Genomic DNA, 72,089 nt, shown 5'->3' with positions numbered 1-72,089 from the left:
CCAACACTGTCCTGGCACTCTGGGAGGTTGAAGAATTCAAGCACAGCAAAATGTGGTACCAACAGCTTTATTGCATTAATGCAATTAATCCACAATAAGCGTTTTCATCTTAGTCGATATATATATATATATACATATATATATATATATATATATAAAATATATCTATCTATATATATATATATATCTATCTATATATATATATATATATATATATATATATATATATATATATATATATATGTGTGTGTGTGCATCTGTATCTATCTATCTATATATATATATATATATATATATATATATATATATATATATATATATATATGGGTCCCCTTTACATGTTCGACATTTCAGAAAGCCGAAGACCATATGGCTGAGAATATATAACTGACTTTTGAAATGTCAACCATACGGAACGGACATCTCTGTACAGTGCGGAATGGAAAGATTTCCATCTTCCACACTGTAGTGCGATCTCAGAGTTGGTATATTAAAGTTCCAGGGCATGTGGGGGCATAGCAATGTGAAGGTAAGTGATTGTTGTGGTTTTTTTTTGTTTTTACATGATTGACATTTCAAAAGTTGATCACATGGTCTCAGCCATATGGTCTTCAGCTTTCTGGCTTTCTGAAATGTCGACTATGTAAAGTAGATCCATATATATATATATATATATATATATATATATATATATATATATATATATATATATATATATATATATACATATATATATATATATATATATATATATATATATATATATATATATACATACAAACATACACGTCTGGCCTTTGGTCAACTGGTGCCCTAGGCAAAATAGCAGCACACCCCACACACCTAGGGCCGTATATATATATATATATATATATATATATATATATATATATATATATGCAATATTGAGCAGTTTTGGTTTTGAAACATTTCAGGCCTGTGAAGAAACATTCAGGTAAACTCTATAATGCTGAAAATGCATAAAGTATGATACATAGGAATGAAAAATTATGCAAAATTATATAAAAGGATTCATGCATGGCTCTAAGTGCTGCACGTGTTTGGATATTTTCAGCAGCTAGCCGTAAGCAATAAGTTGTACATGTAATGTCAGAACCTTCCAGAAGAAGCTGCATTGACTGTAGCCCAGTGCCATTGGTCTGCAGCACAGAGCAACTTTTCTAGTATTTTATTTCATTATGAAGGTGTCCTTATATAGACTCCAGTTTTTTATAAGAAAGGAAAGGGAGTGTTAAGAGTATAGGAAACAGGAGAAGGTGCAAACAAAGAAAACACTAGAGGAAGGCATTGAAATCTTATGCTGAATGAGGCAGGAGAGGATTTTTTTTTTTTGGGTATAGGCACTCATTTTTTCCAGTATATATAAAAGAAGATAGAGAATAAAAATCGTAATAACGGCAGGAGTATGAATTAAGGAAAATACAAAAATCTTGAGAAAAACATAAAGCACTGACATGACAGTCAGGAATATATAGGGTTGATGAATACAAAGAATGACATGCAGATAAAAGGTGAACAGACACATATGGGAGGCAGTGATCACCACTGGCACTTTCACATCAAACTGTAGGGCCTAAGATGGCTCCCTGCCCTGAAGTTTTTGATTGGGGGCATCCAGATGATGTTGGAGTTGAGGCCTTTGGTGGCTTTGTCAGTAGAGCTGATTGGGATATAAACAATTTTGCATCCATAGAAGGAGACTTTGATAAGAACCACTTTGCCTCTCCACAGCTTCACTGCAGTTTAGTGTACTGGACCATACAGCAGGTCTTGATTCTCAGGATGCTTGCTTTGTAGAATGCCCCACTGTGGGGTACCCAAGGGATGGCAAAACTCTCATCTTGTAAAGCAGGTCCCTAAAGCTCAGGGATGGTAGTGTTGATCTGTCCAACACATAAGCTGACAGCAGTCAAAGTACCCACCCTAAAGGAGATCTACAAAATGAGACCAAACAGGAGAAGTGAAAAAGGGCTCAAAAGTATTGCAATACAAATAATATGATAAGCACTCATTTTTAAAGCAATTTAAGTTATATGTAAAGGTACAACTATGGATATGGTGGGAAAGCTGAATTTGATATATTTGTAATATTGCAGTTCTCTAATCCTCATTGCAAAAGTAACTCATATTATTTGAATATTTGCTAATGTTATTAATTATTTTATTTATGTTTTAATTTTATTTTTGTTACTACTTATTTCTTTTTCTTGGTGGGGGGAGGGCGCTATTCATTGGATCAATGTCCCAGCTGTACCTTCCTCCTCTGAATGCAGAAGTATCTGCCCTCTATCTTGTCACTTGCTAGGAAAAGAAGAATAAAATGGATAAAGATGATTGAATAGAAATCCTTGACATTCTATGTTTACTGAAATTGCTAAATAGAGTTGTTATATTTTATTATAATATTTATCTTTTTCACCTGTATTTATCATTGCAGTGATCATTCCACTTGAAAAGAAAACTTGTTAGCCCCCCTTCTCACTTGTCCAGCCTATTTCCTGACCAACCAAGTGAAACATGTAATTCTGTAATAGCAATGAAATGGCCAGGCTATAGCAAGTAGGACAGTTACACTATTTCTCTTAAGTGTCTTCCAACTAAGACAATGAAATTGAACTTGCATTCCTGATGTTATACTCACTTTCTAAACAAGTATAGACTGTTCTGTAGATTAAATGAAATTGTTAGAAGCACTTTTCTATTTCTGCAAAGGATACTTCCAGAAAGAGTGTGTACCTCAGGGGGAGGGGGGTGTACTGTTCTACCTTTGGTCAAGAATTTGACTGCTATGCTAACTTTGCAGTTTGTCCATTTCAGGAAGGCAAGATTCATGGAGCTGTTGCTCTGGTCGAAAGAAGTGTGTAGCCTTATTGGTGAGCAAGGAATTTCTTATACTAATTGTATTGCTCCTTGTTGATATTTGCTATGGATATTTATATTTGCATGCTATTTCTGTGATAATGCTACCACTTCTTTCATCAATAGGCACACCTGCAGAAACCTGGCTTTGCTCAAAGGAAAACAATGCAAACTTGCCAAGGCAACAAAAATCGTGACCAATAAGTAGTTCAATACTTCCATCAACCCCACCCCCAACCTCCACCCCCATTCAAGTTACATGGTACTCTTGTAAAGAACCTTTGCAGAAGATGAGTTGCTCTATTAAGTACACTTGCAGTAAAAACACAGCAAATCTTTGCAATAACTTTCACAGTCTTTAAATATACCTGGAGATAAACAAATAGGGGCCACACTACATGGCATATAAAAAAATTAATGAGAAGCAATTAAAAACAACACTGAACAAAAACAGTGCAAATGTCATCCCTAATCTGGTATTCTGGCAATTTAACCCAAAGAGTTAATGTGATAATACCTACCATCTAGTCCTAAATTTGATTGTTTGAATTTTGTCTTGCAAACTGTGCAACTCTAAATAAGTTACTTAAGTCACTTAAGCAGAGTAATCTCTTCAGTCACCAGTGAACATTGGTACTTATCCCTAGTGGGTTTATCTTGTTGCTAAATGCAAAAGCTGGTCAGTTAATTTCAAGTTCTAAACTGGAGTGTGTGTATATGCAGTACCCCCGTAACAGCTGTAATGACATCTTATGGCCAGTGTTACCAGTGTCATGTAGCAGCAGTATAGCTTTAAAATTTCACTGTAGCAGCAAGACTGGATACTTTTGTGTGCTGGTAGTACACAAGAAAATGCAACAAATACTGGAATGTGCACACCATACTTCTCAACTGTACAGATTTTTGCAGAATGTCCAGATGTTTACTTCATATTTTTGGTCCATTTTCATAAAATTGTGGTTTTCTGGCAAATTAGTGCAAATCATTAAAGATTTAAGTTAGAAAATAATGACAGGCATTTGAGTTTCTGAATTCATACTCTTCAGAAATTTTCTCATACTTTACTTGACGATGTAGTGACTTCTTCTGTATATATTATATATATATATATATATATATATATATATATATATATATATATATATATATATATATATATATATTTGTATAATTTCGTCTGAACGAGATTGTTGTCTGTTTTCTTTAGATAGGTATTTGTATTGTTTATTTGTGTTTTTGAGTTACTGTATTGTTGTTATTACTTGAAAAAAGAAAATTGAAATAAAGAGATTTTGGAAAAAAAATACTCTTCAGAAATTTCATGCTGATGCAAAACCTGTTATTCTATCAACTTTCTAAGTTTGTAAGAGCAATATTTAAAAATTGTTCCTGTTTTGGCATTTGTCTCACTTTAATTAATGGCTTTGTCCAGATTTCTTGGTCTAAGAGGTTGAGAGGTACGGTGCACAGATATGTTAAAGGTGAGTTGCTTCTGTTGATTTCTGATTCTGGTTTGTAACATAGCCAAAAAGCCGCATATAGTAAGTCATAGCAATGTACCTCCAGATTGCATATTAGCCTCCTCTTTCATGTTACTTTTCATAAATATCCCTCATAGTGGGATGTCATTCACCTCCAAAACAAACCTACTCACACACATACACTCACTCTGACACTCACAGTTATTATGGAAATAAAATTGAGGTTGATCATTATACCTTCCTCTAATAATTTAGAAATATTGAGATTTTTTTTAAAGGTCTACTTTGATATTCCTCTAGTATGTTTTCATTTATATGCATATAATTTTCTATTATTTGAAAACATTTTCATGTATCTGTTCAGTAAGACACTTGGCAGTCAACTAAAGCAAAAGTGAGATTTCACACTAAAGCCATTTATCATGCCTTGATAATAAACAGTGGTAGCCAAGGAGTGAAGAAGCATATAAAGGGTTAATGCTCCACACTGGGGGAAAAATTATTCTGTCTGATCCCCATCGTTGCTACTCAGCTCACATTTAGGGTAGCATCATTATGAAAACTACATCTGTGCCAGGAAAGTGGATCAATGCCAACACTGATAAATGTCTTGCTTCAACTATACTTCAAACTTTGTGAAAGAAGCATATTCTGGAATTCATTCCTGGACCTTGTGACAGCACAGCAGAGGCCCAGTGTTGTAAAGGAAAAACTGGCCCAAGCTGAGGGCAATATAAGCTATTGTCATATGGCAATCTCATCCCAAGAACAACATGGCAGAGTGAGAGCCTATTGGGCAGTGGTTTCCAGCATCATGTGTCTTTGAGAATGAAGAAAGGAAGGAAGAATAGAAATACAACAGCAACCCAGATAAAAAAGCCAGCCATGAACCGGCAATAAGAAATGCCACTCAATGTCAAACCACCACCATACAAATGGGTCAGGATACAAGAGTGTGTTTTCTGTCTTGTTCATGACACAGCTGCAGTATTTAGATTCTTCATATAATAACCATACTATTATATACACATGCTCAAAAATATAGATATATTGAATAAAAAGTAAAGAAATCGGAACAACTTGATAAAGTTACAGAAAACAAGGTAACAGATCTGAAGTGTGCTGTCATTGTGGTAGTCAGTATTGTCTATAGCATCTAGCCAATGATCACATGCCTGACACACCAGTTAGTGAATTACTGAGTTAATTTGGTTACAAAACATACTGTGCTAGTGAGTATCATTAACTGAGCAGTGTCTGCTACTATCTTAGAAGGAATTATGTATGTCAACCATAATACACAATACCTGTGGAGAGGAGTATGGAAACAGAACAGTGAACAGAAGGTCACTGCTGCTACTGGGCAAAAGAGCATGTTTACATTCTGAGGCACTTCTATCTTACTATATAGAATAAGTTTCTCTAAATAAATACCTATATCTATCGATCTATATCTGTATCTATATATATCTATATCTGTATCTATATCTATCTATATATATATATATATATATATATATATATATATATATATATATATATATATATATATATATGGGTCTACTTCTGTTTCTCAAAAACACACTTTTTCGACAAACAGAAGATCGAACACACTTAAGTGAAAGAGTACTACATACTGATCAATATAAAAGAAATCCAGGCCACCTTGTTGAGGTAAAAAAACAGTCTTTATGATAAGCCAACAATTCCAAATATGAGCGCTTTCGTCTACAAGCTAGACTTCATCAGATAAGAATCATATACATCTGCTACCCTTTCCTTAAATACCATTTCCCCTAAGTTAATCAATTAACATTTAAAAGGGAACTCATTTTGAAGTTGCACTTTTCAAAAGTTTACTATCTCTGTGCTTTTTCCAAAATGCAGCTCCTGCAGAACAATTCCTAGGGAAAAAAATTCCATAATAACCATGGATTAAAAAAATGTTGTACATAATATAGAATAAAAATGTAAAAAGAAATGTACATTTCTCATGCTACTACAACAATAACTGTGCATATTAAAATGAGTCAACCCCCTGCACCAAAAGGTATATTATGAATAAATAAATAATGACATAAATCCTGTCGAAGATGTTTGCAAAATATATCATTGGATCCAAAATTTTCGTTACCAAACATACTATAATAAAAAGGAATAAAAAGATCTTCTTACAAACAAGAAAGTGTTGACTTTTTTGGGTAATATAGGGCAATATGGGGCTAAAGCAAAACCTGCTAAATGTTTTCTGCTTTAGATATTAGAACAGGCTTGATGGTTACACATTCATTCAATCCTGGTGTAATAAAAGATTTTAATCTCAACTGCCATTTCAATTCTTTACCCAGCAAAATATTTTTTGTGTCTCCCCCCTTCCAGTTGTTATCTGTGATAAAATCAATAATACCAAATTTGAAACCATTATATGCTGGGCATATCAATGAATGTTTATGTAAGGCACTCGTCTCTTTCCCTGTTCTTATAGCATATTGGTACTCGTACATTCTATCTTTTAGTGCCCTTTCAGTTTTTCCTATATAGAATGCATGGCAACCCTCACATTTAGCCATGTATACTATCATCCTGGTTTTGCAGTTACCCTTACAAAATCTTACCACACTATTTAAATCATTGTTCAACCTAATCCATGTGTCTCTCAAAATCATGTTACATAGATTACAGTTACCACAAGAAGTGGTGGCTTTTAAAATACCTTTCTTTTTCTCTCCTTGCTCAAATATTCTTTTGAAAATTGTTCCAGTTCTATATGTAAAAAGAGGTATATGCTCAACTGTTTCATATACTTCCTTATTTATTTTCAATGTATTCCAATTTTTTTCTAATTATGTTGGTAAATGATTCAGAAAACATATTGTATTCTAAAACACAGGCCCCGTAGAAATTTTTACCTTCCTTCCCTCTTTTTATAGTTACATTGGTTAGAGTTTTTCCCAAAAGTGCCACATATTTACTTCCCCAGCCTCTATATACTTCATCTAAAATTTCAATAACCATGTCAGCAGGGTACCCACTTTCCAAGAATTTTTTACCCAAAAAAAGGAACTCATTAAACAAGTCATTAAAGTCATAAGTCATTCTAGCTATTCTGACAGCTTGACCTTTAATGATACTTTTCTTTTGCATCTGGGGGTGGTGGCTAGTATACTGTAGATAACTATTACACCAGGTATCCTTACGGTATATTTTAGATCTAAAACCATTGGAAGTTTTTATGATGGTGGTATCCAAATAATTTATACTATCTGTATTCCATGTATGTGTAAAAAACAAAAAAGAAGTGCTCTTATTTATATAATCCATAAATTGCTCTAAGATATCCTGAGTACTATCCCACAATATAAAGATATCGTCAAGGAACCTCAGGTAAAGCCTTATATACTTTTGAAAATGACTGTGGAATACATACCTATTTTCCCATTCTAGTATTCCCATTCTAGTAATGAGTACTACATTGACAGTGCACTTTTGCAAATACCGATTTACCGAAGCAAATTACAATGGGGATAAGGAAATATATCCTTTTCCCCACTGTAGTGCGATCAAGGAGTTAGTATATTTAAGTAGGGGGGTGTGGGGGTGCAGCCCACCTTGCAAAATAGTGTTTAAAGTAGTTTGTTTTGAACTGGCTTTTGCGAAAGTGCACTTTTGATGTAGTGCACTTTCCCTTAAGTAGGTTTCTACGTTTCTTGTTCAAAATTGTGAAATTTCAAACAAGTAATGTAGACTCATATATATATATATATATATATATATATATATATATATATATATATATATATATATATAAAACCATTGCATAATCTTGACCAGAAGAAAGGAGACACACTTGGCATAATTTTATCTTTGGATATACCTTGATCTTTTTACTTTTGTCTATGCAAGAAAAATTAGTTTTAGAGAAATAATTAACTTTTATTACAGCCTGCAATGGAAATATGCTTGACTTTTTAATGACCATCAGACTTTTTACTAGAAAACTTAACCTGAACTTTTTATTTTCAGAACAACATCAACGTAATGAGAGACAATTGCAAAAAGACTTTGCTCCAAACAGCCATTGTGTTATTATTAAAAAAAAAAATTAAAAGGTTTGTAAGGACAAAATATATAAAAAATATGATTTTAAAAACTTTTATTTTTTTTAATTTAACAATGCAAGAAAACATGCCATTAAAATAAGTTATCCAGAATGACAATATAATTGTTTAAATGGCAGATAAATTGGGGGAATTGTCTTAATGGACAGAACTAATTACATTGAAAATGTAAAATGCTGAATGATTATGTATATGAGGAGATAAATAGGACTAACATGGCAATGCTTATAGGGAATGTGAACACATATGTTTAAAGTATGTAGCTAAACATTAGCATGGCAATTAGCTTCTTTTATACACTGCAAGCTATAATCCCCGTGTATTATGGCATACTCAAAATACATAATGGTAGGACAAAATTTTATGAGGCCTATTGTCTTGGGAAGAGGGTGGATGACTAGGCCCATCTCAGTAATTTGTAAAGGAAATTATCTAGGTTAGTACATCAATCAGCAGGTTACTTCTGTAATATTTTTTTACAGTGGATATACATTATTTACATCAATACCAAATTAATATGTAATTGATTCACTCAGAGGGTATCTAAGTGAAAACACAATTTTCATAAATACTGAGATAAATACTATTTGTGAGCTAATGCAAATTATTTAGAAAATGATGAGTTTATTTTTATTGATAATATATTTTCACAAAACCAAATGGTAGCTATGAGTATATCAGTAGTGAATATCTATTCTAACTAAGCTGTGTCTTATTGAGAGAGTAAGTATATATTGAATGACAATGCCTATAGGAATGATTTAGATGTTTACAGAAGACTTATAGATGATATTTTTATAATACTGGGATGCAAAAAATGAATTAACATTCTTTCTGAATTATTTATTGCAAACAGCTATTTTTTCAAAGACTCAAGTTAACTACATCAAATATGAATATTAACTTTTTAGATGTTATGGTATAATGTAAAGATGGAGATACACTGGGAACTATAACATTTAAGAAACATACTAGAAGGAATACTATCTACTCATAGAGCTACCATGTACCCAATCCATATATTTCAAAATGTGGATAAAGGGCAAACTGATAAAATTTCAAGGTTGAACACAAGAAGGCTGCAACTCTCCAACACTTAAAAGAACTTAGCAATAACTTTAGAGATGGGGGATATATGAATAAAGAACTGAGTTCTGCTTGTCAGGTGGTTTAATGAAAGGATAATGGTAAGGTACAGATATTTTACTTCTCAGATAAATACTCTAGTATAGAAAGAATTATCAAAATGAAACTAGAATGATCATTTATTTTAATCAGCAAATAATAAAGGTGACTGAAGAAGCAAGACAAAACTGGCATATACTGCAGTCACTTAATACCACAAAAATAGTAGATGATGTCCTCGGTTTATCAAATAAGAGAAATCAAAATTTAAAACAAAATCATTGTTATGAGGTACAAAAAATAACAAAAGACAATGTTGTGTATAGTGTCAAGAATGGAACTTTTCTTGTTAGAAATGCTACCATGCAAGTATACATGTATATAGACAGATATACATATGCTGATTGTGACTCAAAGAATATTATTTATATTGTGCTATAAAAAAAATGTAAAGCATATTATATAGACAAGTCCAACAGGAAATTGAAGGATAGGATTAATGATCATAGACAAACTAGGATATTAATATTAATGTGCTATATGGATATATTCAAGAAAAAAGGCCTACACACATATTTGAATTTGCTGTTGTACAAATACTGAAGCAGAGGAGGAGATGCAAAGTTAAAAACAGGAAATGCTGAATACAAATTGATCAATAATTTCAGGGCTAATAAAATGTCTAGTCTAAATGAAATGATTAATATTAAGCGTGCATTAAAATTAAAACCCTTGTCCCAGATAAAATTCCAAATAAATATATTAAACTAGTAGCAGAAGCTTTATCCTACCTAGAGTCAATCCTAATAAACAGGTCAGTGATGGAGGGATATAGTCCCACACTTTGGAGAAAATCCTATATCTTACCTCTGCACAAAGGAGGAAAATCCAGTGACATTTCTAACAGCAAGTCTATAGCCATCTTATCCCCGCTGTCAAAGATACTAGAAAGGTGTATTCATAAACAAGTCTTCAAGTTTATTACAGACAACAACCTTCTCACCTCATCCCAGCATGGCTTCCACCTGCACCACAGCAGAGTGGCAATAATGGCAACTCAGTCTTAGCAATATTATTGGATCTGTCCAAGGCATCTGACATCTTGTCCTACCATAAACTATTACCTAAACTACCATAATACTGGTTTTATAGCTATGTTTCAAAACTGGATGCAGGTAGTCAAATGGGAAAATTACATCCACACCTTTCTCCCTGTAACAGCTGGAGTCCCCCAAGGCTCAATATTAGGTCCTCTGCTGCTCAATTACTTCACCAATGATCTGTAAACTGCAACTAAACTTGCATCCATCATACAGTATGCAAATGACTCTACACTGATCTGATCCACAAATAATCTCGAACAAGTGCAGCATCTAACTAAGGAATCCCTTACCTCTGTTGAGGCATGGCTAACAAACTCCCAGTTACTATTAAATCCCCCCAAAACAAAAGTGATCCTATTCATCCTAAAGCAGATGTCTCTCCAAAAACAGCAAATTACCATCACCTCTTGAAAAATACTGAAATAGAGCTATTAACCAATACTAAAGTACTAAGATTCATCACTGATGACAGCCTGAAATTTGACCACCACATAAAATGAGAAATAAAGAAAACTCACCAAAAACTAGGGACCCTATACAAGATCAAACCATAGTTAACAGTCAAAGAACAACCATTGTATCTTCTTTCCTTCTCCCTACCCTTCTTTATGGTGCCTTCATACTCATTCACCTGCACCCCCCACTAGACTAGTGTTACAACAAAATTGCCAAATGTGCTCCAAACCACAGCTACCAAACTCACCACTATATCCATCTAAAACATCTTTAGTGGCTTGAGCTAGAACATTCCCTCACTCAGTGACTCACTCATAGCTAGTGACTACCCACAAACTACTAAACCTTCTTAAACAGTTTCCAACTTAATTAATATGCTACATAAGCATAACCCCACCAGACCACTGAGGTCTATTGGCAAGCTATTGGCTGTAACCAAGTCCAGGAACTCTACTGGGGAGCACATTGTACTCCTCCTATACTGCCCAAAGTTGGAACTCTATACCCTGAGTTTGTAGACAAACTGAAAACAAGAAATTGTTCAAAAATCTGATAAAGCAATATCTACCTGATACATGGCTTATGCTCATACTCCATTCCTGGCTAAGTGCTTACCCTAACTCTGCCTATATGTTTCTATATCTCAGACTTTTTAGTCAAACTCATCCATGTCCTTTTCTCTACTCTACCCCCCCCCATCAGCTTTTACCTTACCCTCCCTTTCAGCTCCTCTAACTGCCATAACTCCTAATGTATCTTGGAAAGCATACTGCATATTTTATATATACATGCCAATCTTGTAAATAATCTTTAGCTACTATATACTACTAAATTCATTCTGTGTTTATATATTTCTGTAACATGTTGTTTTAAATACCTTTATGTTATCTATCTAACTTTCTCCCCAGATCTCCACTGAAAAGGGGCATCTGTTTGCCCATTCGGACTATTCCAATAACAAATGCAATAAATAAATACATAAATAAAGAGGCTTAAAGAAATGTTTGCAACATGTGATTCATCATGTGACATCTTGCTACAATAGCTGGAGTGTGCTGCTTACACTCCAGAATCAAAGGGAAACATGTTAGGCTAAGGGTTATATAAAAGAACTTTACTTTAAAATTAGTCTTTTAATTATGGAGGACTGCACTGAAATGCAGAGGAGAGCCACCACAAAACTGCATTGAAAATATTCCAATAGCTTTTAAAGCTGTTGAATATTTCATACTGTTACAAAAAAAAAAGAAAAAAGAAACTAAAATAAAAATAAGGCATGGGAAGTGACTGACAATGTTTAAAATGTTTGCTTGATTAGGGATATGCTTTGCTTCTGGCGGTCTTTCATGTGGTAGCATGAAGTTTCTAACAACATAACCATTTGAAACATCATAACTCTGATTGTTGAGTCCTAAAATGTGGAGAATAAAAGAACAAAAATCCAGACATATATGCTAAGTGTGAGATTGCCATTTCTCTGTATATTCCCTTTTTTTGAGGTGTGGTAATCTCAAAGTTGGTATATAATAGTTTGGGCTGTAGGGTGTAGGGTGTGGATGACTTGCCTGCAAAATAAAGGTTTAACAGAAATGAATGATTTTCAATATTCATCCTTCTCCTGAATTTTCTGCCTTTTTTGTGAAGGCGGGGTATGTACTTTGCAATCTGAGCCTCAGTATTTCAATAGGGAGCCATGTAACAGCTTTTAAAACTGTTAGACACTTTATGCTCCTACGCTTTTCTTGACTGGCAATACATCATGTCAGATAAAATTTATAATGTATTACAAAGAACTATGATTTAATCTCAGATAAAATTTCAATCTGCCATCCGCTCTCAAAATTATTTCTAAGAAAGTGTCCTCTCAAGCTTTGCCCACAAAGTGAATTGTCAATAAACCATTTCTCTAACAAATTGGAACGGCATCCACTCATAATCCTCTGTCTTCTACACACAAACATGTTATATGCATGTACACATGCACAGACAGACACATACATACCCACACACACACACACTTATACATGTGTGTGTTTCTATATGATATTCTGCAGGATATTCTGTTCAGATGTTAAAGTAGTAAAATATCATAGATAGAGTCCAACAACACATGTATCAAAAAACAAAACCATCAGACCAACAAATGATTGCAAGTGGAAGACAAATACTTTCCCCTTGCAACTGCCTAATCCAGACCCTAGCAGTACATTCAGACACTGAATAAATAGTTGCATTTTGCCCCATCAACCTTACTAATGTCTGTGAACTATAACCATAGCACAGTCCTTGCCCCATCCCCAATCCTACATATCACCTCCAAAAAAAAACTTTCTTCTAAAGGCACCACTAAACAAGACATTTGGGCAAACTACACACACACACACACACACACACACACACACACACACACACACACACACACACACACACACACACACACACACTACTAATTACCTTAATACAAAACATCTGACTTATCTGATTGTGATATATGCAGTACTTAACAAAGAGTAGTTTTGACTGATTTCAACACCTGCCAATACTAATAAACAAAGAAAGTGAAAAAAAGTGGCAAAAGTAAACTAATAACAAAAAATAAGACACTGGAAGGTTCACCAGAATAAAATCCACTGTTTTATTGATTGCACACAATGTTAAAAAATGTAAAGCACATCCAGAACGCATTAACTGTATCACCGCGTTTTCATCACAAAAACTTCTTCAGATGAGTATACCAACTTCTGAAACCCATTTATATATACAGAAACATCCCCAATTAATCAATTAACAAACTGTTATACTTAAAACACAGTGCAAAAAAATCTATATATACAAACAATGAAACACAATAAGTACAGAAGTGCATGGAAAACAATTTGTTGGTCAAGCAGGAATCTTGTAAAAAGCATAAATTATTTGCAGTTTGTAAAAACTTGTATACAAAAAATTAATATTTAAAAATATTTAAAAATATAAAACCCTTGTAAATCCACATATAAAACACTGTTGTGTAGATCATGTTGTTGTTTGTCTTTTGACTTTTTCCCAGTAAGGGATCTCCACAGAGGAACTCCGGTCCGCTAATGATTGGCAGTAGATTCTTTTACGAAATGCCGAGGTGCCAGCTCGATGCTCAACCTTCAATGAAGGCACGCCCATTTGTGCAGGCATGTCTTTTGAACGCTACCCAACTGTGGGGAAGACATGCAGACTCCACACAGAAGGCACTCCCAAGCCAAGCTGAGAATCGAACGGGAGAACCTCTTGCTGTGAGTTAACAACGCTACCGGTGTAGATCATACAAAATGTTAAACAGCACCATCTGCTGGACACTCACATAATTTAAAGTTTAGCTGACCTAAACTTTAAGACTCGTTTCAATCAAACCATCTCATTCAAACCAGGATACCTAGTAGCTTCAAGAACTAGTTGCCAGTACAGTTCCCTGTATTCTAGGCGTGTTTCCCAAGGGCCACCCCTAGGCTCAATGGGCAATATTTCTATTACAAAAAAATAAAAATTAGCTCCTGCACAGTTCAAAGTATGTTTATACAGAGAATTGTTACTGTTCATCTTTTTTATATCATACCTGTGTTCATACATTCTTGATTTTAATTTTCTCTCAGTTTTACCTATATAGAATGCTTTACATTTGTCACATAAGGCTAAATAAATAATACCATTAGTATTGCAATTGACAAAACCATTTGTCTTAATAAGTCTGTCTCTACTTTTCAGATGAACCATCTCTCCAACTTTGACATAAGGGCATTGGGCACAACAACCACACATGTGTGCCCCTTTTATTAAAAAGGTAAACACCTGTCCTAGGGTTACCATTCTCCAAAATGTTTTTAATACAGCTTCCCCTTCTGTAAATACACTTAAATGGCTTATCAAATATATACTGCAGGTCTGATGTACTAGCACATCTGTTCCATTCTTTTTATAATGTTTCTGGCCAACCCAGCATCCACGTCATAAGTAATAACCAAAGAACAGTTGTACCCATTATCACCTGACCTCTCCGATGTTTGAATATTTTCAAGGTCCTGATTGTCACTCCAGAAAATGGGGGCAAACCTAGATTTTGTTGCTTCCAAAACTTCATTATATACTTCTGCTAGAAGCATTTCTGGGTACCCCCTAGCCCTGAACAAATCCATAAGATAAGCAATTTCATTAATAAAATCATTGTCATCTGAGGTCATTCTGGATATTCGAACAAACTGACCCTTTACTACCCCTTTTTTCTGGTGATGTGGGTGTGCACTGGTATAATATAGGTAAGAGTTCGAAAATGTTGCTTTTTTATAAACTTTAGTCTTGAAATTCCCTCCAGCCTTACTGATACTGAGGTCCAAGTATCTCATCTCATCAGAATTGATTTCATACGTAAATCTTAAAAAATCTGTAGTGCTAGACAAATAGTTAAAGAAGTCTAAAAACCTACTCTCAGGTTCTACCCAAAATAAATAAATGTCATCCAAAAAACGAGAATTAAAATTCCAACACATGAAATCACAATTGAACACAAATTTATTTTCCCGGTAGGAAAGTATAATGTTGATGTCAAAACATCAAAAATGCTGACGCCAGTGTGTATGCACTGAGAAACAGTGTCAGTGCATGCAATCTTTAACGTTAAAAACATCATAAAAAAGAAAAAACATTTTTGCAGAGAGACAAGCTCTCTTTCACTCTCCATGCTGGGGGGGGGCTGTGCCTTCCACACCTCCAGCTAATATTATATATATATATATATATATATATATATATATATATATATATATATATATATATATATATATATACATATACATATGTATAGTAACTTTGAGATTGCACAGATATGGAGTAAGGGCAAATTTCCCAACCACTGCATTTGTGCGATCTCACACACCTTGTTATTAGCTACCTCATCGACAATATGCAGTTGATTTGGCAGCTGCTGACCAAACACTCATTTGACAGGGTCACTAGCACCCAAAGATAGACATCTATAAATCTCTCTCTCTCTCTCTCTCTTTCTGTGTGTGTTTTATATATATGTATATATATATATATATATATATATATATATATATATATATATATATATATGGATCTAGGACTTTTGATTGAAAAAGCGCTTACGATAAAGTATGTTTAAAACAAAACAAAAAAATTATACCTACTTCTATGCAGGGGGACAAGCCCCCTTGCACCCCCCATGTGGGGAGTGCAGCCTCCCACACCACCCCTACTTTAATATTCTCACTCCGAGGTTGCACTACAGTGGGGAAAAGGGAATTTTTCCTTATCCACGCCATAGTACGACAGGCACAATGAGCATAGTTATCCGAAAGTGCTGCTTCAGTGAACTGCACTTTCGGTTAAGTATGCTCAGTGATTTCTGCTTCGGTGGAAAGTGCAGTAGGGGATTTGTACAGATCCCATAAATATATATATATATATATATATATATATATATATATATATATATATATATATATATATTTTTTTTTTAATTTATTTATAAAGAGAGAGAGAGAGAGAGAGATCTTTGGGTGCATACCACTGACTCACACATCTATATAACAAGAATGGAAAGATATCTATTTATTGTCAGTAGGGCTTAATGGTTCCATTTAGTTTGTACTTCCTCATTATCATATGTCATCCCCAAATATTCTTATCGACTTCATAGATTTTTAGAAGCATTGCTAACCTCAGGCAGTGCTTTGCTCTAAGCATAAAGTATTTTACATTCTACCCCTCTATTTTTTTTTTTTTTTTTTTTTTGTATGATGACAGCAGATACACTATTTCTTCAGCCAGACTACTACAGAAAGCCTGTAATATTGGGCGAATTTCATGGGGCATTTTGGCTGGCACTTACAAAGCATAGGTAGGTTTTAGGAACTGTCACATTTTGCAGATAATGAAACTTGCTCTACTCATAGTCACTATTAAGAAAAGCTAAATTGTATTATTTAAAAAATACCAAGAAACTTGTTTAAATTAGCAGGTTTATTAAACTGAATACATAAAAAACATTTTTGATAAACAGTTGAATGCTGTCGTCTGTACATTACACCTGTGTATTTTTTTCTAAAAATAGTTGCAAAAGAAATGTATTTAGTAATTTCATTCCTTGAAAATGTTCTGCTCATTTTACCATTTTTTTCTTGAATTTTGTTACATGATCTTTCTATCTTGTTCCATTACATTTCTTTTCCATATGGAATTTATTAGATTTCATTTCCTGACTATTTCTGTTTACGTTACTTAAGCTTTAAATGATTCATGAAATACATTTCTCCTCCTGAAAGCACAAAGACCACTGTGTCTTCTAGAATACTAGAACACATTTTCAACATCACTAAGCAGGGTAATTTTATACTTGAATTATTTTATTCCTAATCCTCTGCACCTGATAGGAATAACATTTCTGCTCCTGTCCTTAAATGGTTTCCATTAATGCTTTCTTTTATTCATACATGCATACTTACAACATCCATTGATATCACTTCCTTCATTTACAAAAATAATTGCACCAATTTTTAAGTCAAACACTCGCGTGTGATACTAGAATGCAGTGCTAATAAGCTTCATGACAATCGTGTAGCTGAGACTGTTTTATGCTGAACAGCTCTCTGCTTTTCAAAGTGGTATGATAAAGCATGGTGTTGTCATATGACAGATGCTGTATGTCCTTAGTTGTTAAAGATAGTGTGGTTATCCATATCAGTCATAAAGAAACTGCCATCTGCAATCAACTCAAGATGACTAATATTAAAAAGGATATGCACATGCATTCAGATGTAAAACTGTGTCTGATGAGTAAGAAAATATTAACACTTAATGCATGTAATTAGTACATATGGTCACAAAACCTTCCCAGTGCTATAATCCCCCCCCCCCAGAGTCAGTACAGAACATTCATTTAGTACAAAACATTAATATTTCTAGAGTTGTGTACAGTAATAAAGACACTGATTCAGAATTTACAGTACTGAAAAACATTATAAAAGCTATTAAAGAAAAAATAATTAGACAAGCTAATAAATGAAATGTTGTTGCAAATTTTATTGAAATATTAGCTATAGTAGTTAATCAGTGCTATCTGATCTGTATATTATAATTTCTAAATGCTTGTCAGGGTCCCATAAACACATTAAAATATGCTTACATATGAAGCACATACACCATACCTCTCAACTGTCCAGATTTTCAAAGAATGTCCAAATTTTTTGCTCATATTTTTGATCTGTTCATCTTAACATTTGTAGTTTTCGGGAAAATCACCAGGATGATCTGAGGACCGAAGTCACTGAATAATGACATACATTTCAGTTTTCAGAATGCAAATCTTTCAGAAAATATATTAAAACAAACCTTGTTACTCTAGCAACTTCCTAAGTTTGTAAGAGCAATATTTAAACTATCCCAGGATTCAGTAAAGCTTACACAGAGCTAATCTCCATGTAAGCATAGTAGCATGACTCAAACACAGATTTTGGAGCCTGTGCGGTCCAGTAAACAAGACTGGGGGTGTTCCCAAGCCTCCCAGCAATATTCTGGCACAGACATGATGGAATAATGCAAATTATCTCATTTGCTGGTGAAAACATTGCAAATGAGGTAAATTTGCAATCCAGGAAGCAGACAGGTATCTGTGTTGGAGCCATGTCTGCAGCAGAAATGTATGCAGTTAAGAACTGCATACATTACTGCAAAAATAAAAACGGGGGCATGACAACTTAAATGAAAGCATGAATTATGTTCATAAATAAATGGAAAGCCATAAAAATAAAAGTTTTTTTTAACAGATATGGGCCGTTTAAGTGGAGTGCAGCAACATGCAGACAGGGATCATGGAAAAATGATAAAAAAGTAGGAAAAATACAAGAAAAGGATATATATAATTTTGCCATTATAATAGCCAACATGCTGACTCATAACAATGACAGGTAGCAGTGGTTGCTAAGGGCATAGGCTCTGGGATAGTGGTGTTACTAGGGTATAAGCCAGTAGGGGTATGTAAATGAGCTAAGTTTATTGAATAGCAAAATGGGAGACCGTGTCCACAGGTACCTAACCCTGTAAGGAGCTATAATGTGGTGGTGTAGGCAGAAGAAGCAGCTGACATGAAAAGGGTGTGTGTCATGTTTGGGTAAGCACGTTGGAACTCTGCAGCTTCTGTTTGCACTTAGTTAAGCAAAGCTAAGCAAAGGAGTGTGTCTGAGGCTGCTTAGCTGTGCTTAGGTGATTGCAGAAATGCTGAGTGTTTTCCTGTCCAGGGGCATTTTCTGCTCAGCAATGTTGACACTACCTGAAATAGTTTATTGGTGTGTTGTAGGGCTTAAAAGGGGAGGAAATGGGGAAAAAAAAGGGAAATAGCAGAATAAAGGTACTCAACTAAATATAAGTAATAAGGCCTCTGCCACTCACAGAGGCCCATTCAAAACCATCAGTCAAAGAGCTGTTAGGTGACTGCAGGGCTTAAAAGGGGAGGAAATGTTAAAAAAAAAAGGTGAAATAGCAGAATGAAGGCACTCAAGTACAATGCACTAATAAGGCCTCTGCCACTCACCAATTAAAAGCCATCAATAATATAGCCGGCAGATGGAATATATCATAGTCAGCCAATCACAGAGGCAGCATCTGCAGCACACCAGTATAACGTATGCAAACACCCTTCAGTCTGTTTTTTTTCCCACAAACTCTGCACCATTGGAGTACACACTTGGGACTTTTAACTGACAAAATGATAGGGGCTGCTGCTGCTTTGCTACATCTCTATGTGCTACAGACTGAGGGTGATGATGAGGATGATGCAGATAACCAGCCCAGAGTGAGAAGGACAAGAGTGTTCAGACCCAGGGTAACCTTTCAGGGGCTCCATGAGCTGGAGATAGTAGGGCGCTACAGGGTGGACATGGACATACTTCAGCAACTCACCAAGCTTTGCCAGCCTCACCTCAGACCCATAGCCAACAGAGGGGAACCCATCCCAGTCAAAACAATGGTATGTGTAGCCTTAAGAATACTAGCTACAGGTACTTTCCAAAGACCTACTGGGGACATCATGGGGGGCTCACAGGCATCTATTCCTGGATGTCATACTACCATATGCCAGTGAGCACATTTATTTCCCCACCTTCCCTGAGGAGAGGACCAGCAATATGCATCTCTTACACCATGTAGCAAACTACCTAGAGGTACTGGGTGCCGTAGATTGCACCCGTGTCCACATCAAAGTACCACCTGGTGAAGAGGTGAGAGTCTACGTCAACCACAAGCACTTACACTCCATCAACTGCCAGGTTGTGTGCAATGCCCAGGGCATTATCATCAGTGTGTGTGCTGGCAGCCCTGGCAATTATCACAACTCCCACATCTAGCATGCTTCATAGCTGTACCAGGCATTTGCCAGGGGGGACATCCCATATGGCCATCTTGTGGGGGATGCTGGCTATGCACTGGAACCATGGGTGATAACACCCATCAGAAACACACACACACACACACACACACACACACACACACACACACACACACACACACACACACACACACTGAAGAATGCCATAATGAGGCACACACACACACACACACACACACACTAGAAACATCATAAAGTGTGTGTTTGGGCTGCTCAAGTCACAGTTCTGCTGCCTTGACATATCTGGAGGAGCCCTAAAGTAGTCTCCAGCCACATGTGCACACATGTTCATAGAATCTGCCATGCTACACAATATGATCATATGGAAACAGCTGTGGCAGGAACAGCACAGGGAAGGGGGAAACAGCCTCCCACCATTGCCAAGGTCCCCATAGGCACAGGGGGACTCAGAGAAGGAATCCTCTGAGCATCTCTCTGTAGGCAGATGTAGGCATTCCCAGTACACCCTGGCCTTGGCAAAGAGGCAACACATAGCACATACACTCACCCTAGCGACCCAGGGACTGAGACCTCTCTCTCCGACTCACACACACAGTAAAAAGAATGCCACACACATCTCACTACCTGTACCTTACCATGTATAGGCTGTGTACTACATGCATCCAACACAGGCAGCCCTCAAGCACTGTTCTCACAACTGGAGCAGGCACAAGTAAGTCAGTTGTCTTAACAGCAACGTAATGCTGTATTATGTTATGCTAGCATATCTATGGCATTGCTGCATGTATGCAAGAGAATGGGGTGGCCTACAGGGATACCAGCAGACAACTGACAGCTATGTGGGACAAGAGGAAATGTCCTCCAAATACTGGCTCACCCAGAATATGCAGTAGTCCCCTAGGTGACAAAACTCATTGCAATATATGTGGGGGACTAACAAACTGTTGGGTCATAGGTCACATCCATGGATGTCAATGTTGGAGTACCATACACACCTCTCAGCCTCCCACAGCATGTCAGCTGTAGAAAGCCAGAAAGAAATGTGTGGCAAAAGCCCACAAATAGGGGCAATGATGAAATATAACACTTACAAACTTACACACTGATATCACAGCATGTTTTGCAGTTACCTTAAGTCTTCGAAGGGTAAGAAGTCTGAAACTCAAATGTCTGTCATAACTGTCTAACCTTTGGCCTCTAGTGATATGCCAGTATTCTCCAGGGCAAGCACAATACTATGCTAAATGGAATCAAAATGTCAGGCAAACATCTGCACAGTCTGTGCAAATGTGTACAGTTGAGAGTTATGACTCCCTCCCCCCAACACACCTGTCTTCCCATAGAAATGCAGAAACATTTATGTTTGTAGGGTAATAGTAGAATATATGCAGGAGTCAATGAGCTCTGTATATGAATGCTTGATAGTGTCAGGAAATAGGTAGCACTTATTGTTTTCTGTTGTGTCTTAGTGGTATAAGTACAGTACTATGGTTGTCAGGGTCCATGTTTCAAGACTGTCCTTGCAAACTATGTTGCATGTCAGCTACACCTATGGTAGGAGTAGTCCAGAAGTCAATATGCATTACTGCATGAAAGCTGGATCATTCTGGGACAGGGAGACACACATCTGGACAGTACATAGCTGGGAGTAACCTACACAGTGCCTAGTAGAACAGCAGGTGTCTGAAAGTCAGTGTAGTGCCAGGTTATAAATGGCTGCCTCCTTACTGTGTCAGTAATGACAACAAGTCACTGGGCACCAGCCATACCCTTGGAATGACAGGGTGTCACTGAAGTACCACAAGGATGCCTCATATATCTGTTCTGCTTGTCATAACATTGCATTTGCCTGCCAAACTACTTGCAAAACAATAAAGGTGGATGTTAAAACATCAATGGCAGGCAGTGGAGAAGCAGACGACATACCCATAACAAAAAGCAAGCTATTATCAAAACATTCTCAAAACTGTCTATGTTTGGCAGAGCAATATTAACACCCTGTCCCCATGTGTGGGCCTGTGTCTGACTGATTATATATGGGCCTGTCCAGATGTCAGTCTGTGACAGTTTGACATCTATGGCCCACATGTAGCCTTATAATAACATTGCAACACAAACTGTCTGACAACCACAGCAGATGTAAGGGTGCAATGATGGACAACCTGCTAAACAGATTCTGTTCTTCTGACTTCTACATCTCAAAAATGACTACAACCTTCAATATGCTGAACAGTATGTCAGTGCAGTATACAAGTACCTGTGTAACTGCATGGACTCAGCCATACTCAACACAATTAAAACCTGCTTCCCAAAGAGACACAAACCTATGTGGTGGACATCCTTTACGAACAGGCTTTACAACAAAAGGAAGCAACTGTTGTCCAATGGTAAAAAGGCACAAATTACCAATTTGAAAAACTCCCTCCTTAGGCTTAACAAGCAAAGTAGATCACTAGTGAAATCCTCCAAAGCCAATTATGAATCAAAGATACCCTCTGAAAGGTTAAGCACAAAGCCTTTTAAAGGTTATGTCAGTAGCCTCCATGGCTAAGGCCAGGTCTGTTCTGAATTACTTCTTAACGGTGCCACTTACACTGATCCTGTTGACTTAGCCAACCTTCTAGCAGATAGGTCCAATGCAAACATCACCCCCTACCCCCCCAAAGGCACATTTCACATCCACGATACTTGCGCTGCACCTCCTTATCCAAGCCAAACAACACAGCTGTCATGGGACCTGATAGTATCACAGGCTGTATTCTGCAACATCTCCAGTGAGAACTAGCCCCACCATTGAACACCCTACTCAACCATAGCCAAGATACAGGTTTCATTCCAGAAGAGTGGAGAACTGCCATTGTCATCCCTTTGCACAAAGGTGCTACCACTACTGACCCTGGAAACTATCGCCCCATTAGCTTGACATGTCTGATCTGTAAGGTCATGGAGCATATTATTATGCACCTCATAAGCAAGGACATAGGCAATCTCCAAGCACTTGGCCCCATCCAGGTCGGATTCATCAAGGGCAGCTCTTGCCTGTTGAACCTGGTTGACCACTTTAAGACTGTCACCAAGGCACTGGATGAGGGAAAGTCAGTACACACAGCTTAACTTGACTTGGTCAAAGCCTTTGACATCATTCCCCACTTGGGGATCATTGAAAATCTGACAGAACTTGGTGTCAATCCCTATATCATCATGCAGGTGCCCAATTGGCTCATTGATAGGACCCACAAGGTCAGAATAGGTGCCACTACCTCCGATAGCAGACCTGTCACTACTGGTGTCCAGCAAGGATGTGTCTTGGGACTCATATTGTTTGCTATCTACTTCTCAGAGGTCCAGGAAAAGACAAAAGGCCTGTGGCTGACCAGGTTTGTGGACAACTGTAAATTGGTTCTGTCATTGACACCCCAAATGATATTAGCATAGTTCAAGAGGGTCTCACAACAACAAATGACTGTTGCCAAACTCATAGCCTAAAGTTAAATGCAAAACAGTGTATTATCATGCCATTTATCAAAAACACAGCCCCTACTGATTATCACATCAGTGGCAAACCCCTAAGCACACAACCTGTGCTCAGACACCTGGGTACACAAGTCAACAACAATGTCATGTTTGAGCATCATGTAGTGGCAGTGGTCGGAAAAGGCTTTTACTTGGTTCATGTCATAAGTAAAAGTATCGCATCCAGAAAAAAAGGAGGTTTTTACCTCCCTGTACTCCTCCTTCATTAGGCCAATAATTGAGTACAACGGCCTGTTTGGTATGTACCACTCCAAACACCTGCACCAACTGGAAAGGACACAGAAATACCTCATAAACAGAATCCATGGCCTCCAACACCTGTCCTATGTGGACAGGCTCAAATCAGCCTCACTCTACTCTGTATAATACAGATTGCTCAGTGGTGACCTGTGTCTTGCCTACAAGGCAATCTCAGACCCTGCTTTAGAACAGATGCTCCATATTCGTAAGTCTAACTCCTCGCATAGTACTCACTCAAAAGTCTTATATCTAGTATGTTACATTAACAAACCCTCCTGGAGAGACAGATTTGTCTCCCACAGGCTGACCTGTCCCTGGAAAACACTCCCCATACATATCAAACAAAATATATCGCTGATCCCCTTCAAGCACAACCTTGATGAGTGGATGGCCAACTGAACATTTGTCCCAGGGGTGCCACCTGTGTCCCTCATTGACAGGGCTGACAGCTGCTGATTGTGGTGTCTTTTCTAGTATATACTCTGGGATAGGATGTAAGGACCCCAGAGCCATTAGCCTAATAATCTCCTGTGATCCTATGAACAGGTACACTCAGAGGTGTGAAGTCCATAACCCGGTGTGTGATATTATGACATCTATCCCACTCACACCAGACATACAAATACATAACAGCAGCAACTGTGGACAAAGCCCATGACTGCACTACAGAAGGACAAAAAGACACATATAAGGGGAAGGGGACCCACTGGGCAGACAAATGGAGAATGTGCACACCAGAACAAATTGTGCAGTAACATAGGTTCCCTGCATTGTATGCAGTCAGTAAACATCATCCACAACTACACAACACACACCCACATATGTGGACATCCTCAACAAATACAAACCCAAACAAAGGGCACCTCATAGCCAAAAAACACACATGAGAACTCCACAGACCTCCAAACCACATACCAGGCATAGTCCACACAGCAGTGTCAGGCAACCAGTAATACCCAACCATAAACCCAGCAAATTACTTCATAGGAGACTCTATTGTGAGACACACAGATGTGCCTCTCACCAGGCTGCATAAGGAGACTGCAATGGTTACTTGTTTGTCAGGTGCTATCATCTTCCAAATCACACATATACTGAAGTCTCTCCACAACAGGTACTGTAATGAGATTGTCCCAGTCCATGTTGGTGTGAATGACTTCAGACATACCTCCCTGGACTATAGGAAGACAGACATGATTGAGCATGCTGAATATGTGTCTCATGCAGCTATGTCCCTAGGCTTAAGCAGTATTCTACCATCACCCAGAACAATGCCTCAATACAAACAGAAAATAATTGATATTAATGAATGGCTTACTTTCTGGTGTCATCGCAGGGGGATCCAGTGCCTGACAGCCTGGGAACATATGAGTGACAGACCACGTTGCTTTGCTACAGATGGCCTGCATATGTCTCACTAGCGATTTAGGCTTCTAGCAAAGGCCCTTGTCTCCCCATAGTGGCTGTTTTAGGGAAAGTCATGAAGTTGATACTACTAACATAAAACTCACATCAAAATGCAAGTTAAAGGTCATGCTGCTAAACACTAGGAGCCTAAACATGAAAATCCACTCAATGCAAGCATTCTTAATCCTGGAACATGCTGACATTTGTGTATTCAGATAAACCTAGCACACAGCTGTGGAGAGCAAACCATCCTTACCTGGTCACTCATCCTACCACACAGCCAGACCCCAAAATGTGCTCAGAAAAGCCAAAGGAGGTGGACTACAAATATAATATGAAACAGACACACACCGCCAGGTTGGTCTAATAGTTTGAACCACACGAGAGACTGCAGCAAAAATGTAACCATTGACAAGACCCCTATTTAAACTATGCAGTTACAGGCCAACATATTCCACTCAGGATGGCCACCCCACCTATCTGATCCTCTACAAATTTGTCAAGATTCAACCCTTTACCCTAATCCTGGCTGACTTTAATTACCAACCATAGATTGGAAATACCAACCATGTCAAAACAGAAATGCAAAGAGATTCCCCCTTCTTCTCAATGCTAAATCCTTTGGACAGCTACTTGATACCCCCACAGGATGTGATACATATGTTGGAAGTGGTAGTAACCAACATGTGTAATCACTGCAGCACCCCTATGGTATCACACTCCCTGGCCAGATCCAACAAAAAAGTGATCACATTCAATATCACCATCTCCCCTGACTACCCTCTAGTAATGGTAAAATGGGAATGTCTCCCTAGCTGATCACAACCACCTGAGGGATGGAATAAACTGCTGCACAGCCCCCTCCCCTACTGGAGGAACAGGCACCAATGTCAAAATGTATAACAAGGTACTATACCACCATATATATAGATACATGGAATCAGGAATACATAACAGGACAACATTATCTTCTCCAAGGGAGAGTACACCTGTCTAGAAACATCTGTGATAAAGGAACTATACAACAAAAGGATAACATTGCTGTCCAGGACCAAGAGAGAGCAGGTGCACAGTTGGAAGCAATCTCTCCTTAGCCTGAACAAACAACTAACAGCAGTACTGAAGTCTTCTAAAGGCAACTCTAACACCAAATTCCCACATCTAAGACAGACAATGGAAGGCCTTCTTCACATATGTCTACAGTCTTAAAGGCAGCTCCCATATCTGTTCAGAACTGGTGCTCAAGGACAGCACATGCACAAAAGCTGTAGATATAGCCAATCTACTGGCTGACAGATTCAGCAGAAACTTCTTCCCCCACCATCTATAAAGCAGGACATCTCCAGTACCTGCCCACTCACCCCTTATCACTAAGGAACAGGGTATCACTGCCTTCTCAAAGGCAAAAAGGCAGCCTCCATGGGACCCCACAACATCTCAGGCTGCATCCTACAATAACTCAAGCATGAACTGTCATCCCTTTACACAAAGGTGGGTATCTCATCCAGGGACAAAGAGGTCATAAGATCCATGTATCCTACCCTTATAAGGCCAATTATTGTGAAGAATTCTCCCCTTCTGCATGTACCTCACAAAGCACATGCAGCAGCTGGAGATACTACAGAGGTTCCTCACAGGTAGAATCCAGCCCCTCAAACACATACCCTACACAGGTAGGCTAAAAACACTCTCCATCTACTCTGTTCCATACAGACTCCTCAGAGGTGAGCTCTGTCTGCCATACAAATCAATCCAGACCCTGCCTTGATGGGACTGCTGCACATCTGCAAGTCAAGTCCCACTCAAGCAACCTGTAGGCGCGGCATCAAACTTGTCTATGATATCAATAAACAAAAAGCTGTAATGACAGAACGGCAAACCGAACTACTAAAACTGGAGTTTAATGATGTGAAGCGCTTTTTGTTTGCCTTCTTAGGAAAACTTCTTCAGACAATGATACATTGTAGAGAATAGTCCTCATTAAATAACACAGAACAATTAAGAACAGCTGTTAGCAATTAAAAACTGCTACTAACAATTAAAGCTCAAGCTAACCTTTTCTGGGGTCTACATTTAAAGTCAAATAGACCCAACATCAAAGACTCAGACATAATTATGAATACAACTATAAATATCATACCATAATTAAATACACAGAATGAAAAACATGTATATACAAAATGTTAACCTATATTCTTAAATATATAAAAAAGTAAAAAATCAACAACTACTAACAAACTAGGATTTTGTAAAATAACAAAATAACAAAATAAATGTATAATGTAAATGCTGCTACCTTCAGCAAAATTATGAATAATATTAACATTTTAACCCAGAAATATTAAAAACGTTAAAAGATCAATCATCTTTTCAGACTCAACAATTTAAGAACACTTGAAATGGAACAATAATCATTTAAACCAGGGAAATGGTGTGCGTTAAGCCTTATCTGCCAGAATAACTCATGCTCTTCTAATCTAAATTGTATCGGGCCACCCCTGGTGTCTTGGCTAACCTGGTTGATGACAATAAATTTGAAATTATGATCAGGAAAGGCAAGTACATGTTTGGCCAATGCGTTGTCTGATTTCTCCTTCTTTATAGCATAAATGTGTTCGTATATACGTTCACGGAGCTTCCGCTCCGTCTTACCTACATAAAACGCTAAACAGTTTTGGCATAAAGCTAAATAGACTAGCATAGTAGAATTACAATTTGATCTACACTTTAACTTAAATTCTTGGTTGTGCACTTTGAACCTATTAGATTCAATAATATATTTACAATAGTTGCACGCCTGGCATTTGAACATGCCAAAAGCCCTAGACTGCAGACGTTTTTGATGTTCAAACATTGTTTTTAAATTGTTGGCTTTCCTATATGTAATTTGAGGACTAGACCCCAACTTCGTAAAAACATTCGGATCTACTTTAAATAAATCCCAATTTTTCTTGATAATATTCCAACAATTAATACTATCAATATTAAAGGTAGTAATAAATCTAAGAGATAGTGTAGTGTCACGAGGAACAAGGGAATGACTCGCCAAATTATTGTCAGAAACCAAAACAGTAACTTGGTCATGAAGGTTCCTGACTTGTAATAGTGGCATGTAGAATCTATTAATACGTTTATTTGATACTTCCTCGATGAGATCATCTAACATTTTCACGGGATAGCCACAACATAAAAACATTTTCTTTAATAGTCCACATTCTATATCAAAATCAGGATCATAACTCACTATCCGTGCAGCTCTAACAAGCTGCCCTTTTACAACAGCTCTTTTCTGAACAGTAGGATGACAACTCGAAAAGTGTAAAAAAGAGTTAGAAAATATGGCTTTCCTATAAATTTTGGCTATGTAACAGGACCAAATCAGGTCCTTAGAAAGCCAAATATCCAAGTATGCGATGCCATCATACTTAAATGTAGAAGTAAAAGCCAAGAATTCAGTGGTACTATTAAAATAATCCACCAAACTGTTGGCATGAGCTTTGTCACCATCCAATAAGATGAAAATATCATCAAGGTAACGAGTGTAGTAAATAATGCCTTCTTGGGCTAGATGGTGGTCAAAGACATAACTATGCTCCCAATAGGCCATTACTAGGTTGGCAATCAAATGTTAATAAAATGTTAATATTGTTCATAATTTTGCTGAAGGTAGCAGCATTTACATTATACATTTATTTTGTTATTTTGTTATTTTACAAAATCCTAGTTTGTTAGTAGTTGTTGATTTTTTACTTTTTTATATATTTAAGAATATAGGTTAACATTTTGTATATACATGTTTTTCATTCTGTGTATTTAATTATGGTATGATATTTATAGTTGTATTCATAATTATGTCTGAGTCTTTGATGTTGGGTCTATTTGACTTTAAATGTAGACCCCAGAAAAGGTTAGCTTGAGCTTTAATTGCTAGTAGCAGTTTTTAATTGCTAACAGCTGTTCTTAATTGTTCTGTGTTATTTAATGAGGACTATTCTCTACAATGTATCATTGTCTGAAGAAGTTTGCCTAAGAAGGCAAACGAAAAGCGCTTCACATCATTAAACTCCAGTTTTAGTAGTTCAGTTTGCCGTTCTGTCATTACAGCTTTTTGTTTATTGGTTTGCATTATTTCTTTGTTTTATGTTGTCTGTGATATCAATAGGACTTGGCATGACAGATATGTGTCCCACCGACTCCCCCATCTGTGGAATAGACTCCCTGTCCACATCAAATGAATACTTCAATAACCCTTGTGAAGTGCACCCTGGATACCTGTGTAAGAAACAGAAACTCCAGTCCTGTGATTCTACCTTTGTCCCTGCTGTACAGGGGCTCTGGGTGCTGACATGTCTTAACATGGGCTACACTCTCATCTGCTAAGATTATAAGGGCTTCAGGGCCAATACCTTAGTAACCTCCTTTTAATCTATGAACCTATAAATACATTTCTGTCAGTGGTTCAACATATAACTCTATATTGCTCTGCCACTGACATACCAGGTACTCACACTGCTATGTAGACTATGCCAAACATATTATGGAAATCTCTGTTCAGTACAATGCACTCTATACCCACACCAGGATATGACTTTTCAGTTAAGAAGGCTACCACACAACCAGGAGATCACTGGCCAATATATGACTCAGGTGCTGGGTTGTTTACACATCTTAATCAGCCAATCAGCTGTAGCCACACCTCTCAGCTGGCCGAATTTGGCTAGAATGTCTATACTTTAGCTCATAATTTTGGTATTTTCATCATACATCTTATATGTCTCTGGTAAATCATTGTGATGATCTGAGGATTTATGTCAGTAAGTAATGACATACATTTCATTGTCAGATGTTATAGAATTCAGAAAATGTCTGCTAAAACAAACCCTGTTACTCAAGCAACTTTCTAAGTCTATAAGAGCAATACTTAAAATATTTCCCTGTGTTTGGGCCATAGTCCACCCATTTTGGCAGGCTATCCCCAGAGTTCTTGCACTAACAGATTGTCTGGTATGGCTTTAGCACACAAAACCCTAGATCGAAGTACAGATATCCCTGGAATGGACTCCTACTCTTACTATAGAAGGTCATACTGGGTATGCTCCTACACTTAGAGAAGTGCAGTGTATGTCTAAGCTCACATTGGACTATGCAACTGTATTGTGCATATATGTCTTTGCATACAGACAGCTATGTACACCTTAACTGTCTCTACCCACACCCATCACGCAGGCTCACCTCCAGCTATCTCTAGGTGGCTCATATTTGTTACATCTGCATCTTCAGAGTGTGATACACATACATATATATGGGCAACATATAAATATGTTTCAAGCTTACACACACATAGACATATGGGGAAGAGAGAGACAGACAGTGATAGAGACAGAGAGAGTGAGACAGACAGAGAGAGAGAGAGTCATACACAGAGACACCCTGAAAGGCATAGAATGATGTACTGTTGCAGACAATTACACACCATTTATAACTAGTGGTATGTGCAAGCATGAAGGTGAGCTCCATTGTGTAAGAGTAGTGAGTTAGAGGTTGTAATCTCACAACACCTGAATATTTGTGTGTGTGTGTGTGTGTGTGTGTGTGTGTGTGTGTGTGTGTGTGTGTGTGTGTGTGTGTGTGTGTGTGTGTGTGTGTGTGTGTGCATGTGTCTTTGTGTCTGTAGGTTAAAGATTTTTAGACAATTTCTACCCAGTATGCTTCCCATTGCTCTACTTTAGCAGTCCTGTTGATGTCAGTTACCTTAGAAGTACATATGGACAGCTTTCAGCCCTATAAGCTATGTGGTACATGTGCTAACTGCATAACATTGTAATACAACTAACTAGATAGGCAGGAGTTCTAACCACAATTCTGGCATATCTGTGTGTATGTTTGCAGGTTGAAGTATTTTGAGGACTTTCCCACCCCATACACTTCCCATTGTAGTACAAGGGCTGCTGATATAATTCACCTTAGAAGTACCTTTGGACAGCCCTCATCCCTATAAGCTGCATGGCATGTGTGATAACTGTGTAACACTGTAGTACAAATAACTAGATAGATAGGGGTTATAATCTCAGTCCTGGTAAGTGTGTGTGTGTTTGTTGGCTAAAGTATTTGAGCCCATTCCCACCCAGTACACGTTCCATTGCCCTACTTTAGAAGGCCTGCTGATGTCATTCACCTTAGAAGTACCTTTGGACAGCCTTTACCCCCTAAGCTCCATGGCATGTTTGATAACTGTGTAGCACTATTGTACAAATAGCTATATAAGTAGGGGTTATAATCTCAGCACTGGCAACTGTGTCTGAGAAACATATCCTGTGTGTGTATTGGTTATACCATTTTGAGGCTTGTTCCACCCAGTACACTTCCCATTGCCCTACTTTACAAGGGCTGCTAATGTCATTCAGCTTAGAAGTACTTTTGGACTCTTTCCTATCCTTTAAGCTCCATGGCATGTTCGATAACCGAGTAGTACTATACTACAAATAATTAGATAAGCAGGGGTTTTAATCTTAGCACTGGCAAGTGTGCAAAACATATCCCCTGTGTGTATTGGTTATACCATTTTGTGGCCTTTTTCACCCAGTACACTTTCCATTGCCTTGCTTTACAACAGCTGCTGATGTTATTCACCTGAGAAGTACCTGTGGACAGGTATCAGCCCTATAAGCATCATGGTGTGTGTGATAAGTAAGCAGCACTCTAGCATAAACAAGTAGATAGGTAGGTATTTGAATCTCAATATAGTCAGCTATAGTACTGGGTGTGTTTATGTGTGAAGCATATCCCACTGTGGCTGTTGTGTGTGTTAGTTATATTATTTTAAAGCCTGTTTAGCCCCTCCCCATGGCATTACTTTAAAGAGCCTGTTAATGGCATCTGCCTTACATGCACCATGTTAAACTTTACAGGCCATACCAGTCATCTGTACAGATGTATGCAGAATATCTAGATGTTTGCAACATATATGTGGTTGGTGTTCCCTAACAATGGGCATTTATGAATGGACATTTATGATAAACTATTGCCAAATGTGTGACAGTTGCTGTAGTGACACACATGTCAGCATTAGACTTCATACCTGTCTGAAACATCATACTGGTGCAAAGTCTGTTAATCCAACACTTGTCCAGGTTTGTGAAAGCAATATATGACACCCATCGCTAGTTTGGGTGGTGGATCCCAACATCCATGAAGCCATTCCCAACATTAATTTTTGTAAGAGGTAGTACATTATGTCCTAGGCATATAATCTCTGTGGTGCATATAATGTGTACGCAGCACTATATTACATACAAGTGGATAAATAGGTGTTCTAATCTAAGTATTGTCAACTGTGGGAGTGTATGTGTTTCTGTATGCATATCCCCTGTGTCTGTCTTTTCTGTGTGTATGTGATGGTTATACCATTTTGTGTGTCTCTTCTACCTTGTAAACTCCCCCATTGCCAACCTAGTTGCAGCCCCTACAGATGTCATCCACCTAAAAAGCACAGTTAAACATTGTCTAACTCAAAGGCACTGTGATGCATGCAATAGTCATATCAGTGTGTATTGTACATAACTAGATAGGTAATATGAAGTGTCAGCTCTGCGTGCATGTGTGTTTCAATGCATGTCCCCATGCAGCAGTATGTGTGTGTGTGTGTGTGTGTGTGTGTGTGTGTGTGTGTGTGTGTGTGTGTGTGTGTGTGTGTGTGTTCAAGCTAGCTCTACCATGTTAAGGACCTGTGAACCCACCATTGGCAATCCTAAAGGCACATGCAATTGTCACCCACTTGAATAGTATGGGCAGACACTGCAACCCTACAGTAGCTCTGTGGTGTTTGTGTTATGTATCTAACACTATCATTTGTAAAACTAGGCAGCTAGATGTTCTGCTATCAGCAAGGGCAGGTCATGAGTGAGTGAGTGTGTGTGTGTGTGTGTGTGTGTGTGTGTGTGTGTGTGTGTGTGTGTGTGTGTGTGTGTGTGTGTGCGTGTGTGTGCACGTGCATGTGTGTGTGTGTGTCTGTGTGTGTGTGTGTGTGTGTGCGTGTGTGTGTGTGTGTGTGTGTGTGTGTGTGTGTGTGTGTGTGTGTGTGTGTGTGTGTGTGCGCGTGTGTGTGTGTGTGTTTGTGTGTGTATGTGTGTGTGTTTGTGTGCGTGTGTATGTGTGTGTGTGTGTGTGTGTGTGTGTGTGTGTGTGTGTGTGTGTGTGTGTGTGTGTGTGTGTGTGTGTGTGTGTATGTATGTATGTACATTTTCTTGCAGCAGTCTAGCTGTGTTACAGCCACCAGCATACCTTTCAACCACTCACAGAAAGACATCTGGATAAAGCCATATGGATAACTGGGGCACACATTGAGCACAGCCTTTACACATTGCTGTGGTGCACATGGAAAGTAGATACCAGAACAGGTCATGCATTTGAATGCACTTTCCAAAAGGGTATGGGTTGTTACATGACAATATTTGTTGTTATCTGCAATGTCAGTCTGTCATGGTTATCCAAAACATTGGCCAAAATACCATAATTTTGTGATAGATGGAAAGAAATTATGTGTCAAACATCAGGACAATCTGCAGACATATACAGAGGTCACAGGTATGGCCACCATCTGTAGCCATACCTCTCAAACTCTTAGTTCCATAGTTTCATAGGTGTGTACTAGTCTTATGGCCCTGAAGCCTTTACAAGCCTAGCCTATAGAAGTGCCCTGGCATCATGCCACCTGACTTTAGTTCCCAGTGCCTCTATCAGGTAGAGTCACTGGAGTGATCCCCACAGTGAACTTTCTATTTCCCATCCACTCATCAAAATTTCTCTTCTAGAGGGCCAGTGAGGTGCTCTGCTTGACATGTATGGGAAGTTTATTCCAGAGCATGGGCAGTCTCTGGGTTATGAACCTGTCTCTCCAGCATGTACTGTTGCTTGTGGTAATGAGGTTAAGGTCTCTGGAGTGTGTGGTGTGCAGGGATTGGGATTTCTTTAGATGTAGCATATCTAACAGAGCTGGGTCAGACATGGCTTTGTAAGTCATGTTGAGATCACCTCTTAGTAGATGATATGAGACAGAGAATAGCTGGCATTTTTTGAGTCTGTCTGTGTAGGACATGTGTTTAAAGCCTAGGATGCTCTTCATGAAGTACTTTTGTGGCCTTTCCAGCTGTTGCAAGTGTCTAGTGAGGTACATGCCAAATGGGACATTATACTCTATGACTGGTCTAATGAGGGAAGAGTAGAGAGAGAGATGATGACCTCTTTCTTCTTGGATGCAAAACCCTTGGTAATGAGGTGTGCCACATAGAAGGACTTTCTGACCACAGTGGCAATGTGGTGGTTGAAGGAGAGGTTGCTGTCAACTTGTGTCCTCAGATCTCTTATAACACCTTCAGTGTTCAGTGGGCTCCTATCAATGTGGTAATTAGTGGGAACTGAGTTTTTTCCAAAGGGGATGACGATGCATTTTTTGGCATTAAGCTTAAGTCCATGGTTTTGACACCAGTCATTGGTCTCAGTGAGGTCATTCTGTTGGATGTCTACATCTCTTGGAGAGTTAATAATGGCTCCCAGCTTGCAGTCGTCTGTGAACATATTTAGCCAGAGTCCCTGCGGGTTGGCCTGGAATTCTGAGAAGTAGATACCAAACAGGTGAGGACCCAGGACTGAATCCTGTGGGACTCCACTCATGACTGGTCAGCAGTATGACTTTGAGTCCGCTACTTTCACACTGTGGGTTCTGTCTGTTAGCCAATTTGCAACCCACCTAGTGATATAAGGGTTGATGCCACGTTTTGTGAGTTTATCAATAATTCCTGAGTGGGGAATGGTATCAAAGGCCTTGGTTAGATCGAGGTATGCTGTATGAACTGCCTTGACCTCATCCACAGCTCTGGTGACTGACTCAAAAAAGTCATCCAGGTTGAGCAGGCATGGTCTACCTTTCACAAAACCAAATTGAATGTAATCTAGAGTTTGGAGATTTCCTATATCCTTGCTAATTAGGTCCATGATGATGTACTCCACAGCCTTACATATCAGACTCATCAGGCTAATGGGGAGATAATTCCCAGGGTCTGTAGTCACTCCCCCTTTATAGAGAGGGATGACTATAGCAGTATGCCATTCAGTAGGGACAAAGCCTGAGGTGAGGCTGTGATTGAACAGGACACACAGATGTGGTGTCAGTTCACTTTGCAGTTCATGTAGAACACATCCAGGGATATTGTTGGGTCCCATGGAAGCTGTATTCTTGGCCTTGGACAATGCAGTTTTAACCTATGCTGCAGTTACGCTGGGTGCCTGGCATTCCTCTGGTATTGTGTTTGGTCCTTTAGGGGGAGAGAGAGGGGTAAAGTTGGCACTGAATCTGTCAGCAAATATGTTGGCAACATCTGTTGGCTCAGTATAGGAGGTACCATTGTTCAATAACTCAGAGCAAACCTGGGTATTGCCATTGAGATTCTTGATATAACTATAGAAGCCTTTGTGATTGTTTTTATTGTCTGCCGCAATTCTGCCTTCATAGCTGGCTTTAGAAGTTTTGCTGAGGGATCTCAACTTTTTTGTTGAGGCTAATAAGGGAGTTTTTCCAGTCTTTGGCCTTCACCTTTTTCTGCAATAGTTTCTTCCTTCTATTGTAGAGTTTATTAATGGCAGGGGACCACCAGATCATCTTGTTTTTTTGGAGGAGAGTGTCTTGGTTTGTTTGAGTATGGCTAGTTCCATGCATTTATGTACGTGTTCGTACAGTGCATTGGTGTATGATTTGGCTTTCATGCATCTATTTTCCATTTATATGGGTGCCGTGAAGTTAGTCACCTCTGTTTTTAGGAGCACAAAGTCAGATTTGGAGCAGTTTTTCATGGTGGTTACCTTTGCTGGGGGTGCAGGTGAGATGTGGATTTCCATGGTGATTAGTTTGTGGTCAGATCTAACCAGGGAGGAACTGACTACTGGTGTAGATCAATGGTTGCCCATGTTAGTAATAACTTGGTCAAGGATCTTAGAGCAAGAACTCTTTACAAAGCCATAAATAATGAGGGGCAAAGGCCCCAAAATAGGGACACTTTTGAAATATTTCTCTTACAAACATAGAGAGAGTTGATAGACTAACAGGTTTTGCATTAGCATAAATATTCTGAAGGCTATGAAGTCTGCAACTGAAATGTCTGTCATTATTTTTTGACAACAACACTCAATGATTTTGCAGTGATTTGCCAGAAACACACAAGTTTATGAGAAAATGGAACAAAATTTGAGGCAAGAATCTGGACATTCTGTGGAAATCTGTACAGTTGAGAGGTATGTATGTCTGACCATTGATAACAGACTTTCAGATTGTGTAGCAGTGTACTGTGTAAATGTGTGTTGGGGTGAGTGAGGAGACATGCCGTTGTGAGTGTGATACATCCTTTTATATCTGTCTGTGCATGTTGCTCCAGTTGATGCTAGTCTATCATCTGGGTATGTTTGTAGGGGGAGACTGTGACACATCTCTCTTAAAACCAAAACATCCCCCCCCACACCTTTATGTCTGGATTTTGGGTGGAAGCCCTGCTGTAGGTGTTTGTGAACAAGGTCAGGTCTGTAGCAGGTAGTTGGGCATACTGCTGCATATGTAGCAGGCCACAGCTGCTGCATTCTGGCCAGGCATCAGACTAGGGATTGTGAAGACATTGGGGTAGAACAAGCTGTTACTTTTAGTGAGGGTGCAGTGTCAGCTGTTGTGTCCCAGCATGGCCTGGTTAAGGGTACCCACAACAGTCCAGGTGAGGCATGTGGCTGTGGTGCATATGTTACATAATAGTGACATCCAGAGTGTAAATATTCACACATCTTAGTACCACTCACTGGATTCAAACCATGGTCTGGGTGTGCAAAATGAATAACAGAGCTATTTCACATCACACTGAGCTATTGAGGAACTGCTGTATTGGGCTTGACTGAATTCTGCCTAATACTTTCTTGAGTAGACAGTCTGACCTTGTAATCTAAGTCTAGTGTCACCAAAGATTGAGGTGACAGTTGAACAAACATGCCTGAGACTGATGCATGACAGATAGTGTACTCTGTCTTAATCCTTTGAAATAATAAGGTCCAGAATGCAAAGGTTAACACAAGGAAATGCTGCAGAGGACATACTATAACAAATTACACATTACTATTCAAAGTTCAGATCTTAGTGCAAGATATATTTACATCTTGTTTTACAGCTCCACAATTTACAGTTTTGCATAACAGCTGGTTATCAGAACAACCTCAGTCAATGCATGCTGTCAAAACCATATTTGCTTTGAAACACCTGTACACATTCTATTTCTTCAACAATATACCAGATTAAACACAGCAGTGTATGTATAAATCTTTATTTGAGTAGCATGACATAGTGCTTTATTACTGTTCAGATTAGATTCTACATTCAGTAGTACTGCATATCCTGTAGATCAATATTGGTCTGACAAACTTTATTTATTCAGTACACTCAGACCACACTATACCTACTGGCAGTAAACAATGTACTCCTTCTTATTTATTGCACTATATACTGCAAGATAGATCTGTACTCACCAGCCTCTGGGTGCAGCCTCAACAGTCTGTCCACATGGGCCTCCACATTGCTAGCTCTCACTTCTGCAGCTGTAGGGGAAAAAGCAACCATTATGCATACCTGTCTATCACATACTCAGGCTAAAATTTGGTACAGCCATGGGTGAAATACTTACAAACTACTGGGGCATTGCTGTCTTGAGCATCTTGGATCTGGTGGGCCAAGAGCTCCCCCTTCCACTGCTTTAGGCCACCATAGTGATGTCATACCTGCTCACCAGTTCAGGGACTTCAGTGGCACTGGTGAGGCTGTGTGCCAGATGTTCCCAGGCCTCACAATTGTATTGGAGCCTAGTACTGGCCCTGCAACAGTCTGTCATCATGGCATTGCACAAGGAGCCCAGCCATGACTCTGGACTCCAAAATACCCCAGTGCTACGCTCGAAAGCACGGTCCCTCTCCAACTCCAGACATAAACCCTGTAGTGAACAAACTACAACAGGTTTTGCCTGTATTCCCTCCTGTGTGGTTTAAATAAGGCCATATTCCCATGATTGGACCATTTTCAAAAATGCTGAGTTAAACTGAACAATGCACAAACCCACTAAGCTGAGTTGAGCTGTGCTTAAAGTGGCACATGCTAAGCGGTGCTTAGCAGTGCACAAATCGGCTTAGCTGAGCTGAATGGTGCTTAGAATTATACTTTCTAAGCAATGCTCAGACCAGCTAAGCACTGATAAGCACTATTAAGCATTGCTATAGTCACAAACTGGACATTAATTATTCATTACTGATATATTATTATGTGTATATAGTTTACTTTACATGACCTCCCCCTATGTGCTTTGATTACATTACTTTGGGGTGTGACTGCACTGTATGGGATACGTGTGTTTACATGGGGGATTTCACATCATATATCCACTGACACTGTAATTTTGGACAAACTACACTACACTGGTTAACAAATATCAATTACTACATCATTAAATAAATAAAAAATCATTTCACAATGCTTTCACATGTAAAAGCTGAATGGCCTGTCTTGGTATTCAAACTGTGAACTACTGCATGCAAAGCCAAAACTCTAACCACTATGCTAAGTCAGCATACAGGGGTTTAGTTATACATTTCTATATAGCTCTTACAAAACATTTCAGCACTGTTGAGCAAAGCACCGCAGTGCACAGACCCACTCAGCTATGCTTAAGCTTCACAAATAAATTAAAAAAAGAATAAATACAAGTATTTTAAATAGATATTTCTCACTATTTACATATCAGCATGTCAGTTGCAGGCCACATACTCTTCATGACAATCTAATGCAAATGCTGTTAGTCTATCAACTTTCTAAGTTTGTAAGGGCAATATTTCAAATGCTTCCCTATTGTCCCTTTGTCCTGCTTTTATTTCTAGGCTTTGGCCAGATTTCTTGCTCTAGGAAGTTGACAGATGTGTGTGCGAGGACACTATTTAACTATAAAGTGCTGTATGGCACTTTGACATTGCAGGGGTTGTGTTACAGTTCCTGTCACACACCCCCTGCATTGCATTCCATTCACAGAACTCCTTTTCAGTGTCCACACATACTGTTAAGATTCTAAAGTGCCATACGGCACTTTGACAGTGCAGGGGGCATATTACACATCTGTGAGCACTGTTGCAACATTCCCCCTGCACTGATTCAGTATCCATGTCTGCAGATCCATCTCAGTAGCGCACCTTCATTAATATGTAAAGAGCGCTGCTGAGAAGGGGATGCTGATGCAGACACCATACACTCCGTGTAGTAATACCACTATTCCTACATGGAGTTTATTAAATCTGGGGGTATGTCTTATTTTAGGAACTTTGTCCCCCCATTTTTTTACGCATTGTCCAAATTTCTTGTACTAAGAGTTTCAGAGGTATACCTACAACACATTTGATAAGATTGTAATAGATAGGTTCTCTTCAGTGATTCCCTTAGCAGACATATGGCCTACCTACATCTGAAAGTATGCACAGACATTATGTATTCAGCTGGTCATTTTTGTCACAGTAATACTGACTTCTTTGCTGGCTTTTAGTTGCCAGATCACTATGCCACACTGTATAAATTAATTTCATATAATTCAAAACGTTCATATCCCCATTCTTTGAACAATAATTTTAAACAGTGTTACTCTATAACAGTGGAAAATATTGTTTCGTATTTTTGCCATTGTTGTATGATCTTGGAGTTAAACATTACAGATGCAGGAGTGTGAGGAGTGCAGATGAATCTGCTCCCTGACACAAACATTATTAGGCATTCAGTAATATTGATTTCAGTTGTTTGAGCTTTTTTGAGATCAATGGAACAAGAGTGAATACATGTACATTTGTGCATGTGTGTGTGTGTGTGTGTGTGTGTGTGTGTGTGTGTGTGTGTGTGTGTGTGTGTGTGTGTGTGTAAATTAAACTTTTCCAACTGCACTCTGGTGCTTAATACTGAGTGTAGTTGGAAACGTTTAATTTAAATAGTTAAATGACAATTTAATTGTATTACATAATTATATAATTGCATTCAGTTAGTGGAGGGCTGATGGAATTTAAATGAGTGTGTTTTATGATGAACTTTAGTCCTTTAAGGCTTGATGCAAGCTGAGGTGCTAGAGATTGTGTTTTAATAAATGGTTTGACTAACATTGTGGTTTCTTGAATACTTGCTTTTGATGCAGAAGGCTGTGGGTTCTACTCCCACAGTATGTAGATGCATTGCTGATGCTGTACTGTGTTGTACTTTTAAAAGGGGTGGATGCTGCTGTCATGTCATGGGCTGCACAGTGGTGCAGCGGTTAACGTTGTCGCCTCACAGCAAGAGGTTCTCCGGTTCAATTCTCGGCTGGGGTGCCTTCTGTGTGGAGTTTGCATGTTCTCCCTGTGCTCTTGTGGTTTTTTTCCAGGTACTCCGGTTTCCTCCCACATTCCAAAGACATGCATCTGGAGCATTTCTCCCCAGGCCTTCACTGAAAACAGGCTCTGTGGAACCTAGTCGGATATTCCCGGTCAACAAATGTTAAATAAATAAATAAAAATAAATGTGAATGACTTATTTGGCCTAGATACGTAGTAACAGTTATCACTTCGCCATCCATTCCCTATTGCAATATTACTAGCTTATCATTTTTAATGTAACATAGGTAATTTATTCCTCAAGGACAACAGGCAGTTTATTTATAGATGAAACAATGAAATATAAAGTTGTTTGCTAGCTGCAAATTCTTCATTAGTTACAGATCTATTTAATGTTGAATTATGTATATGAATTTTACTTCTGCAGAGATTGCACATATTTACTGATAGTGGTGGATTGTAGAAGTTTGAGTAAACTTTTATGATGGAAATGTTCTGAACTGGGCAGTTTTGTTATTATTGGTGCATGCATTTTGTTTAATTGTTTACTGGAAAAATGTTCAAAATAATAAAGTTAAAATGCCTTCTAATAACTGTACTGTATTATACCAGGAATATAATTTAATACAATCAGGAAGGTGTATCAAATAACACATGTATGTTTTGAGTGCACGGGGCCTATGATTTGAAAACAGCCCAAAGTTAATTGTTATCTGTCACTGGCCAGATGTATTTTCTTTGAATGTGGGTTTCAATGCTGTTTCAATGAATGAGAGTTTCAAGGGCAAAGAAGTTTTAGTGCTAAGTCTATTTTCATTGTGAGACTACATTGCTTTATTTAGCAGATGTCTATCGGTGTTTGTGCTGTAAAATGTAAAATAAAACTTTTAAATGAAATCCCAATCATTGTAGAAGTAAATCAGTATGCACATTACAGTGTTTATGGTAAATGGGGCAAAATAGCCAAGTAATGGGACATTGGAATGTCTGCAGGGAGGTTATTTGACCATGATTTTGTGAGGGGGGAAGGGTGGCAAACTCAAAGACAGCACCAGCTGAACTATACCTCTCAACTGTCCAGATTTCCACAGAATGAATAGATTTTTGCTTCTTTTTTTTTGGTTTGTTCCTCATAAAATGTGTGGTTTTCTGGCAAATCATTTAGGGATGAAGTCACAAAATAAAGATAGACATTGAGTTTCAGACTTCATACCCTTCAGAAAAATGCATGCTAAACATGACCTGTTATTCTATCAACTATCTAAGTTTATACAAGAGCAGTTTTTACTACTGTTTGTATGTTCCCTCAATATATTTGGCCATGTCCAGATTTCCTGCATTAAGAGGTTGAGAGATAAGCGCAAATAAATCACTTTATAGAATTAGGTATATCCAAACCATTCAACTGTCCCCAATGTTGGCTCAAAATGTTGCTGACCCCTAATAATCCCTCTGCAAAATGGAAATTTTGGAAGAAAATATGGAGGGTTTACAATTAATAAATAATTGTAATGATCAGAGTTATATATTACTTTTATTTCAGAAATGCATGTAGATACTCTTATTTGGTCAGTTGCTCAACTTAACAGTACTAATATTAAAAAGTGTCCCTTCTTTGGCAAGTTGCCAGCTGCATTGTGCAGCTATTTTATATTTTTGCATCACATTTTTGGTCCTTTTTTCATAAAATTGTGGTTTTCTGGCAAATTAGTGGCAAATCATTAAAGATCAAAGTTAGAAAATAATGACAGACATCTGAGTTTTAGATTTCATACCCTCCAGAAAATTCATATTAATGCAAGACATACTATTCTATTATCTTTCTAAGTTTATAATAGCAATATTTAATGTTGTTGTTGTTGTTTGTCTTTAGGCTTTTCCCGGTTAGGGGTCGCCACAGCGGAACTCCGGTCTGCTAATTATTGGCAGTTGTTTTTTTTTTTTTTTATGGTGCCGAGTTGCCAGCCAGACACCCAACCTTCAATGAAGGCATGCCCATTCAACGCATGTCTTTCGAACACCCACTTTACCGTGGGGAGGACATGCAGACACCACACAGAAGACACTCCCAACCCAAGCCGAGAATCGAATGGGAGAACCTCTTGCTGTGAGGCAACAATGCTACCGCTGCACCACCGCGGCTGTCTAAGAGCAATATTTAATAATTATCCTTATTTTTGGGCTTTTGTCCCACTTCTATTTATGGCTTTATCCAAATTTCTTGCTCTAAGGTTGAGAGCTATGACAAATGTGTCAGGGCCATCATTGTCAGCCAGAGACATTTCAAATTGTGACATACTTGTTGCACCCCACTCTCCTGTGTAGTGACTCTAGATATGTCCAAGCAAGGCAAGGAGCAGTTATGCAGTGTAAGTGTGCACAGTATCCCCCATCCAAGGCAGACACAAGTACTACAGTGGCTTTTCATCAGTCATTGATTTTGCAGAATGGTCTGGTTTTCTTTCATATTTTTATACTGTTGATTTATGCTTTGTATTATTCAGAAAATGCATGTCATTGCAATACCTGTTGCTCTGTGTTTAAGTAGCAATGCTTTAATGACCATCAGGTAAGCTTGTCTGAGATTGTAAGATGCAAGTAAGCTTTAATAAGCATACTATTAAATAATTACAGACATTGAAAGCCTTTTTGTTGTTGCTATGCAGAGAATATTTACATAACTAGATAATGTATAATCCTTAGGTATTGAAATGCATATGACAGTATTTGTAATAAAGGACAGGATTACAGTATTTTCAGAAGCTCATTGCATTTGTTGGAGATGTGCAGTCATCTCTTCAGGCTTTACCTGTAAACTATGTGGTCCATAACCTGTGCAGAAATCCTTTAAGCAATTTATCATGAGCTTGTTTCTTATTTGCTGTTCATTTTCTACTTTGATCATGTTTTCCCCATGACACAAGTAGATAGTTGTTGTCAAGCAACTGGTCTTTTTTGGATAAGAAACATTTTTACAAGTGGGGGCATCACAGAGATTGCTACTTTCAGCATGTTACTTGGTACTTTTATAAAGCTGAATATAAATTATGATTAGAATTGCAGTGCAAGGAGAAGTGGTTTGAGTTGAGTGCTGTTTGTTTTTTATACTTGATTTTGACTGGCATTCTAGTAATGCATTTAAAAAGTAGTTTATTTTTTCATGCCTCACAACCTTTTGTTTCCCTCTAGAGTCTCAAGTAAGTCATCATATAACCAATGCATTGAAATATTTTTTTCTTCTCCCTTACATTTTGTCTTGATTGGACTCTCATAATGACAGTTTAACACCCAAGGCAGTGTATTTAATTAAAGTCACATTTTTTGTGTTTTTTTTAACATAGCTCCACCCCTTTCTACTTGGCCACACTCCTTCCCATTGGCCTCACCCATTCAGCTGTCTCCTGCTGCACCCCTTTGATTTGAAGTCACCAGCCACCACTGTATAGCACCCTTTGTAAGAGCTAAATTAACTGTGGAAAAATCGTTCTAGTAAAGAGTTTTATTTTGATTTATGTGGCAAAGATCTCTAAACTGGACATCACAGCAGTTAAAGTGCTGTGGCTAGTGCAAAAAATTCTGCAAACTGAAATTATTTGCATTTAGGTTTAGTAAACTTTCATGTGTAGGGATATGACTGACTAGACCATGACCAAGATTTCCAATAATTTCAGGGAATGAGTACCTAAGTAGTACATAGGCTTCCCTGGACATTTCAAAATTAAATGTATAGATTATTACTACCAAGGCTGTCTAAGACTGCTATATATAATTATATATAGCTATATATTTATGTATAGATATATAGACAGATAGATAAATAGATAGATAGATAGATAGATAGATAGATAGATAGATAGATAGATAGATAGATAGATATGGGTCTACTTCAAATACAGAAAATCTCACTTACCCAAATTTTAAATTACTGAGATGAAAACACCGAAGCTGAATTTTAATGAACACTCACATTACCAAAATTGTAACCAGAGAAAGGAGGCAGTTGGCCAACAGGAACAAAAAAACAATATAATGAAGCATGTCAAACCCACCTAAGTAGGGAGCTTTGCCCCCCACACCTCCCCCCTAACTAAATAAAATATACCAACCTCAAGATTGAACTGTAGTGGGGAAAAGGGCAAACTCCCAAATGTTTGCAGACTACCTATTTTCCCTGGTTACAATATCAGTAATGTGAGTGTTCATTAAAATGCAGCTTCAGTGTTTTCTCCTTGGTAATTTAAAATCTGGGTAAGTGAGATTTTGTGTATTTGAAGTAGAGAGAGAGAGAGAGGGAGAGAGTCTCATCAAATATCATATATTCACAAGATTGAACATTTAAAAGTTATTACTTTAGAGTGAATCTAAAGTGATCAAAAATGAAAAAAAAAATAATGATAAAACTCTTTTTTTTGCAGGTAGGCAACCCCCCACCTCCCACACCCCTGTTAGTTATATATAGTTACTTTAAGATAGTCCAACTGCAGAGTAAGACAGAATTCCCCTCCCCCACTATACTGCGGACTCATACAGAAGGCTGCAAGCAAAACCTCCATTTGAATGAATGTTTGCTCATATGAGTGTTTGCTTCTTTTACACCAAATTATCTCATATGAGTGATTCCTCTTTCAAATGATATATATATATATATATATATATATATATATATATATATATATATATATATATATATATTGTTACAGTTTACCATCACAAAAACTCATATGACCCCATGCTTTTTACAGATGTAAACAATGCAAATTCTCATTTGAAAAAGCAGTCTTTTCAATTGTGGCTTTGCCACTAGCCTTTTATATAACATTGTGTTGGAGTGGGGTAAGGGAATTTGCCCTCATCCTGCTGTTCTGCAATCTCATAATTGGTATATATAATTGGCAGGGGTATGGGTGATGCAGAGGGCTTGCCCACCAAAACATTTTTTTTTATTTTTTCCTGTTTTTCATCATTTTAGATTTACTCTAAAATGTATGTTCTTTTTATGTTAGCTCTTTTGAGGGTTTGATATTTCATAATAAAATTTTATCTAGATCTAGATATAGATATAGATCTAGAAATAGATATAGACATAGACACAGACATAGACATAGATATAGATATAGACATAGATATAGATGCAGATATAGATATAGATGCAGATATCTATAGAGAGAGAAAGAAATTGCTACATAGATATATATAGCTATAGATATAAATATAGATATAGATGTAGATAAAACTACAAGAAAAACCCAGCTAAGTTACAGTCTTCACTGTGTAATATCTTAAACCTCCTATAGTGGAGGGCCTTAGGATACATGCAGATGATACCTGAAGGAGATACATGTATACACCTATATAGCATTTTGAACTTCTTAAGATCATAGACACTCTTAGTTTATGTTATTCAAGCATAGAAGTGGAGATAACCATTCATTGCCTTTTGAGGAATTATCTTTATTAAGATGAGGAGAAGTATTGGATGTTGCAAGCCAGGACAAACTCTCTGCAGTTGCTTAGAGAGGAGGATTTTAAGACTGATGTCCAAAGTGAGGGAATGAAGGACATATTATTTTTTTTTTTTTTTTACATGTACTGCATCTTGCAAATTCTGAAGTATGTAATGAGCCCATTTCAGTTTTACTAAAAGGACTATTGTTTGGTCCTACTTATTTTTCAACTTGAGATAACTTACAAAAAGAACAGTGTTGGCGTGTGCAAGAATATATGCTCAAGATAATATTTTAATGGAAAACATAGTGAAGAAATGTGGGAGTCTCCATCCTCAGATAGTTACATGAAATATCAAAGGGCAATGGTTTGTTTGATCTGTCAATTTATCCAATAAATGAGGATTTAAATAATGGTTTGAATCAGATGAGTAATCATAACTGCCTGTTAGGGGTTGGGTATAAACAGATATATTTATCTACTTTGAATACCTGTAGCCATTTTATCCCCTGAATTTAATAAAGCAATAATGGTGTTTGGAACAGCTTGTTTAAAAGACTTACATCAGCAACTTGTATTGCATAACAAAAAAAATCAGCATTATTACAATTAAGCTAAATAAGAATGGGAACAGGATTTTTTAAGAAGAAACAAAGATATATAAGTAGTTTGTAAGTCAGATAAAACTGGAAATGCGGTAGTTATGATTAGATTTGCTACTGATATTATGTTTAGATTAATTTTATATTGTGAAAAAGACCATAGGGTTGTTACCCAACAGCATTTACACATTTTAATAATGAGTCAGATTTAAAAAACAGTGATAAAGAATGTGGGTTCTTCACAGATAAAGATGCAACTAGGTTATACATTAAATATCATAAATATGCAAAATGTTATGCTTTTCCTAAGATTCATAAGTCATTATTTAATCAACCATGTTACCCTATTCCTTCAAGTATTGATGGTTTCCAACAGAATGTAGGATTATTGTTACATAACATATTTACAAGTTTGTTAAAAGTTCTACTTTTGTTGAGAATACAGGTGAAGTAGTAGAACATTTTAAAAATGTTGAGTGGAGGAGAGAACACTTTGGGTTATTCTAGATGTAATTAGTGTTTATACATCTATTCCTCTATTAGAGGTTTAACAGCAGCAGGGTATTACTTGGAAGTGCGGCCACATGCATCAGTTTTACTAGCAGGTTTGTACTTTTGTTTATCACATATTTAGATATGAGAAATGGCTTTTCAAAAATCAGACAGCAATGGGAGCTTTTTTTTGCCCCAGTATATGCAAATATATTTATCTGATAATGTAATGGAATGAATATATGTAATGATGAATATATGCGGGTTCAAGCTTTTCAATTCAACTGTTATATTGGTGATTTACTGATGCTCTTCTGTGGAAAAATCAGGAAAACTGACAAATGTGTTAAAATGTAAATGCTAATAATTGAGGTGTTAAGTTCCAGTTACAAAAATTTAAGTTGAAAGTGAATTTTGTAAATTTTATCATTAATTGGTGCATGACAAAGGTAATTAATTATAACAAGTCTGTATAGGAAGAAATCTATAGCCAATGAGTTTCTTCATTCATAAAACTGTCACTTTCCTCATTGGATTTAATCATTACCAAAAGGGGAATTAATTAGATTAAAAAGTAATACAACATTTAAAGAGAAAAATCTATGTGTTGGTGGATGATGTAATTAATAGGTTGAAAGCTTGTAGTTAGACTGAAGGGTATTTGAATGAGATCAAAAATAATGTGCTTAATTCCGTGGTACGTTGTGGGGCAGAAGTATTAAGATAATTTAATAATAGTAACATTGAGTGTAATAATGGCACAGACAAATTGTTTTGTGTAACAAAGTATTCTACCTTTGAATGTAATAAGAAAATATTGGGACATTTTACCACTGGATGAAAAATAAAAAAAAAAAAATACTTTCTATGTATTTTGCTTTTTTCCAGTCAAGAGCATTTAACGTTGAGTAAATGTTGTCATATAAAACAGTAGTTGCAAACTATAGGACTTGGGGGAAGGGGAGGAATGTTTGAATCTGTGATGAGTAATGTGTACATTTGTTTATAAAATTAAAACTGTAGTAAATTATGATAAATGTCTCTTGATTAAGCATTATTATAATTGCCAAAATAATTGTGTGATTTATAAGGTTGTGTTCAATTGTATTTCTCACTCCAGTACATTTATCAAGCAAAAGGAAAATAAAAAATAGAATACAAGAAGATATGAATGATACAAGAAATAGAATTTCATCAATTCAGTAGCAGTGTATGCACATGAAGTGTATAATGGGAATATTATCGGCTTTATATTTTCTGTTTTTGGCACATGTGGATTTGGAATAGGGTGGAGATAACTTGGTTGCATTACATGAATAGGATGGAGATAAGTTTGTTGCATAAAATGAATTTGAATCAAGGATGATTTTAAAATTTAAAACACTTAAACCTCTTGGATTAAGTATATAAATTTACCTGCAGGATTTGATATTATGTGACTTAATGTAATTTGTTTCTTCCATAGTTCCTTTAATTATTTATTTATTGCTATACATACATACTGTACAAACATACATACTTACATACATACAAATATTTCAAGCATGGGCATTAATGCCCTTCTAGCCTGCCAATATGCAAAGCACTTGTTCCTATAATAATTGGCCAAGCTGTACATAATAATATCTAAGCTAGTATTTCCTTTAATGTGATTTGGTAGTCTGTTCCAAGCATCAGCTGGTTTCTCAGAGAACCAGTTAGTACACTTCTCATTCATATAGAGTCTCCTGCAAAGGTTGTCTGATGATTCTCTACTACTTTTTGATAACCCCTAACATTCCCAACAGCAGTTGTCTCTAAACGCCTTATATACCTGACTGAGGTCTCCTCTTAAATATCTATAAGAGACATTGCACAAGTTCAAATATTTTGGTCTTTCATAATGACTTAAATTTTCACATCTACATATGCACTTGGTATATTTTCCATTGTACTCTTTCCAGTTTACTCATGCTTATTTCCTTATAAGGTTTCCATATTGTTATTCCATAGTCAAGTCTGGGTCTAATGTAACTAACAAACAATGACTTCATCATTTCTGATTTCCTAGACTTTATAAATCTTTTTTATCCATCCTATAGTTCTATAACTGTCATCAAACAATTGGTTGATATGATTTGAAAAACTCAAAGCTGGATCTACCCATATACCTAGGTCCTTAAATAAATCTACAATTTCAATAACTGTATGGTGTATTACATATTCATCTTTCAATTTATGTCTCACAAATCTCATATGCTTAATTTTTGATGCATTTATCAGCATATTATCCTCCTGTGCCCAATGGTCAACACATGTAATCAGTTTAACCAGTTTCAGGTCATCTGCATACCAACTGTAGAACACCTCAGATTAAAATGTTAGGTGTGAAAGATACAATCTAAACAAGTAAGGGCCTCGGACAGAGCCACTGTGGGCACCCTGACTGTAACCAAGATTTTCACCTGTGCAATTGCTGTATGATACTTGCCATGTCCTATTTGTAAGCCATGCAGCTATCCATCTTATCAAGAGTACATTGATACCTAGTTGTTCTAATTTATTGATCAGTATTTTGTGCATCATCCTGTTAAATGCTGTAGTTAAATCTATATAAATAACGTCACAGCACAATGTTTCATTCATAGCTGTTATTACATTGTTATAGAACACCATGTTACAGGTGATACTAGATCTATTTTCAACATATGTATGCTGATATATAGTTTCAAGTCCCAACCTATCCAGTTCTATCAATAACACTCAATATTGCCTTCTTCATTATTTTTCCACAATGTGAAAGTAGACTTAAGGGTCTGTATAACTCTGGGTTTGTCCTACTCCCCATTCCCTTAAAGACATGTCTAATAAGCACATATCCCCAATCCTGAGGAATCATCCCATATTTATATGATATAGTAAATAATAGATATCACTCTTTTAGTTTCTCCAAGTCTTTTGGGTTTCTAATACCATGATGGGAATGGACCCCATTGCTAAGTCAAACTATGATTAAAGTTCATATTTTCATAGGTTCATAGGTAGGTACTAGACTATTGGCTCTAGGGCCTATATAAGCCTAGCCAAAAAGGTACCCTGTCTTTCGCCACTCAAGAAAATTATTTTCCTGTGCCCCTTTCAAGCAGAGCCACAGAAGTGATCCCTGGAGTGAATGTCCTATCTCCCATCCAATCATCAAGATTTTTTTCTTGAAGAGTGCTAATAGGTAGTTTGATCCAGAGTATGGGTAGTCTCTGGGACAGGAATCTATCCCTTCAGCAGGTTCTGTTTATTGTGGTGACAAGGTTTAGGTCCCTAGAGTATGTAGCTCAGACTAGGATTAGGATTTCTTTAAGTGGAACATGTCCAACAGCTCTGGGTTTGTCATAGCTTTCTATGTTAGGCAGAGATCACCTCTGAGTAGGCGATATGCGATGGAGTAAAGCTGGAGTTTTTTTATATGGTCTGCGTAGGGCATCTGTTTGAGGCCGGTATATTACTGTAAGTTCTTGCTAAAGTGTTCTCAGGTCATTATTACTAAGTCTGTCTCCTCCTTGTGCTTTCTTTGGATCCAACTTGTGCAGTTTTTTTTCAGTATAACCTAATTTGATTCTGGTATTTGATATTACCTGGATGTCACTACCATGACTTGTCTCTACTTTTGTGGAGCCAAACTGTTTTGTATAAGATTTTATAAATATGCTATTTAATTAAATGACATGAGATGAAGTATTTAAATATTGTATATTGATGCACAGTTTTTAATCTCTTGAAGATGTTAAGCTGAGATTCTAGGGGTAATAAATTTGACCAGTCTATACACTTCCCGCAGGTGTGATTATTATAGTTCTGCCTTTTTAAATTCTCCAAGCCTTTTGTGTTTCTAATACCATGATGGGAATGGACCCCATTCCTAAGTCAAAGTATGATTAAAGTTCATGAAATTAGTATTGTATCAATCTTTGATGTCAGCCAGTAGTGCTCTTCGCAACACCCGCAATGTGCCCAGTAATGACTCCTTCTGCAGTTCGTATGGAGTTGCATGGATTGGTAACATATCCAAACATAATTGTAGATTCTTTTTTATAAGACCCATTGCTCCTTCTACTAATGGATCTGTCTGGGTATCTTTTTTCTACTTTGCTCTCATTTCTGCCTGCAGATCCTGATATTTTATGATTTTGTTTCTCTCTGTACGCAAGACACTGTAGTCACTGGGTGAGGCAATTTCAATGATCAATGCTACTTTTATCTTCTTTTCTTGGACCACTATATCCAGTTTTCTATCATCTATCTTTTGTACTGTTGATAATGGGTAATCCCATGTGATATTAACTTCATCATTTTCTATGATGCTTTGTGGCTCGTGTTTCCAGTGTTTTTCAGCCATTTCAATATCAAAATGTTTGCACAATCTTCAGTGCAATAGTCTTGACACATTATTATGCCTTTCAGTATACGGTCCTTCTGCCATTAGTGTGTCACAACCAGCAACAAGGTAAGTGACTGTTTCCAATTTGGTTTTACAAATCCTACATTTGTTTGTTTCTCCCACATGTTCAATGGACTTTGTAAATCAGTGTGTATGTAGCCCACTATCTTGGACTGCCAATATTAACCTTTCATTTCTTGGTTTGAATTTGCCTCTCCTTAACCATTCCTGCATTCATTTCTGATCAACATGAGGTTCTTCCAGAAGCTTTCTAACTATATTTATGTTTTTTACACATTTCTTGCCTTGTCATCTGGTCCTTCACCTTTTTTGTTTTTTGGCACATTCAGTTGCTGCCTGGATTTTATCTACTTTGGGTTTGATTTCCATTTCTGCTTGACGTCAATATGCTTCTGCTAAATTAAGCAGAGAAATCATCTTAGATGTATTCTCCTCATGTTTCAAAACTTTCACAACATGTGGATCTTGTGAGGTCAGTAGAAATGTATGGATCCCATGATTGCATATCTGTACATGTAATCAGTTTCAAGGAGGCCCATCCTGCCTTCAGAATGGGGACTATATAATCTTGGTATACACTGATTTTTATAAATCATTTGGTGAGCATGGAACATCCTTCTTGTTTTAACATCTAATCTATCCAACACTTTTTGGGGCTGGTCAGTCACTCCATAACTGTAAATTAGGACAGGAAGAGCAAATGTATTTATAGCTTGGATCTTGTTCCTATATGTCAATGCTGTCCTCAGGATTAATTTAAGTCTTCTAAAGTATTCCTTATTGAGTTTTATTTGCATTTTTTTCATGTTTTATTGCTGATCCTTCATCAATTCCCAAGTATTTTTGCACTCCATCTTGCTCAAGTTCGTTTATATCACATTCTTGTCACAAACTGATGTTTTCTTGGTGCTGCAATTTTCCTGCTTTAAAGGTTGCTTGTGCACATTTATCAAGACCAAATGACATTCTAATATCATCTGAAAAAATGTTGACAACTTGTAGCTGTGCTTTCAGTTCCTCATCTGATGAGCTATACAGTTTTAAATCATCGACAAAGAGAAGATGAGAATTATTTGGACTTTGTTGTTTTCTAGGAGCCAAATTATAGCCATGGCCTAAGCTGTTAAATAAATGGCTTAATGGATTAATGGCAAGGCAGAATAGCTACGGTAACAGAGAGTCACCCTGGAATATCCCCCTTTGAATTGTTATCCCTGGGATAATAATCTGTCCTTTATCATGGCTTAATTGCAAAATGGTCTGCCATTGTTTCGTGGTTACTGTAATGTAGTCAATCAGTGCAGGGTGTATCTTATATATTTTTAAGCACTCTTTTATCCATGAATGTGGGATACCATCAAATGCTTTTTTGTAGTCAATCCATGCCATACTTAGAGTATTCCCCTTTTTTACAGTCCTCCACTATAACTTTATTTAACAACAAATGATCCTTTGTTCCATATGACTTTCTTTTATTGCCCTTTTGTTCCACTGCCATAATTGAGTTTTCTTCTAAATGATTATAAACTCTGTCGGTGTCATTTCCCGTGTATAGTTTATATATCGTCAGAAGGCAAGTTATTGGTCTATCATTTTTAGAGTAGCTTGCAGGTTCAGTCTTAAGTAAGAGCATTGTTTTGCCTGTTGTTAGCCAGTGTGGTGTCTGTTCGGGGTGCACATATAAATGCTTCTTACTCATGGCGAAATCCTTGTGCAAAGATGTTAATACTTTTAACCAAAAGTTAGGTACTGCATCTGGGCTTGGGGTTTTCCAGTTAGAGGCTTTTTTAACTTTATTTCAATCTCTCTGGCTATTATTTCATCCCATTTCATATCATGTACATTTAAACTTTGGTTTTCCAGTTAGAGGCTTTTTTAACTTTATTTCAATCTCCCTTGGGCTATTATTTCATCCCATTTCATATCCTGTACATTTAAACTTCTTATTCTTTCTTTTACTTCTTCTATCCATTTAACGTATTTGTTATGTTCCACAGGCTCTCCATAGATACTTCTCCAAAATATATCTACTTCCTCTTTTTTTTTGGTGGTCTTTCAATTCCTTTTACCTTATTTTCCAATTCTCTATAAAACATTTTTGGGTCATCAATAAATTGCTTATTTTGTACTTTTCCTTTATATTTATCTGTGTATCTTCTAAGATTTTCCACCTGTGCTGAAATTTTTAGTTTGTTATTTACGATACGATCATGCATGTTAGATCCTGGTCTATTCTAATACTGTGCATTGCTTTAATTACATCTATCTTTCTTAGTATTTTTGTTTATCTATTCCCTCTGCTATAATCTTATAACAGTGACACTTCTTGTCTTAATTGCTTTATAGTTTTCTCTATTTGATACTTCCATGATGGTATTTGATTTTTCCCCTTCCTTTCCCTCGCTACCATGCGATCTTGTGTTAGAACTTTATCAGTTATTAATTTAGCAGTACAACAGTATATCCTGTTTGCGTCTATCACATGGATATCTATGGACAGTCTTAATTACTGCATTCATTTGTTTTATCAGAATTCTTACTTTTTGGGTTTTATTGACCTTCTGCAGTCTATTTCTCTCATTGATCTTAATATATCTGTTCAAGTCCATTAAATCAAGCAACTCTTCTCTTAGCTCATTTTCTTCCAAACTGAGGGCACACCCTTTTTTCCATTCTATAGCATCTTCATGTGGCACATTCTCTTCAGTTTCATCCTGTGTCATCTGTTTCTCTGTCATATGGGAATCACTGACCTATCACTCCTCAACATTAACTGCATCAGAGTTTCCACAGTTTCCTGTTCTTTTCCTTGCTATCTAGCCTCAAGAGATTGTTTATACTAGTTTTCTGTGGAAGGCACCAAAATATCTTGATATAGCACCTGACCAATTGCTTCCTGTTCCACTGGTTTCCCTTTAATTTGGATATCCATTGCTATATCCTGCTGTGGTGCTTTCTGCATTCAATTTTCTACACTGAATCCTTCTCTTTGCAGCTGCTCCTTAACCTCAGTTTCTATTTCTTTGACTTCTCCATTACTAATCTCTTTTTCCTACTTTTCCTCTTAGTCATTTTATTTTTTTGTACTGTAAAGTTTTCCATATCCAGTTTCCTTTGCTTGTATTTCTCTTCAAATATCTTTAGTGCTGCTTTTTTTGTATTGGTAAGTTTTGCTTTCTCCTTTGCATAAATATTACACCATATTAAATCACTTTTCCTTTCCCATGTCCATATTTATTCTTCATGTCTCCTGATCTTCTTGCTTTTCCTTGTTCTGTGGACTCACTCCATCATGCTGTGATGGAGTCTGTGTTAGACCTTCTACATTAAATCCTTCACTTCGCAGGCACTCCATAATTTCAGCTTCCATTTCTTTAACTTCTGCTTTACTAATCTTCTTTTCCATATTACATCTTTGTGATATTAATTTTTTTGTGAAATTTTCCATATCTGGATGCCTTTGCCTGTATTTCTCTTTGAGTATCTTTGAGACTGCCTTCTCTATATTAGTTAACTTGGCTTTCTCCTTTGCATAAATATTGCACCATATCAAATCTCTCTTCCTTTCCCATGTCCATATTTCTTTTTTATATTTTTCAAATATCTCTAGGTTTTGTTGTTTATATGTTTGCACTTCCTCAGATGCTTATTTTTCCAAACAGATCAAAGTTTCTTGATCTGTATACTCTTTTTTATAAATATGTTGTATTAATGAACACAATTTTTTATTTAAAGCTTCTAACAGTTTTTCCTGCTGAAGTATTTTTCTTTTATTTAATTTCTCTTTAAATAATTTTGTATATCTTGTGTCTAGAAATTCTGGGCTTTTTACATAATAGTAACAATGCATAATTTCTTTCTTATCCTCAATAGTTCACTCTATTGTCTTTATGACTGTTGTTTGGCCAATCAATTTTTGAGAATTTTTTGTGGAATGCTACAACAGGGGGGCCATCCTCCCCCTGGGCCTGGCCCCATTGTAGGAATTTTTCCATATTTTGAGGATTCTACGCTGTCATTTTTTTTTTTCAGTCCTGGCACCAGTGCACCTACAAGGATCAGGCACTTTTTTATCCTGGGTCTTGTGCACCCAGCTATCTTTTTATTTTTACTTACTTCTGTCCATGATGTATGCTAAATAAATAAATTATATATATCAGTGACACCTTGGTTAGATTTTGTGAAGAACAGGGTCTACATTGTGAAGGCACTCACCAAGACTTGAGGATGAATTCAATTTCAGCACTACTACTCTCCTTTGCTTGCTGACTTTTCATCTCTCCATTAGGACTCCCTTGCTGGCTTTTCATTTCTCCATTAGACAGTAAGGTCAGCACCATGGCATGCAAGGATAACTACTTAACTACTGCCCAGATGCACTTTGTTTGATTAGTAGTTTGAGCATCTGAGGTGCTGGAATCGATGGAAGTTTTTATCCAAATGCAGGGAATTTATCAAAAATACCCTTTCATGGGTGTTGTGCTCTACAGAGACGAGTATGCCTCAGATGTTATTGATAAATGCAAGGGTGAGGGGGCAGGGAATCTTGGGTGGGTTGTAATATAATACCCTACCCACCCAGTAGCAGAAGCAGTTGCAGGCACTGCCCTCAGCATCCCCTTAAGATCCACATTGGCCCCATATTACCTGAAGCCTTGGAGAGGAATGAGGAGCAGGAAGAATTGGCAATCGTTATGGGCACTGGAACAGCTGAAATGCGTGAAGCAGCAAGGGCATTGTGGGAAACAGCTTACTTCTGCAGTACAGCTACTTACTGTCTTACAGTGTAGAACATTTATTTAAAAATGTAACTCTGCTCAAGCCTGAAACTGATCTGAGATAACTTCATCCAATTTCAGTTAGTGACATCCATTTAGTTCTTCCCTGCAATCCCTCCTTGCTTTGAGGAAACCAGCTGCTGGTCTTTATTCATAACAACCCTATATATATATATATATATATATATATATATATGTGTGTGTGTGTGTGTGTGTGTGTATATACATATATATATATATATATATATATATATATATATACTTAATCATTTCAAAGCCACTTAGCAAGACAATTGAAAATAAATTGCGCACACTTATAATGAAATGGTAAAATAAAATAATGAAAACTTGAAAGAAAATCTCTCTACCTCAAGCTGTCTTTCAGAAAACAGCATCACTTCTTAAACAAGCCTGATTTCAAATAGTTAAATTAAACAATATTAATCTAACTAAAATAATTACAATATAAAACTAACCTATCTAAACAGAGTTCTCAGTGTGCTACTAAAATAGAGTAACAGTGTTGCCTGGTACTATTGAACATTATAAAAAATTATCTCAGAAGTGCACTAGAATGGCACATGCAAGACAGCCTTGTAATAAAACGTACAAAAGCTGTATAAAGCTCTGTTTAACAAAAATCTATGCAGTTGCCAGATGAGTTTACTACAAGTGCTTGAGTCCCCAGTGCTAGTAAATCATTGTCTTTAAATCGGGGACAACATCAGTTGTATCTGTGGTAGGCTGCTGCAAATTCTAACATGAGCTTTGATAAGCAGCAGTGTGGTTGGGAGAAAGAGGTTAGGTTTAAGGAGTGGGAGGATGATTTTAGTGTTAGCGAGCAGAAGAGACATTTTAAGTGTTAGAGAGTAGGAGGCAGGTTTTAGGCTTAGGGATAAGGACGTTTTTTGTTTTTTTTAGGTTAATAGAGTTGGAAGAAAGTTTTAGAATCAAAGAGTAATTTAGGAATTTAGGTCAAGGAACGGATTGGAGTTTTATGTTTTTGGACTGATCGGCTGTTTCTGGGTAGTGAGGAAGTGGAATTTTAGAGTAAGGGAGGGACTCAGGATGGGAACTGGGTTGGCTATACATAGAAAGTTATGTAGAAATGTGAAATAGGGAAAGTGGAAGTTTGAGCACTTGATTTTTGCGCAAGTTGCAGTGAAGCAGATGAATCACAAGCTGCTAGCATGAAAGCACCTGTAGTAGACAATTGCCATATTCCTCTGAAATAAGGAGGTAACAGTAATTCAAACTGAAAAGTAAAGCAAACAAACAAATAATATAAAATAGATAAACAGAATACACAAAGATGGATGTTTATGATGCATGAAATAATTTCTTATGCATCATTAGGGAACTCGGTTTTATGATAAACGGTGCTGCCACTCATCATGAAACTCATTACATAAAAATAATATATAAGGGGTTTTATATATCATATCATCCCGATATATTCCTTATTTATATCTCTATCTATGTCTGTCTCTATGATAGACAGATGATAGATATACGCCGATATATTTACACACCCACCCACCCACACACAGTCACACTCACACACACACATACACACACACACACACACACACACACACACACACACACACACACACACACACACACACACACACACACACACACACACACACGCAAGTGCTGACACACGGACACACACGCACACACGCACACACACACACACACACACACACACACACACACACACACACACACATGTATAGTTACAAATTGTCACATTAAGCTATACTTAACCCTGAGGCTCATAGACCTAAGCCAGCTGTAATTTTTTTTCCTTAGCTCTCATTCAAGTTTAGGGCTATTATTAAGATAGGAATCATGACTAAGCTTTAATTAAGCTATGCTGCTCACCTACACTGCCTCACTAAGCTTAATAATACCATCATTGTTAAGTTAATCCTCTGTAAACCCTTTCTCTAACCCTTCCATATTCATAGCTAGGTTTAGACTGAGATTTAGAATTGTACTTTATATTTATTTAAGGAAAGGCCAACATTCTCACTATCTAAGCATGTCAGCCATGAAACTTAAAATATTGTTAAACTCACCTATAATCTTAAATTTATCCTTCCCACTTTTTAGGGATAAGGTTACGATATATATATTAGTATTATCATGAAATTATCCTCTGCCTTTCTTAAGCACATCTTCCCACCAAGCCAAGCACATTTCTCAAAGTGATATTCAACGTAATCTCAATTATATGGCTAATTCTTCACTTCCATTTTCATTGAAAGGATTTGCCCAAGAATTATGCCTATGCTTTATATAAACATTAATATCCAACATTGCCCTCTGAGTAGGTGTAACCTATCCATCAGTGATAAGATTACCCTAACTTCATAGACATTTCTAATACAGCCAAAGTCAACCAGATAATGTCACCTTTATTTTAGCTATGATCTGGGTCACACAAAGACAAACACAGATTGTCAGCATTGATACAATAACAGCTTGAAAATTGTTGCAAATAAATAGAATTCTGTATAGACTAAATTCAAAAAGTTAGTTCACTTAAAACTCTCACATAGTAATTGGCCCATAAATGTTATATAAATTCCATATATATGACAGTACATATATACGTATATAAATTTGAAGAATCAAAACTTACACTGGGTACTTCAGCCAAACCCAAGCCTCAGGATTGCTGCACATCTGGGCATCAACAATCTGGACTAAAAAACAGTACCATCAAAAACAAGTAGATAACCCTAACTCCAACATGAAAATGTTTTGGAATAATATCAAGAAACTCTTACATCCAGGCATCCCTTCTACCCACAGCCCCTATCCTAACAGCTCACCAACAGACACTGCTCCCTTTCTTAATTCCTTCTTCATTGACTCTATAAAAAAGTTAATTAAACCTAACAACACCTCCCTCTCCCCTTCATATCCCCTTCCCTCAACTAATTCCGACTAGTTGTGTCTTAAACCTGTCCTACTGCATACATCAAATCTCTTCTTACCAAACTGAAAACCTGCTCCCCCTCTACTGAAAACTTGCCTCCTCGACCCTTAAACTTGCAGCTAACTCTGTTGAACATTGAGTCTTCATATTAGTAAACAGGTTAATTCAAAAGAACATAGTCCCTGACATCTGGTAAAAATCTGATTTCATGCCCCTCCCCAAAGGTGGCAATTTAACTGAACCAACCAACTACAGACCTATCACCATACTATTACCCTTATTCAAAATTCTAGAAATATGTATTCAAAACCAGCTTCTCAAATGCATCATACAAGACAACCTGCTAACTCCCACCCAACACGGTTTCCATCCTCACCACAGCACCTCTACAGCTCTCATTTCATTTACATAGAATATCGCCAAAGCATGGGACAATAACAAACTAGTCTCATGCCTCTTCCTTGACCTATCTAAAGCCTTCAGCACCATTTCCCATACCGTACTGCTGTCAAAACTTTCTTCCCTTAACCTCTCCTCTTCTACTATACTATGGTTCTCCAGTTACCTCTTCAACAGATTCCAATCCATCAAATCACTTTCTGCCACCCTACCCCTTCCTCTCAATCCAAACAGGTGTCTCACAATGATCAATCCTTGGACCTTTCGTTTTTAATATCTTTACAAATAACCTACACACTTCCTCTCCAAACCCCTCACTAATAAAATGCACAGATGACTCCACTATTATCCCGTGCCTTGATGACCTTTCCCACCCCCTTGCACTTACTCAAGATTCCTTCCTTTCAGTCCAAAAATGTTGACCAATAATCAACTACTTCTCAGTTCTAAAAAAAACAGAACTTCTACTCTTTCTCCCCAAATCACTACAGCAACATAAAATACCTTCACAGTATCTTCTCTTAATAATACACTTATATCTGTTGAATCACATACTAAACTTCTGGGTGCAATCACAGATGACCAACTCAAGTTTGACATACATTTTCAGCAAGCCATAAAAAAGACCCACCAAAAACTTGATCTCTTATATAGACATAAAAAATACTTCAGTAGTAACACCAAACATTCTTTAGACAGACTTTCCTTCTCCCAACCTTACTCTATGCAGCCCCTATTCTCAACAGTATTCAATCCACCTACAACAAAATAGCCAGATTCATTGCCAGCCTTCCCTATCACTCTCACCACTACACAGCTTTAAAAACCTACAATGGCTTGAGGTCCATAACCAACTCTACCTCATACACACACTATCTTAAATTAGTCCTCCCGCTGTCCTGTCCTCATGGACCTCATCACTCCCTACTCTCCTATGAACAACCTACGTAGCACAGACCTACACCTCTCAGACATCTACAAACCCAATAAAAATATTGGTAAACTTTTATACAGCCACTCAGTTGCCAATGCTTGGAACAAACTTCCCCTTTCTCTAAGAACAAATGGCAACTTCCTTAACTTTGAAAAACTTCTAAAGGACTTATTTAATAATTCCTGTACCTGTCCTTGTCCCACTCCCACCTAAACTACTCCCTCTCCTCTTCCCCCTCCCCTCTCAGCTCTCACACTTTAGCACAAGTTCTCATTTAAGGTCTTTATGATATTCTACCAACCTTGAATTTCTCTCCAATGGTAATTATTAGATAAAATCTAACTTTTTATATTATATTTTCTATACTTAATATGTACCATGGATGTTTTAACCCTTAATATTACTCTTGTATTCTAACATGTTCAGTTAAAAGTTGTATTCTGTTTCTCCCATGTATATACACTTGTATATTAATATTGTATGATGTTTTGCTTTTGTATTTGTTTATCTTTGGAGCTTTTCTCTTCGGGTATCCACTGAAAAAGGTCTTTGCAGCCCAGTCAGACCAACCCGATTAACAAATGTCAAAATAAAATAAAATAAAATAAAAATAAAAATAAAACTTTCCAGGCTTCTTTAGTCTAGAATTGAGGCTACATTTAGCTCGTAGCATCTTGAGTTTATCCCTGGCTATTACCCACATGGTCTCCCTAAGCCAAACCTAACCCAATGAGTTAAAGGGAAGCCTAACATTAACTATAGAATTTATACTTTGAGAACTATGCTTAACACAGGGATTATTGCTTAACTTTTCACTGTAAATTTTTGTTTAGAACATGGATTTATCATATAATTACTATAACACCTGGTCCTTACTCATGCTTTATGAAAAAAAGGTAAATAACACTTTAATTTGCCAAAAAGTCAACATGGACATAAACCCAACTAGTTTCTGAAGTCTAGTCTCCAAGAAATTTGGTAAAGACTTATATGGTTCTGAGGTCTGCATAATTAAGACTATTTATCCATGTACATGAAAAATCATAGAGTTACAGCAATATTATCTTGATCCTAAACTATAAGCTTTAGGCTTTGTTTGAGCTAGAATTATAGTTGCCACTAGGATTGCTTTATAATTATATTTATGTTTGTAATTGTAGTTCTAATTAAAACCACTGCATACCAGAAAGAGTCCATAAGTGAGGAAGAAACTGCATGGAGTTTAGGAATTCTCTAATTTTGCAAGAGTGTGCATCTGTTTGTGTGTGTGTGTGTGTGTGTGTGTGTGTGTGTGTGTGTGTGTGTGTGTGTGTGTGTGTGTGTAGGGATGTTCACTGTTATTTTCTTGCAAACAATTACATGATTCTGAAAGAACTTCCTCTTCTAATCTCTTGATGTATCCCGACTATGCCTACATAATTCTCCAAGCAGACCATCATTTTTCATTGAGAAGGTCTCTGAAGAACTTCTTATGATTTTTGAAAGGTTCATCTCTAACTACTTGCACTACAATCCTGAAGGGAGGGGCAAAAGCTGTCCTGTTCTTTGCCTAAATTATTTTGCAGATTTTTTGCAGTTGTTTATATGAGGTTTAATTTAACTATGTCTTGTTCTAATATAATCTATCCCATGATAAGTGACTGGCACCTAAAACCTGAAAAAGATTAATATGGTAAAAAAATGAGAAATTAAAAAAGAAAATATAAACATTAATATAGTAATGTGTTTTTCTACCAGGACATGTATATTATCCGACTTAAATATAGTGCACCATCCCAAAATAAGTGACCGGTGCCTAAAAATTGAAAGGGTAAATGTAGTAAAAATGAGAAATAGAGAACGAGAGAGAGATAGACAGAGAAAGAAAGAGAATACAAACCATAATATGGTAGCTTGTTTTGTTATCAAGGCTTGTATATTATCGAAATTAAGTAGAGTGTAATATGTCTCATCTTCTATGAATGCATTTGCAGACTTGTTTTGCATTATCTACTTTACCAGAAAAGAAACTGGATATAAACAGCAAATCCTCAAGTCATTTCGTATGCTAACTCAAAGTTCACTTCAGAGTGCCTTGAACCCATTCAAAATGACTTCACTAGATAGAGTTATGTCAACTATTGTGTTGCTTTCATGTCCAAGATAGCTCAAACATTGCAATACTTTAATTTCAGTTCTTATCTCTCCCCTTTTTCTGTGCATTTTACCTTTCTTCTCTCCCTTTCTCAATTTATCTATATTCCATCTTTCCTCTGTGTACTGTTTTCAACTTCACTTTTTTTAATCTCCATCAGTGGTCAAAATACATTGTTCTATTAAGTTCCATTTATTTTAATCTAGGTCCATCACTTATATCTATTAGACTTCTTAGATTTCTTTTATTTTTTCAGTCATTTTACCCTTCAATATCCAAAATAAACATCTTAATTGATGCGTTCTTCTATCTTCATTGCAATATTTCTTCTAATTTGTATGACATATCTATATATAAACTACACTATCCTTGACATGCCCCATCCTGCAATATTCTGTCCTTTTTTTGACAATCCTTGAACCCCTGCTCTCATTATCTCTGTCTCTGTTTTTTTTTTTTTTTTGCATGTTGGATAATTCTGGGATTTTTATTGTTATCATAATGTCCAATAACACTGGGCTGGATTCACGAAGGCTTGCACGGAGTCTTAAAGTAGAGTAAGACTCCCTGCAGCCATCATGTCCGATGAGCGATCCAGGAACAGCCTGTAGGGGCGTGTAAGAGAGCTCCTAAAACAGCTCTTACACGGACAGGGCTGGGATATGCAAATTACGTCAATTGCAGGTGAAAGGCATGCAAATGAGGTAGATTTGTAATTCAGGAAACCAAAACCTGTCCAAGTAAGAGCAGTGTTATTTGCAGAAATGTACTCAGTTGACAACTGAGTACCATTCTGCAAATAGCAAAACAGAGCCGTGACAGCTCCAAATAAAGGTTGCATCCAGTGCAGGAAGCATGCCAATGGCCAAATATATGGCTATGTGAAATGTTTCCTGATGCAATATGAAAATAAAAATATTTTATTTTTTTTTGCCGATTTCCGATATTTAAGCAGAAGCGCGCAAGAAACGGGTTGCGCTCTAAAACCCAGAATACTAAAAATTAAAACCCACAAATGTGGATTTTATTGAAATTGTTAATGTACAATACAAGGTAATGGCAGGCTGAAGACAACATGGCCACCGAGTAGAGGTTGCCAATGGGGGAAGCTCAGTCTAAGACATGTAACCAAGCATTAGTAGGCAATCCTATGTAAATGAGTGTTAGGATAGTGAATCGCAAGTTTACATAGCAAATGAGCACAGTCAGTGGATTGTAGGAGTAGGATATAGGGAGTAACAGAGCAGAAGATAGGTGACATCATGAGGGGGATATGTATGAAAGAAGTGAAGCTCATTGGAGCAGAGTGGCATGTGTCAGCAGCTATTTACACATCATGGAAAGACGTGTGTCAACAGGTAGGCTAGGGAAAGGCAAGAAATGGAAGGTGTATGCAGTGGATAACACCAAAGTTTCTTGCTGAGTGGGTATGCGCATGTGTGCATGCGTGTAAACCCGAGTAAAACAGAGTGCGCGCGTGTAAGCATGAGTGCACGCGTTTAAGCCGGAGTAAGCATGTATAAGGCTGTTTAAAGAGTTGTAAGTGTGTTTGCACTGGTGTGAGTGCGGTTTAACCTGAATAAGCAAGTTTTAGTCCGTGTAAGCATGTGTGCCCGCGTGTTAGCTGCTGTGCATGTGTTTGCGCTTGTGTGTAGGAAGCTACCAGGGAGTACTAGCAGAGCTAGCAGGTGAAAACAATCATAATCAGCCAATTACACAGGCAGTACACTAGCCCAGCCCAGCCTAGCACTTTAAACTCTGCAAACAACAGTCCATTATGTTTCTCACAACAGACACTGCAGTAAGCTAATATAAGTGAAAACTGAAAAAGCTTTACTGAGACAAAGAAATGTTAGGGGCTGACATTGCTGTAAAAAGGCAACATATGCAACATGCTGAGGGTGGTGACAATGGAAATGCTGCTAGACAACCCACAGTGAGGAGACAGAGAAGAGTGTACAGGCCCAGGGTAACCTACCAGGGGCTACATGAGCTGGAGATAGTGGAGCACTACAGAGTGGACAGAGACCTCCTGCAGCAAATTGTTGAGCTGTGCAGGCCACGCCTCACACACAGAACCAACAGAGGGGAACCCATCCCAGTGGAAACCAAGCTATGTGTTGGCCTAAGAATATTAGCAACAGGTACTTTCCAGAGACCAACTAGTGAAATGATGGGGATATCACAGGCATCAGCATCCAGGGTGCTACACCAGTTCCTGGATGCCATGTCAGCACATGTCGGTGATCATGTATATTTCCCCAATTCCCATGAGGTATTGGCCAGCAATATGTGTCTCTTCCAGCAAATAGCAGAATACCCTGAGGTAGTGGGTGCAATAGACTGCATGCACATACGCATCAAAGCACCAGCCAGCGAGTGGGTTAGGGTCTACTTCAACTGCAAGAGCTTCCCCTCCATCACCTGCCAGGTCATGTGTGATGCCCAGGGCATAATACTGAATGTGTGTGCAGGCTGCCCTGGAAGCTACCATGATTCCCATATCTGGCATCTGACGCAGCTGTACCAGACGTTTGCCAATGGGGACATCCCACATGGTCACCTAGTGGGGGATGCTGGCTATGCACTGGAGCCATGGCTGATGACACCCATCAGAAACACACACACACCTGAACAGGAACGCCATAATGAGGCACACACTCAAACACGTAATGTAATAGAGCATGTGTTTGGACTGCTCAAGTCATGGTTCCGGTGCCTGGACACATCTGGTGGAGCCTTGCAATACTCACCAACTACATGTACCCAAATTGTCATGGTATGTGCTATGCTACATAATATGATCCTGTGAAAACAGCTGCAGCAGGACCAGCATAGGCCTGGGCCAAACAGCCCCCCACCATTGCCAAGGCCATCACAGGCAGAGCGTGACTCGAAGGTGGAAAAACCCGAGCCTGCCCCAGTAGGCAGAAGGAGGCATGCCCAGTATGCTTTGGCCTTGGCAAAGAGGCAATGCATAGCACATACACTGGCTCAGTAGGAACTCTGGAAATTATACCTCTCTGACTCACATATAGTAAAAGGGATGCCTAAGTTGACACTACCTGCTTTCAAACATGTACAGGGAGTGTAGTATGTGCATCTGACATAGGCAGCCCTGCAGCACCACCTAAGGCATGATCACCATGTGTTAAGCAATATAAAGCAGTGCTAAACAGCATTTACCACCATGTAGTATATGCAAACAAAATTGCACACACCAACTAGCACAACTGTGGTCAATGTTCAGTAATATTGGGCAAAGTCCAGCAATGTTGGTGAATATTGAGCAATGTCGGACAAGCCTGGTCTAAGTAGGGCATAGCTGAACAAAAGCCATCATGCTCATATTTGCTTAACTGGCCCTTAAGCAGTGTGGTCTGCTCAGTATGAACATATAAAGCAGTGACTGACCTCGAAACCAGGATACTGTGCACTATAGCCAAAGTACTGAACCACTAAACCATGACAGTATTGCAGTGGTCAGCTTGTATGAAGTAATGTTGATAAGTCTATGCAAAGTATTTCATGGAAACCCTGCTGGCACAGCATAATCCTTGTCGAGTTATGACACAAAGGTGAGTCCTGCAGTGAGAACAGAACCTGACTTCCAACACACACAGTATAAATGTTAATATCGGTCATGTTCTCACACATCAACAAATGTAGTGGACCTCAGATAGCAACATACTTAAAGGTCACACTGGGCATGCTCACACACTTGAATAAATGAGCAAATGTCAGGCAACAAAACATGGAATGTCAGAACTGGGCATGCTCGCACACTTAGGCCATGTCTGAGTACAGCAGTGGGCCACGGATATCTGGCAGTTGCATGTGTTAACCCAGGAACCTGTCACTATACAGCAATCTGCCCTGTGCACACAGTTATATGACAACAGACACATCTATAATATAGTGGAACCCTGTCATAATCGAATATGTTCTGCAGATACAGAAGTTGTTCATAGAAACTGGTAAAGCAAAGATGATAAAGACCTGCAAACAGTATCAGCAATAAACATTGTGCATCTTGAACATTAGCATAGGTTCAGAGGTCGATACTAGGCTATCTGCCCTAGGGCATGTACAAGCCTAGCCAGATTGTGTTTGGCATTCGCAACCCTGTCAGATTACTACACTGTGTGTGTGAATAGTAGGTCACACAAGATAGCCCATGTGTGTTTAGGCTAGTGTGCCTCTGTCTAGCAGGGTCACAGAAGATATCCCAGGGGTAAACATACGATCACCCATACAGTCATCAAGATGTCTCCAGTAGGTGGTCAGTGGGTGGCTCTGCCTATGTGAAACTAGGATTACATTCTGGAGTGAGTGGAGCCTCTGGGATAAGAATCTGTCCCTCCACAATGTCCTGTTAACATCTGTGCTGAGGTATACGTCCCTGGAGTGTGTAGCTCCAAGGGAGTCAGATATCCTGAGGTGGAGCATGTCCAGTAATTCTGGGTTGGGTATATCTGTAAACAACAGGCACACAACATATCTGAGTAGGTGGTAAGCGACTGAGTAGAGCTGGAGTTACTGCATCTGAACTGTGCAGGGCATCTGTGTGAGTCCCTAGATCTGCTTGGTGAGGAACTTCCGTGGCCAGTACAGTTGCTGCAGGTGTCGGGTAAGGTACACCCCAAATGTGGTATTGTAACCAAGCATGGATGTGATGAGTATAGGGGCACAATGACCTCACTCGATCTAGATGTGAAACCATATGGGATAAGGTGGCCCACATAGAAGGTGTGTCCAACCACTTTGGCAATGTGAATGTCAAAGGCGACAGTACGAACAAGTCATGTCCTCAAACTCCTAACAACTCCTACCATATGTAATGGAGTACTACCTATGTGTTAATGTGTGGGCATGTTGTTATTCCCAAAGGGGATGACCATGCAACTAATGGCATTTAGCTGTAGGCCATGGCTCAGGCACCAGTCATCCATCTCTGTCAGACCCTGTTTGAGTATGCATGTGGCAGCTGGAGAGTTGATCATGGCACCCAGTTTGCAGTCAAGTGCAAACATGTTCAGCCATATTCCCCCTGTGGTAGCCTGTATGTCAGACAAATATATACTGAACAAGAGAGGTCCCAGGACTGAGCCGTGTGGGATGCCATGTGTAACTGGTGTATAGTCAGACATGGCACCTGCAATTCTGACCATGTAGGTGCTATCCCTGATCCAGGTATCAATCAATCCTGTGAGATATGTGTCCATATCGACGCTGGTGAGCCTATGCATAATGGCCCAGTGGGTTATTGTTTTGAAGGGTTTTGCAAGGTTCAGGTAGGCTGTGTGGACAGTCGTCCCTATGTTGATAGACCTGTTAGCCGTTTAAAGAATACAAACAGGTTCAAGAGGCAAGATCTGCACACAACAACACTGAAATGTGTAGGACACAGTGTCTGTAGGTTCCCGATGTCTATGTGTATGAGTCCCATGACAATACACTCCATAGCTTTGCAGAACAGGCTACTTAGGCTTATAGGGCAATATTGTCTGCGGTCCATTGTGGCACCAACTCTGTGGAGCGGGACCACTATCGCTGTACGCCATTCCTTGGGTACATATCCTGTGGTAACTCCGATATTGAACAGTGATGTAATGTGAGGGTTACGTCTGTCATGATGCTCGTGTAAGATGCAGGCTGGGACACCGTCTGGTCACATTGAGACTGTGATGTACGCTTTGGGGAGGGCAGCACTCACCTGTTACTGTGTGATGTCAGGGAGGTTATACTCTGTTGGGATGGATAGCTGCTCCTTAGGGGGGATGGGTGGGAGACATCTGCACTGAACCTGTTTGCCAGGATATTGGCAATGCCAGTGGGTTCATGGTAGGTTTAGTCAGTATGCAGTAACTCACAGCATATCAGTGAGTGTCCACCCAGGTTCCTGACATAACTGAAGAAGGCTGTGTGATAGTCCTACATGTCTGTTGCAACTGTCCGGTAGAAGCAGCCCTTAGAAAAGTTCATGACTGATCGTAGCTGTCTGCTAGTACAGATCACAGATGCCTTCCCTGTCTGGGATTGTGCTCTATCATGTAGTAGCTTCCTCCTGACGTTGTACAACTTATTAATTGCTGGGGTCTACCAGACAGGTCCCTGCCATTGGAGTAGTGAGTCCTGTTGTTATGCGGGATAGCAAAATCCATGCAGTCCACTAAGTGTCCATAGAATGTGTATGTAAAGGATGCAGCAGTGTGAGCTGTATTTGCCACTGTCTCAGGGTCTCTGAAGGATACCACCTTGCTGCGGTGAAGTGAGACGTTGGCTTATGAGAAGTTCACCAAGATTACCCAGGATAGGTGTGTGGAGGGTATATGTATGTCCAGTGAGATACATTTATGTTCTGACCTTACCAATGTGGGGTATATCACTGGTGTGGAACATAGAGTCCCCATGTTGGTGATGATCAGGTCCAATATGTATTCCCCCTTGTGGCTGTGCTTACTGGTTGTGCCATAGCATATGAGTCTACAAATTGTAGCGACTGTTGGGTGAGGGTGTCAGGGCTTGAGTAGTATCCCCAGTCAATATTTGTGTATATGAAGTCGTCACACAATATAATGGTGTTTGTGGAGACCTTCATATTCTTCATAGTTCCCATGAAAGCCGAGTGTGGTTCCTGAGTTTGGGAGTGTGTTCTGTAGCAGGCAACAAACTGAAAGGCAGTGTTGCACAATGGTGGTTGTATATGTATGGTCTGTGATGCTTTGTGCAGTGCTACTAACCCAGAGGTGTGTGTATCTGTGATGTATATGGATACTGCCCCTAGTTGTGTTGTCTGTTTCAAGGCTTGTTGTCAGACAGCATGGTATGAAACATAACCTGGTAGTACTGGTGTGCATAAGCGAGCCTGAACCAGGTGTCTGTCAGTGCACAGATATCACTATACTCCATACTAATGAGAGTCCTGAGTGGCCCCAATATGAGGTTAACACAATTGTTGTTGAGCAGCATTACCCTTAGTTTCATTTAACCTGTAATGTCTATGGAGGTGGGTTTGTCTTCTGAGCCCTGCTTAAAAAAGGCACTATGGTAGTAGCAAGAGCCTTATCCAGCATTCCAAAGTCCAAGGGTGACAGGTGCAAGCTGTCCATAGTGAAGCTACGTGGCATGTTGAGCATGTCACCATAGGCTGACAGACACTGTATCCCCTATGAATTAAACACATTTGTTAGGCAACTGTTAAATGAGATATGTGTGTCCATATACTGTGACATCATAATTGGTGGGTGTAAGATGCTAGACAAGGTCAGGGTCATACTGGCCTGGGCTACATGATCAGAGTGTTCCTCCATGTATCATGTCATGTGGTCCAGGGAGTAATGTCTGAGGTTATACACACCAGCATGGACAATGATGGTGCCAGGCCTGTACTTGCTTTGGAGTGACCTGACTGCCTGTGTTATGCGGCAGATCCTGGCACTCAACAGACAGCCCAAAGTGACTATTCCCTTGTTAGGGCTGGTGAGTGGTACGTCAGTGTGTCTGACAATGTGTTGCCTATTACAAGTGTATTAGGTGTGTTGTTTAGCCTGAAGGGCAGTGACTGTGTGGCACACTGACATTGTGAACTTTGTGATATGTGGGTATTGTAGTGGGGTAGCAGGTGTGTGTTTGTCTGCTTTGGATGTCTCTGCTGCTTAGGTAGAGTACATTTACAGTATCTGAGTATGTCTATGTGTGATAATGTGGATTGAGTGCTGTTGCTAGAGGATATGTGAGACTGATATGTGGTGTGTGTGGTTACCTTCACCACCTGATAGACTGTGCCAATCATGGGTCAAGAGTGTTCAGCACCCTGTATGTCTATATAGGTGCATCTCACACATATATCTGGGTTTGTTGGGAGGAGGAGAGGGTTGTCTGTGTACATGAGGCAGATGTGACATTGTGTCAGTATCACAATATCCACCAGCTGGACTGGAGAGTACACATGAAACCGACCCCTGGACATGCCAGGATATTATCATGACATACTCTGTAGCCTGATCACAAAGGATCAGTAGGGTGTTAAGTGTGTAAAAGAGTATAACAGGGATTAGTGCTCATGTCCGTTGGTGTTTTGTAAAGAGTAGCTGAGAAGGAGTCCAGACTGAATCATGACACCTCCTCCAGCTATGTCATAAATAGCAATGTACAACCATATATGTCCTGAATTAGGGCCAACTGTACCTGAGTGACAGTGCCGACATCATGACAGACGGGCCCATATGTGCATACCCACCTCCCACTGACAATAGTCCATATCATCATACCAGGAGATATCACATGTAGAATGGATGAGCAGCTACCCCCACTGCCAAAAGCATGGCAGCAAATGGAATACATTGATTCCCAATATGTGTCATGCACAAACTTCAGAACAAACAGATCATGCACCTGAACAGTCAGCTGAGCCTCACCCACTACACAGGATGTGGAACCATTGAATGTGTCACAGCTACATATGGCACTCCCCACAAGTGTTGGTGCACAACACACCATGGGAAGTCAAGTCCAGTACGCCTATGAAGTCTGATCTGCAAGGTGATGGAGTCCATCATGGTTGCAGTCATAAACAGAGCTATTGGAAGCTGACATACACACAACCCTACCAACTGTGGTATGTTTATGTGCGGATCATGGTTCCCAAACATGCTAGCCACCCAGGACATACATCAATGAACACATCTACACATGTGACACATAGACTTTGAATAGCCCTTTATCAACATCCCAGACACATGTAGTATCCACAAAACCAACAAGCTGTGCATAAATAT

Source organism: Protopterus annectens, chromosome 2.part1 (assembly GCF_019279795.1).
Source record: "Protopterus annectens isolate FY-2018-M chromosome 2.part1, PAN1.0, whole genome shotgun sequence".
NCBI classification, from domain to species: Eukaryota; Metazoa; Chordata; order Ceratodontiformes; family Protopteridae; genus Protopterus; species Protopterus annectens.
The sequence above is the reverse complement of the archived record's forward strand: the minus strand, read 5'-3'. Positions refer to the sequence as shown.